Below are 71460 nucleotides of genomic sequence, written 5' to 3'. Positions count from 1 at the left end.
CCAGCGGCGGCTGCCCTGGAACCCTGGCGGCTGGCGTTGGAAAGGCCACTTCTACGTCCATAGGGCAAGACAATCTTTACCAGGACGGAGCAGCACAGGAGCCAGCCGACCAGGAGGACAACTCCCTGCAAACTGAACTGCGCAGGTCTGGGCGAGTCGGCAAGCCACCAATCAGACTACAAGACTACGTCACATATCTAAATGATTGACAGTTTGTTCAAGCTATGGGGGGAAGGGTGTTATGTTTGTACTTTTAAATAAAGGTAACCGCTGATTGGCTTAAGTCGCGGCTAAGGGAAACCTTGGCGCGAAAGTTTAAAAAAGAGGAACTCACGGCTGTTTTCCCCGCTCCAGCAAGGTATATAAGGCGCAGCTTTAGCCGGTAGCCAGCAGTCACTTCCTACCTGCGAGCTGGTCACTTCAACTGTTCCTGATTGCCAATAAAGAGCTGTTAACCTTCCTCGGCCTCCAGCTTCTGATTTAACAAATCCAAGTACAGGTCCAGACTTACTGATGAGCATCTCCAAGCCCTATGGAGGATCTCAACTGCTTCCTCCCTTAAACCAAATGTGGCTTGGCTATGCAAGAGTAAGAGCTGCCAGATCTCTAGCAGCAAGAAGTAGGGAGAAGAAGCCACGTTCAAAACAGTTCATGTTCAATGTTCCATTCATGTTCAGAAAGTTAAATGTTAAAGAACTATTAATACAGACATTTGAATCTCAATAATACTAATTACATTTCTCTAGTCAGCAACTACAGTATATGTGGTTTCTTCAGTCTTCTCTATCTGCTGTATTATTGTTGTTGTTATTATTATTATTATTATTATTATCATTTTCATTTTTTTTATTTATTACTGATTTATTTTTATTTTTCTTATGAATTTGTTAATTTATTTTTATTTTTAAACATAAAATAAGATGAAAAAATAAAGACATTTGATAACATTGGAATGTTTTTGTAATAGCTTTTTTTGCGGAAAACCTGATGTGACCCAGCCTCACCCAGACTCTACCTCCAGCGGCCCCCAGGTAAATTGAGTTTGAGACCCCTGGTTTAAAACAATGCCTTGAGGTAGGACCAAATGTCTATACATCTATAATAATTTAAAACAAATATTAACCTAGAACTTTCAGATAAATAAGAATAAGATGGAGCAGCCACATCTATGTTAAACCGCTAATGAAATGTATGGTCTTTTAAGCCCATCAAATTTTCAGAGAAACTGATTTTTAAAAGATTTTGACTTCTAAGCCCATATAATATGAAAAATCAAAATTAAGTTAAGAAAGTCCATAACTTTGTATTGAGAATCTGGATTTGCATGTCCAGCTGGTCTAACTAATCTAGCATCATGTGATGCTGCAGGTGAAACTTGAAAAATTAGAATATCCATGTATATGCCACGTATATGATATAGACCAGTCTAAATAAATAAAATTTGCTCCCAAATGGAAATATCCGGTGTAATAATTCCTTCCTGTTGCCTTGCTTTGTTTTGCCTTGGTATTTTATCGCCATCATAAACCTACTCATAGTTAATTATGGGATTTTGTGTTTGTGTGTCTCTCTTCACTGCAAAAAGTGTACAAACCAGAGGTGGGTTTCTCCCAGTTCGTACTGGTTCACAAGAACCGGTAGCCACCCGCTGGTGCCGTCATGATAATGTCACAAAACCGGATTGGTCAGTGCCGGTCCATGGGCACCACCATCTTTAAAAATAAAAAAAAATTCCCACCACATTTTAAAAATGTTTTTCCTCCTGAGCAGGTGCAGAAGCCAAGTTCCTGTACTGTGCATATGGAGGCCATCTTTTTTTTTTTTTTGGCTTTGGGGTTTTTTGGGGGGGAGGGGATTTTTTTCTTACTGTGCATGTGTGCCCACGAAGAACTGGCCCTCCCACGAAGCGCACCCATGCGAACCAGCAGCGAGGGAAGTTGGAACCTACCCCTGATGCAAACCATTGAAAACACTGGCTGTCTCATCCTGGGGGGAATTACAGGAGGACAAACAGCATGGACCACATCTCAACATCTCTCATCTCAGGCCTGATTTGGAGGCCTTGTGTTGGGAAAGGCCATTTCCTATTACCCACAAATTCAGTGAATGCTGATTGGCTCTTATAACCATCAATCAATAACACAGGGGTCCTCCTTCCTGCTTATATTCTTGGAGGGAAGAGAAGTTGGAAATTTGGGAGCTGGGAGTGGAAGGACAGATGGGAGGGAAAGCCTGGAATCTTAGCCCTAGGAAAGCTACTATGAGTTATAGAGGTGGTTCTCAACCTATGACCAGAATTGAACCCAAACTTTCAGCTGTTAAGTGAGACATTTCTTAAGTGAGTTTTGCCCCATTTTACTATCTTTTTTTTTTGCCATTGTTGTTAACTGTAGATGATAAGTTAGGGGCTTGAGCAAGTTTGCTAGTTCAAGAGCTACATTGAAATGCTTCTTGTCAAAAGTTGGAGGTATTGAGTCTGCCACAGGAACAGTGAACTGCTTCTGAATGTTATCAATGAACAGCTGAGGACCTGGAATAAGGGCCACTGCCTGGACGGAATGGGAAGTAGAAGCTTTGTTTCCAGTTCCTGTGATAGGAGGCGTGGCCAGGCCAGAAGCAGTCGTAGCCTTCTGGAGAAGTGATTTAAATAAGGCTGGTGGAAAAAGGCCTGCAGGAGTAGGCTGCTCTATTGGTAAAGCTTCATCAGCAGAGAGGGCCTCATCCTGACACTCTGCCTCTTCCATTGCTGAGGCTTGGCTCTCATTACCTGAGGTATCTGAATAATTATGATCCTCTAATCCTCCAAAGATTTGTGTTGCAAAGAAGGCTGGTTCAGCAGAGGCTGGGCCTGGTTTTGTGGGTGACTAGAGCAAGCTCCCGTAATCACCATGTAGAGTGGAAAAACAGCCATTTGCTGAAAAGCAGCCATACACTGTTATATAGTATTGGGCAATAATATTTTGAATGTTGTTAGGATCCAATATTGGTGGCTGGGCTGTTTGGACAGTCCTTGGTTGTTGCCCTACCTGAATGCCAGGTGTAGTAGGCAAGGCTGTTATATTACTAACTAGCAGTAGTAACTGTGAAGCAGTTGCCATAGGTGGATTATTGGATCCAAAGGCTGAAGCCACCTGAGTGGGGGCACTTGCTGAGGTGGGGCTTTAAAACCTGCCTCCCACCAAACATTTGTGTTAATTAGAGACACACTCTCATAATCCAAAGCTGACTCACCATGCTTGTTGAAGTTGAGGAAAAGTGAGGTGGTAAAGATGACCACTTTTCCACATTATTGTCAGGCTTGTGCACTCGTTCACGCTTTTTGTCACTCCACTCTCCCGCTCTGGGTGACAACAGGCAAAGAAGCCTTCCACTCAGAATGTGATGCCTTTGCTTTTGTTGTTGTTGTTGTTTTGTTTTGTTCTCCTTGCATGGCATCGGCTGCTGGGAAATCTCCTGTGAATCCGCCGTAGAGACTCTCCTCAGCCCAGTAAGCGAGGGAATCTGCTGACAGGCTGGATAACACAGTCTGAAGCCATTGTTTTTGTTTTTTTTGGGTGGGGGTTGGCACGGCTGAAAGCCCCAGCGCCTGTAAGATGGTGGACATGAGCGGGAAATTTAAAATCTGGTGACTGGAGCAAGCTCTGGTAATCACCTTGTAGAGCGGAAAAACAAATCCCAGCTAGGAGATAATATAAAATGATCGGGAAGCCCTTTGTGATCAGGATGGCTGGATTACTGTCCTGAGCTGACTTTGAGAAATACAGTCTGTGTAAAGCGGTCCAGTTACTGAGGTAAAATATTGCAGCCAAGTTAAAAATACAGTAAATTGTGATGAGATAATAGCAGAAGAAAGTCTTGTAGTGTTAAATTTTCTTTTCTACCTATTAATCAGCAGTCAGATAGGAATTTATTTATTTATTTATTTATTTATTTAATTTATTTATTTAATTTGTTTTTTATTTTGTTTATTTGTTTATTTGTTTATTTATTTATTTATTTATTGGATTTGTATTCCAAATTGTGTTGAATGCAGGATTGCTTGTAAGAACTGGTATGATTTGAGCACTGATGATAACAAAGATTAACAGTAAATTCCAGGGCAATAAGAAACGTGATTAATGTTCTACATCATGCTACCAGTACCAAAAGGAAATTAAGCATTTTTAAATTAGATGTTTATAAGGCCTTTGATAAAGTTAATCATGAATACCTATTTCAACTATGTAAAGATTTAAATATGGGAAATAAATTTTGTAAAGTTATAGAAACAATATATAAGGATAATGTAGCTCAAATTAGAGTAAATGGCAATAGAACAGAAATGATTAAAATTCAAAATGGAACTAAACAGGGTTGCCCATTATCCCCAATGCTATTTGCATTAGCAATCGAGACCTTAGCAAATAAAATTAGAAATGATAAGGAATGGAGAGGCTATCAAATAGGGGAACTTGAATTGAAATTAAACTTATTTGCAGATGATGCTATAGTAATGTCTGAAACCCCAATTGAAATGATGAAAAAAATAATGATATTACTTCAAGAATTTAAAGATCAATCTGGGCTTAAGGTTAATATAGAAAAATCAGAGATAATATGCTTAAATACTGGCCCCAAAGAGCAAATTGAAATTCAAAAAATCTCAGGATTGAAATTAGGTTGTAAAAAAATGAAATATTTGGGAATTTGGTTATTTAAAAATCCATCAAAAATAACAATGGCCAATTATAACTTAATATGGAAAAAAATCCAGAAGCAGATCAAAAATTGGAAGGGAAAAAATTTAGGAAGAATGGCTAAGATAAGGGCCCTTAAGATGATGATAATACCAAAGATGATGTATTTGTTTCAAGTTTTACCGGGCAGTTTTCCTGAGGCAAAATTAAGAGAATGGGATAATAGAGTAAACTTTTGGATTGAAGGAGAGAAAAAATCTAGAATAAGGAAGCATTGGCAGTATGCACAAGAAAAAGAAGGAGGTTGGGGAAGCCCATCCCTAGTATTATATAGAAATGCATTTCAAATTGAAAGGTTAATCGAGCTACAGTTATGGGGGGGAAAGAAATGGGTAGAATTAGAAAGAGAAATTAATAATATAAATAATAAAGAATTATTATTTAAAAGTTGGAATAGAATTGAAACCAGTACCCTAAGTGATTCTTTTAAAGCATGTTTAGAAATATGGACAAGTGGAATAAAGATATCCAAGCTATCAACGTTACATGCACTGAATATAGGGGATGAGGCTAATTTAATTAGAATTATTAAAATATTAAATAGTAAAGGGGTAATGAGAATGGAACAGTTATATGAGAAAGATGGAAGAGTTAGTAGAACTAGATTGGAATGGTTGATCGGTAAACAGCAATGGTTGCAGATTAATGCAATATGTACATGTTTAAATAAAAATGAGAATAAAGAAGCCTTCTTACGAGAAGAAAATAGCTTGGAAAAAATAATAAGGGTAAAGATAAATGAAAGTAAAGGACAAGCCAGTAACATATATAGAATGCCATTGCAGAGGCAAGAAGAAGTAGTTAAAAGTTTAACAAGATGTTGGCAGGATGACTTACAAATAGACGAAAGAGAAATGGAAGAAATAATAGTAAATATATATAAGATTAAAAACACGAGAGTTAAAGAGATGAGAAGAAAAATCTTACATAAGTGGTACTATACACCTGCACAACTTGCATACTTCCAGGGGAAAGAGAAGGGTAAATGCTGGCATGGATACCAGAAAAAAGGAATCTTTATGCACATGATCTGGGAATGTACAGAAATACAAAAATTCTGGAAGGTAGTCCAGAATGAAATTAATAAAATGTTAAACATTAATTGGATAATTACAAAAGAAACAGCAATCTTAATTAAATATAGGGAACTAGGAGAATCTAAAGAAATTAAAACTGTAGCATTGGAAAGTGCTCAAGCGGTGATAGTATTAGGATGGAAAGACTCTACAAAATGGACACTACAGAATTGGTACTGGTACATGGTGGATTACATACATTTTGAAATTATGGAAATAAGATTAAATAATTTTGATGAGAATAAACTAGAGAAGCTGATGGAACAAGGTAAAAGATTATATGTTAAGTAGAATCTGTGATGTAAATACGAAAAATAAACTACAATCACTCTTTTAGTAAAAAAGCGTTCAAGATAGAGCCAAGGATCAATAGATAGATAAATAACTTAAAAGTCTTTGAATCCTCCTATAGGGGTGGTGGGGGTGACGGGGTGTGTGTGTTGTTTGGTGATGGGCACATGCACTGTGCACTATATGTTTGTTTTTTGTAAACCTATAAAATCAATAAAATTTATTTAAAAAAACAACAACAGTAAATTCCAGGGAAAGACAAGGAGAATGCTATTACTCTCACATTTATTTCTTTTATTTCTGCAGATCTTTCTCTCTTTTGCCTCCTAATAATGATTCTTCTATATTACAGTTTTTAGATTTGTTTTCTGGCACAACCAAATGACTCTCTTCATTCCTTCTCGTGCCAGCTCTGTAGAACACCATTCCCTGTAAGCTTCGTGCTCGCACTCTCCAAAATACCCCCCCGCTCAGCCTTTTCCTCGGGCGCGCGCTCCCCATCCCCCTGCCAGCCCACAGGAGGGGGCGGGCGGGGAGGCGCGGGCAGTAGAACGGAGCCGTGGCCGCCCCTGCCTCTCCATGGTGCCTCCAGCCCCCTCACGCTCCTGGCCTCTCGGCCCTGCCCCCCGTCCGCCCGATCCACCCCTTCTCCTCCTCTGCCGCCTCCTGCCTTGGGCGAGACTTCTCTTGCTGCGGCTGTGGCTGCGGCTTCTCGGGACGAAAGCGCTCCCAGCCAGGGGGCTGCAAGAGGGGTAAGGCGGGCTTTCCCGAAACAGACGGAGAAAGCCCTCTCTCGCAGCCCCCTGGCTGGGAGCGCTTTCGTCCTAGACTTCCAGCAAGGGGGCTGCAGTAGAGGCAGGGCAGGCGTTCCCAAAGCGCTCGGGAAAAGCGCTCTCGCAGCCCCCTTGCTGACAGAGAGAGAGGAGGAGAGAGAGAAAGTAAGTGAGAAAGAGAGAGAGAGAAAGGGGTGGAGAGATAGGAAGAGAGAGAAGAGAAAGAAAGCAAGAGAGAGAGAGAGAAAGAAAGAAGGAAAGCAATAGAAAGAAAGAAAACAAGAGAGGGAGAGAGAAAGTGAGAAAAAGAGAGAGAGAGAGCAAGAGCGGGAGAGAGAAAGAGAGAAATGACTCTTGATTTAAAGCATATGGTAAAAAGCACCCAAATAATAAGAGGGGAAAAAACCCAACCCTTTGTGTGTGTGTGTGTGTGTGTGTGTGTGTGTGTGTGTGTGTGTGTGAACTCTTGATAGCTCACCTGTTATTGGAAATGGTTCAAGAGTTCACACACACACATACAAGGGTGGAGGAGACAGGGATGGAAAAAGAGAAGATAGTAATAATAGTAATAGATTTTGGTTTTGTTTTATCATTAATTTCTTTTAATAAAAAAGAGAATTTTTTTCTTTATTTATTTATTTGTTTGTTTATTTATTTGTTTGTTTATTTATTTATTTACTTATTTACTTTTTATTTATTTATTTATTTATTTATTTATTTATTTATTTATTTATTTATTTATTTATTTATTTATTTATTTATTTATTTATACTTTTATGCCGCGCAGTCCCAAAGGACTGTCGCTCAGACACTATACTTTTCCACCCACACCGGAAAAAAATTAGAGGGAACATTGCTTGTAGTGTTAAATTTTCTTTTCTACCTATTAATCAGCAGTCAGATAGGAATTCCACGTCCTTCCTCATGAAGGAATGAGTGTCAAACTGGAGATATTACATCATAGGTGGATATGTATATCATGCTATTTTGATTGACAGGCTCAGTCCTCAATGACAAGGAAAACCCTATCTGAAGTCTGACTCCAATTATCACAGAGAATTGTATGGTGCCCCTCTCCAAAGACTCGGAGCGGCTCACAACATACAATATACAGAGTACAAATCCAATATTAAAAACAGTATTTAAAACCTTTATAATAAAAAAAACAATCAAGCAACCCACATAAATCATACATAAATCATAATAACTGAGGGGAATATTAATTTCCCCAAACCTGGCAACATAGGTGGGTTTTCAGGAGCTTACGAAAGGCAAGGAGGGTGGGGGCAATCCTGATCTCTGGGGGGAGTTGATTACAGACGACCGGGGCCGCCACAGAGAAGGCTCTTCCCCTGGGTCGTGCGAGACGGCATTGCTTAGTCGACGGGACCCGGAGAAGGCCAACTATGTGGGACCTAATCGGCCACTGGAATTTGTGCAGCAGAAGGCGGTCCCAGTGGTAGTCTGGTCTGATGCCCTGTAGGGCTTTATAGATCATAACCAACACTTTGAATTGTGACCGGAAACTGATTGGCAGCCAGTGCAAGCAGTGGAGTATTGATGAAACATGGGCGTACCTAGGGAAGCCCATGACTGCTCTCGCAGCCGCATTCTGCACGATCTGAAGTTTCCCAACACTTTTCAAAGGTAGACTCATGTAGAGAGCATTGCAGTAGTCAAACCTCAAGGTGATGAGGACATGGGTGACTGTGAGCAATGACTCCCTGTCCAAATAGGGCCGCAACTGGTGCACCAGGCGAACCTGGGCAAACGCCCTCCTCGCCACAGCTGAAAGCTGGTGCTCTAATATTAGCTGTGGATCAAGGAGGACACCCAAGTTGCGAACCATCTCTGAGAGGGTCAATAATCCCCCCCCCCCCAGTGTAATGGACAGACTGCTGGAATTGTCCTTGGGAAGCAAAACCCACAGCCACTCCATCTTGTCAGGGTGGAGTTCCTTTTTTCAGTGCCATTGTAACTTTCAACAGTCACTAAATGAACTCTAAATGAACCCTAACGACTACTTGTCCTAGGTCTACCCAATCCTATTTCCAATATTTTGAATTCTCCCATTGCAGGAAGAAAAAAATATATAGATATATGAAACAATGAATATTTTAGAACTAAAAATACAAACTTGGATTTAAAAGAAAGTAAGAAATTGTTGGGTGTTCTGTCTGGGTTCCCCCAGACCTCAACACCAACTGGAAAAAACAGCCAGACACGCTGGTAAAAGCAAAAGTACTTTATAGCTTGAAAAATAAACACAGAGAAAAACCTGTTCTTCCCAACAGGCAGGCTAGGAGATTTTACAGCAGAGTCCTGATGTCCAGACAATACAGCAAACTTCTTGCTGGCACACCCACCACTGTAGAGCATAAGACCCCCACCTTTCCCCCCCAAGGTTTCAGTAGTCAAAGTCACAAACCAGAATTCCAAGACGCCAAAGATCACAGCCAGGTCCCAGGACTCCCAAAGATAATACTCCACAAGCCAGGAAGGGTGGGTCTGCCTTTTAGCCTTTCCAGAGAGCACCACACCCAAACCCAGCTGTTGCCTCTTTAGTGCTGAAAGTACCTAGCCAATTGGTCCCTTCTTTGTGTTGCTCTTCTCTGTCGCAGATCGATTATTGCTTGTGCATTTTCCTCTAAGGAATCCAGGCTGCTTGCTGGGGAGAGCTCCCTCTCGGGGGCCTCTGGCTGTTCCCCCTCTTCCTCAGCCTGGGATTCCTCCTCCTCGTCTGCCTGCACCTCCTGTTCCTCATCCTCCCCCTCTGAGCAGGAAACCGACAGAAGATCAGCCGTTCCCTGAGGGGCCTCGGACGGAATCACAACATTGGGTTTCTGTGAAGCGTGTGCTTTCATATTTCATTGTTTCTGACTTTGTACAAGTTGTGAAATTGGTTACTTTGAACTGGATGTCTGTTTTTATTTTTATTTTGTTCCTAGGTTATATTTGGAAATTTAAAACAGAATATATTTGCTACTATCAAACCCATTCCTGAAGAAAGAAGAAATGTATATATTAGGGCAGTGAATGTATTTCAGTACAGAATCTCTCTAATGTGAAGTCCCATTATCAGTAACAGTAATCCTCAACTTAAGACTGCAATTGAACCCAGAATTACATTTGTAAGTTGTTGCAGTCCTAAATCGAGGCATCACATGGATTCCATAAGGATGCAAACAGTGACAAATGTAAGGCAATTGCCGAGCATCCAATTGCGATTATGTAACCATAGATGTAGGGATATGCAGCCACCATAACTCATAAGTGGAGAGAGAGAGTTGGACTAAAAGTCGATTCCGCCCTAGGATGCCATGATGCCCTCTGTGCTTTGTGCCACAATGATGGTAATTCCCTGTTGTTCATGAACAGACAACTACCCACAGGAAATGCAGAGGCCAAAGGTCACCAAAAGAGTCAGCCACTGGCCTCCCCTAGACCCAGGTGAGCTGCCCTCCTTGTGTAGCCATAGACAATGGCTATTGTTTACCTGTTGCCAAGGGAACCAGATTGTCAGTTGCCTTGAAAAGCCCCTCCCCAGAGCATTCTCAAAGGGTGAAATCTAAGGATGGCACCCAGAAGGTGCTGCAGGGTAAGTGAGGGTATCTCAAATGGGAGGAATCTCACAGTAGGGGAGGAAGTTCATGCTTCCCAACTCTTTTAACATGTCTATTTTTCTTCACAGAGAATTTGGAAATATTTCCAAAGAATTTTTTGCTGCGCAGGAAAAGAGGAAGAGATTGCCAGGTACCACCTCCCCCTTCTCCTTAAACCCTGTCCATGGTGGGACACCACCAGTATAGGCAGCCAAAATTTTTACTAAGGCCATGGTTCCCAACGTGGGGCCCAAGCCCTACAGGGAGGCAATTTGATTTTTAATGGGAGTGATTGGAACATTGTTTAAACCAAGTTAATGGCCTTTTAGGCTTTCTTTGGCTGAGGAGTTCACTTTTGAATAGTAACAATTATATGTCAGGGGGATCACAATTTTAGAGATGCTTAGGTGGGGTATGGTGAAAGAAAGGTTGGGAACCACTGTGCTAAGGGCATTGCGTGAGGGGGCAGATGGTCAGGATGAAAACCAAAGTTACATGTTGGGACAAACAAGTGGAGGAAAGGGACATGCACTCCTTACCAGGAGTCTAGGCCTGCCCCTCCAAAATCCCATTTGTGAATGGAAACAACCCACGCCCCATGGTGTAGGCATAGACCAGTGTTTCCCAACCGGTGTGCCGCGGCACACTGGTGTGCCGCTAGATATGGTCAGGTGTGCCACGAAGAAAGCAGCTCAGCTTCTGGTCTCGAAACGTTTTGCAAAGAGCAAAAATTTGTGAGAACGGAAGCTGAGCTTCCTTCTTAGCGCCTTCCAAGTTTTCCGGCAACTGCAGCGCCCCGCCCGGCTGGAGCTTCCCTGGCGGCTGCAGCACGTGAGCTTTGGGGCTTGGTGGGAGGGTAGTGGCAGCGGAAGGGCGGCGCGCAGCGGGAGGGTGATGGCGGAGGCAGCGGCAGCCGCAGCGGGTAGTAGCCCCCCTCTCCCCCCTCTCTCTTTCTCTCAGCAGCCGCAACAGGTAGTAGCCGTGGGGCAGCGGCAGAGTGGTCAGCTGTGAGGCGGAGCTCTGGAACAGAGGCACCGACGACGGAGCTCCGCCTCACAGCTGACGACCTTGCCGCTGCCCCATGGCTACTACCCGCTGCGGCTGCTGAGAGAAAGAGAGAGGGGGGAGAGAAAGAGATAGCAAGAGAGGGAGAGAGATAAAGAGAGAGGGAGAGAGGGGGGAGAGAAAGAGACAGCAAGAGAGACAGAGAGAAAGACAGAGAAAGAGAGACATAGCAAGAGAGACAGAGAAAGAGAGAAAGAGAAAGAGACAGCAAGAGGCAGAGAGAGAGAGACATAGCAAGAGAGGCAGAGAGAGAGAGAGAGAGAAAGAGAGACATAGCAAGAGAGGCAGAGAGAGAAAGAGAGACATAGCAAGAGAGAGAGAAAGAGAGAGAGAAAGAGAGACATAGCAAGAGAGGCAGAGAGAGAGAAAGAGAGACATAGCAAGAGAGACAGAGAAAGAGAGAGAGAAAGAGACAGCAAGAGGCAGAGAGAGAGAGACATAGCAAGAGAGGCAGAGAGAGAGAGAGAGAGAGAGAGAGAGAGAAAGAGACATAGCAAGAGAGGCAGAGAGAGAGAGAGAGAGAGAGAGAGAGAAAGAGACATAGCAAGAGAGGCAGAGAGAGAAAGAGAGACATAGCAAGAGAGACATAGCAAGAGAGAGAGAAAGAGACAGCAAGAGGCAGAGAGAGAGAGACATAGCAAGAGAGGCAGAGAGAGAGAGAAAGAGAGACATAGCAAGAGAGGCAGAGGGAGAAAGACATAGCAAGAGAGACAGAGAAAGAGAGAGAGAAAGAGAGACATAGCAAGAGAGGCAGAGAGAGAGAAAGAGAGACATAGCAAGAGAGACAGAGAAAGAGAGAGAGAGAAAGAGACAGCAAGAGGCAGAGAGAGAGAGACATAGCAAGAGAGGCAGAGAGAGACAGAGACAGAGACATAGCAAGAGAGGCAGAGAGAGAAAGAGAGACAGAGAAAGAGAGAGAGAAAGAGACAACAAGAGGCAGAGAGAGAGAGACATAGCAAGAGAGGCAGAGAGAGAGAAAAAGAGAGACATAGCAAGAGAGACAGAGAAAGAAAGAGAGAGGAAGAGACAGCAAGAGGCAGAGAGAGAGAGACATAGCAAGAGAGGCAGAGAGAGAGAGAAAGAGACATAGCAAGAGAGGCAGAGAGAGAAAGAGAGACATAGCAAGAGAGACAGAGAAAGAGAGAGAGAAAGAGGCAGCAAGAGGCAGAGAGAGAGAGACATAGCAAGAGAGGCAGAGAGAGAGAGAAAAAGAGAGACACAGCAAGAGAGACAGAGAAAGAAAGAGAGAGGAAGAGACAGCAAGAGGCAGAGAGAGAGAGACATAGCAAGAGAGGCAGAGAGAGAGAGAAAGAGACATAGCAAGAGAGGCAGAGAGAGAAAGAGAGACATAGCAAGAGAGACAGAGAAAGAGAGAGAGAAAGAGGCAGAAAGAGGCAGAGAGAGAGAGACATAGCAAGAGAGGCAGAGAGAGAGAGAAAGAGAGACATAGCAAGAGAGGCAGAGAGAGAAAGAGAGACATAGCAAGAGAGACAGAGAAAGAGAGAGAGAAAGAGGCAGCAAGAGGCAGAGAGAGAAAGACATAGCAAGAGAGACAGAGAAAGAGAGAGAGAAAGAGAGACATAGCAAGAGAGGCAGAGAGAGAGAAAGAGAGACATAGCAAGAGAGACAGAGAAAGAGAGAGAGAGAAAGAGACAGCAAGAGGCAGAGAGAGAGAGACATAGCAAGAGAGGCAGAGAGAGAGAAAGAGACATAGCAAGAGAGGCAGAGAGAAAGAGAGACATAGCAAGAGAGACAGAGAGAGAAAGAGAGACATAGCAAGAGAGACAGAGAGAGAGAGAAAGAGAGACATAGCAAGAGAGGCAGAGAGAGAGAAAGAGACATAGCAAGAGAGACAGAGAAAGAGAGAGAGAGAAAGAGACAGCAAGAGGCAGAGAGAGAGAGACATAGCAAGAGAGGCAGAGAGAGAGAGAGAAAGAGAGACATAGCAAGAGAGGCAGAGGGAGAAAGACATAGCAAGAGAGACAGAGAAAGAGAGACATAGCAAGAGAGGCAGAGAGAGAGAAAGAGAGACATAGCAAGAGAGACAGAGAGAGAGAGAGAGAGAGACAGCAAGAGGCAGAGAGAGAGAGACATAGCAAGAGAGGCAGAGAGAGACAGAGACAGAGACAGCAAGAGAGGCAGAGAGAGAAAGAGAGACAGAGAAAGAGAGAGAGAAAGAGACAGCAAGAGGCAGAGAGAGAGAGACATAGCAAGAGAGGCAGAGAAAGAAAGAGAGAGGAAGAGACAGCAAGAGGCAGAGAGAGAGAGACATAGCAAGAGAGGCAGAGAGAGAGAGAAAGAGACATAGCAAGAGAGGCAGAGAGAGAAAGAGAGACATAGCAAGAGAGACATAGCAAGAGAGAGAGAAAGAGGCAGCAAGAGGCAGAGAGAGAGAGACATAGCAAGAGAGGCAGAGAGAGAGAGAAAGAGAGACATAGCAAGAGAGGCAGAGAGAGAAAGAGAGACATAGCAAGAGAGACAGAGAAAGAGAGAGAGAAAGAGGCAGAAAGAGGCAGAGAGAGAGAGACATAGCAAGAGAGACAGAGAGAGAGAGAAAGAGAGACATAGCAAGAGAGGCAGAGAGAGAGAAAGAGAGACATAGTAAGAGAGAGAGAGAAAGAGACAGCAAGAGGCAGAGAGAGAGAGACATAGCAAGAGAGGCAGAGAGAGAGAAAAAGAGAGACATAGCAAGAGAGACAGAAAGAAAGAGAGAGAAAGAGACAGCAAGAGGCAGAGAGAGAGAGACATAGCAAGAGAGGCAGAGAGAGAGAGAGAAAGACATAGCAAGAGAGGCAGAGAGAGAAAGAGAGACATAGCAAGAGAGACAGAGAAAGACAGAGAGAAAGAGAGACATAGCAAGAGAGGCAGAGAGAGAGAGAGAGACATAGCAAGAGAGACAGACAGAGAGAGAGACATAGCAAGAGAGGCAGAGAGAGAGAAAAAGAGAGACATAGCAAGAGAGACAGAGAAAGAAAGAGAGGAAGAGACAGCAAGAGGCAGAGAGAGAGAGACATAGCAAGAGAGGCAGAGAGAGAGAGAGAAAGACATAGCACGAGAGGCAGAGAGAGAGAGAGAGACATAGCAAGAGAGACAGACAGAGAGAGAAAGAGATAGCAAGAGAGAGAGAGAGACAGAGAAAGAGAGACAGAGAGAGAAAGAGAACGAAAGAGATAGCAAGAGAGACAGAGAAAGAGAGAGAAAGAGATAAAATGAAAGAGAGATAGCAAGGGAGGCAGAGAGAGCAAGGGAGAGAGAAAGACATAGAGGGAGGGAAGGAGGGAGAGAGAAAGAGAGCAAACAAGAGGGGAAGAAAGAAAGAAAGAGGGATGGAGAAAAAGAAGGGAGGGAAGAGGAAGGAAGAGAGAGAAAGAGGGAGGGAGAAATAGAGCGAAATGGAGGAAGAGATTTTTTTTGTCCAAACTTTTCTTTAGCCCCCCACCCCCACCCCTCACCCCGTTCAGTGTTCCCCAGGATTTTGAAAATATGAATAATGTGCCGCGGCTCAAAAAAGGCTGGGAAACACTGGCATAGACAATGACTATTGTTTACCTGTTGCCAAGGGAACCAGATTGTCAGTTGCCCTGAAAAGCCCCTCCCCAGAGCATTCTCACTGGGTGAAGTCTCAGCATGGCAGCCAGAAAGTGCTGCAGGGTAAGTGAGGGTATCTCAAATGGGAGGAATCTGGCAGTAGGGGAGGAAGTTCATGCTTCCCAACTCTTTTAACATGTCTATTTTATTTCACAGAGAGTTTGGAAATTTTTCCAAATACTTTTCTGCTGTGCCAGAAAAGAGGAAGAGATTGCCAGGTACCACCTCCCCCTTCTCCTTAAACCCTGTCCATGGTGGGACAACACCAGGATAGGGCAGCCAAAATTTTTACTAAGGCCATGGTTCCCAACGTGGGGCCCAAGCCCTACAGGGGGGCAATTTGATTTTTAATGGGAGCGATTGGAACCTTGTTTAAACCAAGTTAATGGCCTTTTAGGCTTTCTTTGGCTGAGGAGTTCACTTTTGAATAGTAACAATTATATGTCAGGGGGGTCACAATTTTAGAGATGCTTAGGTGGGGTATGGTCAAAGAAAGGTTGGGAACCACTGTGCTAAGGGCATTGCGTGAGGGGGCAGATGGTCAGGATGAAAACCAAAGTTACATGTTGGGACAAACAAGTGGAGGAAAGGGACATGCACTCCTTACCAGGAGTCTAGGCCTGCCCCTCCAAAATCCCATTTGTGAATGGAAACAACCCAGGCCCCATGGTGACATATGGATTTTGTGGTTTGCCATCACTGTTCTATATGATTTCTTCAAACTGATGAAGGTTGAGTTTCAGGGAGGGATGAAATGAATTATTTCTGACAGACAAGTTTCATAGGCTTATGCTAATCAGATTACAAGGAGCACATTATCTTTTCCTTCCTAATAGTTTTTTTTTTAAATTTCCTTCCCATGAAAGATAATGGGGGGGGGGGAGGAAAGTGCCCTGGGAGCTCTAGAACCGGGTACTTTTGTCTTCCTATTAATGCAATTGTCAGACAATTAGTAAACCAAATTCAATATTATGTTTCCTGCCTAGCCCTTCCCTTTCTCCCTCCTGCTTGCTTGCTCGCTGTTGGGCATGCACAAAGCAACCCATAGCCTGGACTTTATTCGCTCTGTACTGCCCACAGCGAATAAAGCCTTTCCTTTCTCTGGGCGGTGGGAGAAGCTTCTTTGTCCGAGCGCCCAGAGAAGTGAAACGCTTTATTCGCTCTGAGCCACCCAGAGAGAATAAAGCCTTTCCTTTCCCTTTCTCTGGGGAGTGGGAGAAGAATCCTCCTCCCAGCACCCTAAGAAGCGAAACGTTTTATTCACTCTGGGCAGTCGAGAGAAAGGAAAATAAGGAATTTATTTACTTTATTTAAAAGGTGCCACCAAATCCCTGGTGTTTCCAAATCCCCAGCGGCTCGCTGAGCGCAGTTGTCCATGAGCGGCTGTAGGAGAGCGGCGGTGGTGGCAGGGGAGGGTCAGGAGGGAACTAAACTTGGACAATGGCAGCATCTCCATTTGGATGGGCCTGTGAGGGGGATGGCTGTTGCTTTGCAATTCTCTGCCGCTCATGGACAACTGTGGAAAAGAAGCGATCACCTCCAGCGCTCCCACTCCAGCCTGTCCTTTATTTATAAGGCAGTAAACCTGGACAATGAGGGAGTTTTCCAGCTGCAGAGAATTGCAAAGCAACAGCCATCCCCCTCATACGCACATACAAAGGCCCACGATTACTTACCGGCGTCCAGTGCTCCTCGAGTTCGAAATCCTCGAAACTGTAAAAATAAAGTTTCGTAAAAAAGGGCAAGCCAAGGCCACAAGGGCAGCCACAGAAGAATTTGAAGCAAGGCAAGCTAAGATAGGAACCACCACAATCAAAGCTTCCTCATAGACGATTCTGTGAGACCTCCACTCTCTATATAGGGAGAGACGAAGTGGGCAGGTTGATTGGAGAACCAGCAAATCAGCAAACTGCTAACTCGGCAATCACTCCCAGAGCATGACCAGATTTTTTTTTTTGAAAAAAAATTAAAATTAAATTAAATTGAAAAAATGTAAAGTCACTTCCACGATTATTGGATCCGTAATCCCGAAAGTGATTGCTGCTGGTCAGCTGAAGCTGTGCACGCAGATTCATTTTTACTGGTAGAATGGTGTTCCACCCCGTGGTGATTGCTGCCCATCCCTAGGCACCACTGGAGGTCTACAGAGTCTGTAAGATCCTCTCCCCAAAATGGCTTTCATGCAGAGGGGCCTTCAGGGGCAAAAAGATGGGCTGGCTGACAGGCCAGGCTGAGAAAGGAGAGGCTCAGCTAGAGATGGATGTTTTTGACATGCCACCTTCTTCTTTTGGGCAGGGCTGAAGGAGGAGGAGGAGGAGAGAAGACACTTCCTGGGGTAAGTACGGTTCCGCAACGTGGCCAGTGGGTGGCCATTCCTCAAATCTGGGTGGGGGAAGGGTGGAAATCCCACTGGGGGGAACTTGGCCAGCCTAGAAAACTGAAGAAGAGCTCTTTGGATTTTTTTTACTTGCAGGTATCGATGGCTGGGGCTGCCAGGACCCCAAATGGATGAAAGTCTGGCATGGACCTGGCCTTTGTGGGGTGAGTGTCCTCTCATCCGAGGGACTCTGAAGCCCCCAAGAAGGTGGCTAGGAGTAAAGTTTACAAGAGGGGAGGCATCTCTACCCTCTGCCTCTACTTTGGCTAACAGAAGAATGACTCAGGCCCTTAGTTCTCTCCCCAGGATGGAGATCCCCAGAAGGTGGACTCCAGGGCTCTCCTCTATTAAGGAACTGGTAAGGCCACTGGTAAGACACCCTCCCCACTGTAATGGCAGACATCCTGCCAAGAAATTATGCCAATAGATATAATATTTGCCTTCTTATTTCAGGAGCCACAAGATGGACAAAACAGCCAGGGTTCAGGGTAGGTAAAAAAACGTGCAGAGGGGAGGCGTCTCTGCTTCTGCTGCTGCTGCTTGTGTCAAAGGACAGGTGACACAGGGCAGTCCCACTGGCAGGCCAAACCCCTTGGCAGGCCAGCTGGAAGGGCTCTGGGAGCCTCCACATGGCCACTTTTGCAAAATGGGCCATGGCTGCTTTTGATCTTTGTCCCCTTTGTTTTCTTCCCCCAGAGAGACATCCTATACCATCTGGCGTCGAGAGCCCTCGTAGGTAAGAAACCTTTGGCAGGGGGGCAGGGGGTGAGAGGTTTAGGGCGATGCCTTGACTCCTGATGGGAGGGGGAGAAATTATGGTAGATAGCCTTCTAAGCGTAAGGCTTGCAAAAGCTTTCTCCCCCTCCATTAATCTATCAATTTGATATGCGTCCCTATAATACTCCAAGCTTGGAGTATTGGATATGGATATGTGTCCCTATAATACTCCAACCATGGGTAGTATTAGAGAAAGAAATTAATGATATTAAGAATCAGGAATTATTATTCAGGAAATGGAATAAGAGAAATAAATAGATTAATAGACCCTACTAAAGCGATCATAGAGAGTTGGATGAAATGGCAAGATAAATTAAAAATGACAAATTCTAAATTAGCAACGCTGCATGTGATAAATTTAAAGAAAGAAAGTAGCCTCACAAAGATAATATGGAAATTAAGGAGGGAAGGTATACAGAGAATGGAACAGTTATATGAAAAGGATGGAAGAATTAACAGAAATGAAATAGAGCAATGCCTTGGACAACAAAATTGATTACAAATTAACGCAATAAGCACATATTTAAGTAAGAGGGAAAATAAAGAAATATTTAACAGACAAGAAATGAATTTAGAAAAGATATTAAGGGAAAAGAGTAAGAATATAAAAGCACAAACAGGTAATATATAGAGAGAATTATTACAAGCAGAGGAACAAGTAGTAAAAGGATTGACGAGATATTGGCAGGATGAGTTAGAAATTGATAAATGGGATATGGAAGGCATAATTGAAAATATTAAAAGAATCAAAAACACAAGAATAAGAGAGATGAGAAGAAAAATATTACATAAATGGTATTACACACCAGTACAATTAGCACACTTTCAAAAACTGAGGAAAGGAAACTGTTGGCATGGATGTAAGGCAAAAGGAGTGTTTATGCATATGTTTCGGGAATGTAATAAAGTTCAAAAATTTTGGAAGCAAATACAAACGGAGGCGAATAAAATCACGAATGGTAACTGGAAAATAACCAAGGAAGCAGCATTATTGATAAAAAATAGTGAGGTAAAAGAATACGAAGAAATCAAAATTGCAGCGATAGAAAGTGCCCAGGCAACCATAGTGCTTGGTGGAAAGATGATAATAAATGGACCATAAAAAATTGGTGCAGGTACATGGTGGACCACATTCACTATGAAATTATGGAAATTAGATTACACAACTATAATGAAGAGAAATTAGCAGCAACAATGAGGCAGTGGGAGAAGGTTAAGAATTATATATTAACAATATCAGCAAGCGATGCAAATGTAAAAAGTAAAATTCAATCACTTTATAAAGAATGAACAATGTAATCCAGAGATAAAGCAAATGAACGATACAGAATTGAATCTGCCTCGGTGAAGGGGATTTTAAATTTTTTGTTTGGTGATGGTACACTTCTATATTTTATGTTTTTGCTTTTTGTAAATTTTTAAAAAAATCAATAAAAACTATATTTTTTTAAAAAAAAAGCTTTCTCCCCCTCCCATCAGGACTGAAGGCATCGCCCTAACCTTAAGGCTTGCTGTTGGCCCATAGGGCCTGATGCACCCTGTCCTTTCTCAATCTTACTGGGACACAGAAAGCTTAGGATTTAGCCTCCGTATCTTCATTTGCAGGATTCGAAGTCAGCTCAAATGGGGTCAGGGAGCAGCAGCAGCCTAGACCTGGCCTCATTGTTGACAAAGTCTTCTCAGTTGGGGAGGGGTGGAGTCCCCCTAGTTAGTTCTCCTAACCTGACCGAGGTGTGCTGGAGCGCTCTGGGCAGCGGAGCAGGAGGACACCCGGCCCTTGGGAGAAGGGACTTAGGTTAGCCACATGCCCCCAAGCTCTGGTGCCAATGGCTCCTTTGCCACAAATCAGCAGGGACTGGTGTCCTTAATGGAGAATGGGATCATTGTCGTCCACAGGATTCTCCAGAGTACAGTTTGGCCAATTTAAGCAGCCTGGAGGAAGACACATCGGACACCTTGGAGCGCCTCCTCCAGGAATTAGAGGTATGAATTCTACCCTCTTCAGGGATCAATGCCTTGCCTTGCAAAGCTCAATGAAGCAATGAGCTATGCTATGCAGGGCCACCCAATCAGACAGGTCTTAGAGGGGGATGCTGGCACAATGTGGTCTACTGGAGAAGGAAATGGCAGCCTTCTCCAGTATCCTTAGTAAGAAAACCCCAAGAAAAGCATCAAAACAATGCCAGAAGACGAGCCCCTCAGAGAGGAAGGACTCCAATATGCTACGTGGAAAGAGCAGAGGGCAAGTGATTGCTGCTGGTCAGCTGAAGCTGTGCACGCAGATTCATTTTTACTGGTAGAATGGCGTTCCACCCCTTGGTGGTTGCTGCCCATCCCTAGGCACCACTGGAGGTCTGCAGAGTCTGTAAGATCCTCTCCCCAAAATTGCTTTCATGCAGAGGGGCCTTCAGCTGGAAGGGCTCTTGGAGCCTCCACATGGCCACTTTTGCAAAATGGGCCATGGCTGCTTTTGATCTTTATCCCCTTTGTTTTCTTCCCCCAGAGAGACGACCTATACTATTTGGCGGCGAGAGCCCTCGGAGGTAAGAAACCTTTGGCAGGGGGGCAGAGGGTTAGCGTTAGGGTTTCAGCGATGCCTTGACTCCTAATGGGAGGGGGAGAAATTATGGTAGATATCCTTCTAAGCTTAAGGCTTGCAAAAGCTTTCTCCCCCTCCCATCAGGACTGAAGGCATCGCCCTAACCTTAAGGCTTGCTGTTGGCCCATAGGGCCTGATGCACCCTGTCCTTTCTCAATCTTACTGGGACGCAGAAAGCTTAGGATTTAGCCTCCGTATCTTCATTTGCAGGATTCGATGACAGCTCAAATGGGGTCAGGGAGCAACAACAGCCTAGACCTGGCCTCATTGTTGGGATCCTCCAGCCCTTGGGTAAGTAAGACAAAGTCTTCTCAGTTGGGGAGGGGTGGAGTCCCCCTAGTTAGTTCTCCTAACCTGACTGAGCTGTGCTGGAGCGCTCTGGGCAGCGGAGCAGGGGGACACCCGGCCCTTGGGAGAAGGGACTTAGGTTCGCCACATGCCCCCAAGCTCTGGTGCCAATGGCTCCATTACCACAAATCAGCAGGGACTGGTGTCCTTAATGGAGAATGTGATCATTGTCATCCACAGGATTCTCCAGAGAACAGTTTGGCCAATTTAAATAGCTCTACTCCAAACATGACTACGTCAAGATTTAACTCTGCTCTTGAAGCATTTTGTTCTGGTTTTCTACCTTATCACAGATACATGTACTGGGTGAATTTTGGTGAGAAGGATGGGACTGCAATAGAAGCTGCAGGGATGGATGGATCAGACAGACATGTGCTTGTGGTATTAATTGCTGAAGAGCCCGCGGGATTGACTCTTGATTACGTCACTAATAGACTCTATTGGATCAGTATGCATAAAAAGGTGTGCACTTCATCCCATTTCAAATTCAAAGCTACCTATAGTTTGCATCTCTCTCTCTCCCTCCCCCTCCCTCCCCCTTATGATTTATGAAAACAAATCCCAAAAATGTGTTTATGTTCTTCAATTAAACGTAATATTGTAGGCACCTTCCACCAGCATAGCTTGCTAAAATGTTCCCAAATCTTTCAGCAGTCTGCTGGAAATATAGAAAAGAGATTGGTACCTACTACCACCTATGGTGAACCTGCCTCAGGGCCAAAACCTATTGGTTAAAAATTAAAAACTGTATTGAGCTACTAGTTTTTCTCATCATTCCTACCACCCATTTCCTCCCATGTTGACTGTATGACTGTAACTTGGTGCTTATATCCTAAGATTTTATTAATATTGCTTCTTCATTGCTTATTTGACCCCTATGACAATCATTAAGTGTTGTACCGCACGATTCTTGACAAATGTATATTTTATTTTATGTACGCTGAGAGCATATGCACCAAGACAAATTCCTTGTGTGTCCAATCACACTTGGCCAATAAAATTCTATTCTATTCTATTCTATATCACAAACTGTTTTCTTAAAACCTGAGCTTTTCCTCTTGGGCAGGGGTAGGCAAAATTGGCTCTTCTATGACATGTGGACTCCAACTCCCAGAATTCCTGTGCTAGCATGATTGGTTCAGGAATTCTGGGAGTTGAAGTCCACAAGTCATAGAAGAGCCAACTTTGCCTACCCCTGCTCTTGGGCGTCTAGGGAGAATTTTAAGAAAGAGGATAGGTATATAATCTTACATGTCACAACAGCTGCTAGAATACTCTATGGACAAAATTGGAAAAAGGAGTCAATCTCATCAATGTTAAACATTATAATCAAAGTACTAAAGTGCATGGAAATTACTAGATTGTCATTGGCACTTCAAGATAAGGATGAATCTGAATTTCATAAAATCTGGGACAAGTGGTACAATTGGCTGAACCAAAATGAATACCTAAAATTCCTTAACCAAACAAACCTGAAATAACCAAACAAACCAAGCAAACCTGAAATAACATAAATAAAGAGACCATTTAGATATAGAGGGCCACAATGTATAAACCACATGATCTGGAGAATTTGAGCAAAATGTGCCATAGAGAATTGCCTTGGGTTATCAGAAAGCATGGCTATTTAATTAAAACAATTAGTGATAGTTCTGCAAGTCTGAATATTGTTCTCATATTGCTTTTTGTTTTTTTTTAGTCCATCGAAACAGTAAAGGTAGATGGTTCTGGAAGATATACTTTCCCTGATACAATGCTGAAAAATCAGGATCCCTTAGGACTCGCTGTATTTGAAAATCTGTTCTTCTGGAGCACTGTAACACACTTGTATTATGCATCTCGCTCCACACCTGGTGTTGGTATACTGCTGAATGCCTCGATTTCTTCATTCACAGTCCTGCATGAGCTACAGCAGTCACTAAGTAAGTTGATCTCTTTGGCAAGCCATAAGCAGGGCTGAGCTAGTAAGAAAAATAATTGACATTCACTTCCCCCAGGGGTGTTTCTGGGATACACTGTAGGAATTCATAAGCAATTGTAATAACTTGCTTGGGGAGAATTACGGCATAGTGGTGATTTGATTAAAAGATAATCAGGAAGATGTGGGGAGGTCAAAGAGTATATATATATATATGTATATATGTATATATGTTTTCGTAGATTGTCACGGGTACAGGTATGACGGTCTTGGTATATTTGGGTTTCTTCCCGTGTAGGATTTGGAAATTTCTGGTGACGTTTCGACGAGGTCACACTCATCATCTTCAGGCTGGTGTTTCTGTCCTTGTTCTAAGGCGAACACTGCGAGACCTGAGCTGCCTTCCTTCTATAAATACTCGTGGCTGGGTGTGGTTTGATGGCTCAGCAATTGCCTGCTGTGTAGAAACTTCCTGGTGAGTCAGTGGGGTAACATCTTGGGTCGTTGATGGAGCTGAAGTATGCTGATTAGTTAATGGTTGTTGATTAGGTGTGATATCCTGAGTAGTTGGAGCTTGCAGGCTGCTTGATTGTTTTGCAATGTGTGTTCTGAGTCTAGTTTCAGTTTTTATGGCTGGGTTACATTTGAGGGCTGGTTTCCAGATGTCTGGTAGGCGGGAGGTATCATCCCGCTTGTTCATATTTTGGGGATGTTTTTCTGTCTCGATGGCTTCCATGATTATTCTTTTCCTGTAGTGTTCTGTTTTGGAAATTAATTTACTACTGTCAAAATCAATTTCATGTCCTGTAGTTCTGAAGTGTTGGAAAAGGGAGGAGGTCTTTTCTTTTTTCTTTAATGCATTCTTATGTTCTGCAACACGTGCATTTACTCTCCTGTTAGTTTGTCCAATATACGTGGCTGGGCAGATTTTACATGGTATTTGATAAACTCCCTGGTTTTCTACCTGGGTATTGTCTTTCGGGTTTCTTAGGATGTTGGCTATTTTTTAATCTGTACCAAAGGCTGTCTTGATGTTATGTTTGCGGAGAATTTTACTGATTTTATCTGTGGTGCCTTTGATGTAAGGGAGGAGGGCAATGCCATTGTCCTGTTCTGTGTCTTGGTTCTTGGGGGGTGTCTCTTTATGGATTAAGTTGTTGATTGCCTCTCTTTGGAATCCATTGGAAATTAATACATTTGTGAGACTGTGTAATTCAGGTTCCAGGTGGTCTTTGTTGGCTAGGCGTTTGGTTCTGGAAATGAGGGTCTTGGCTACGGAATTGATCTGTGCAGGTTGGTGGTGGGATTTTGCGTTCAGGTAGTGGTTGGTGTGTGTTTACTTCTGGTAGACGATATGTCCCAGGAAGCCATTGGGTTTTTTATAGATTAGGACATCCAGGAAGGGAAGCTTGTTGTTGGTTTCTATTTCCATGGTGAATTGTATTTTGGGGTGTAGGCTGTTGAGATGTGTGAGAAAGCTGTCCAGTTTTTCTTTCCCATGTGGCCAAATTACGAAGGTATCATCTACATATCTAAGCCAGAGTTTGGGTTTGTGTTCAGATTTGTCCAAGGCGTTGGTTTCAAAATATTCCATGTATAAGTTTGTGATGACGGGTGACAGGGATGATCCCATGGGGGCTCCTTCTATCTCTTTGTATCTTTGTCCATTGTGGATGAAGTATGTATTCATCAGGCAGTGGTTGGTCAGATCTAAGATGTGCTTCGGGGGGTTGTATTTGTTTTGGATGGCTGTCAGGGCTTCTTTGATAGGCACTTGGGTGAAGAGAGATATGACATCGAAGCTTACGAGAAGGTCGCTGGGTTGTAGGTTTTGTTCCTTTATGATTTCTGTGAATTGGAATGAGTTTTGTACATGAGACATGATGGATTCTGCATAGGGCTAGAGTTGTTTGGCAAGAAATTTGGCAAGATTCTGTAGGGGTGAGCCTATGGAGCTGACTATGGGTCTGAGTGGTGTTCCTTCTTTGTGTATCTTGGGGAGGCCATAGAGCTTGGGGCATCTGGATGATTTTTCTCTGGGGATGATTCTTTGCTGGATTTCTTCACTGATGGGAGAAGCTTTTATTTTGGATTTGGTGGTTTTTTCCAGGTAGGTGGTAGGATCTGTACTTAGAGGTTTGTAAGCGGAGTCTTGGAGTAGGTTGAATAGCTTGTCTTGGTAGTCAGATGTGTTCATCACCACAGTGGCTTTGCCTTTGTCTGCTGGGAGGATGATTATGTTATTGTCTTTCCTCAAGTTGGTGAGTGCTTTTTGTTCATCTTTATGTAAGTTGCTTCGGGGTGGAATGCTGGAGCAGAGGACATTGGTGACTTCAAGTCTGATTTTGTTGGCTTCATCTTGGTTGATTTTGGTTAGAGTGGCTTCAACTCCGCATATGATGTTTTCAGTGGGGATGCGTTTGGGGGCGACTGCAAAGTTGAATCCTTTGGAGAGGATGTTGGTTTCTGCTGTGGTGAGGGTCATGTCCGGTAAATTATGTACTGTATTCTTCATGAGTTGCTGTGGAAAGGGTTTGGATTTCTGGTGTTTTTCCAAATTGTGGAGTTTCTTGGTGTGTATGTCTGTATTGAGGGAGGTTTCTGTTTCAGCTCTCCAGAGGGCTAGTTGTTTAGATTGGTCCCAGAGTATTGGGTGGATTCTGTTGCTAAGTTTGAGATGAAGAGTGAGTAGGTCTTTGTTGGTTTGGTCTAGTAGGAATCTTTTCCTGTGGAGTTCATTTCTGATAAGGGCTAATTCAGTTCTTGTCAGGATCCGTTCAGTGGATGGTGTTATGACCAGAAGATTCCACAATATTCTGTAGCTGGGTAAAGTCTAAAAGTAGAGTTGTTAAGTAGAATTCACTGTTTGTATTAGAAGTTGTTTACCTGCTTCTCATTGGCTGCTACGGTTTGGCGCCAATCTTTGTAGAGCTGTCAGGCATCGCTTGTTGCCGGGTGAAACAGTATAAAAGGAAAGTGCCTCCGGTCTTACGCGCTTCTCTCTAGCTCGCGTCTGAGTGAAAGTGTATCCGCGTCTAGTTACTCTCCTGCAGAGAATAAAGATTTAAAGTTAGCCATCGTGTTTCTCGGTTATTTCACTGGCGACGAGGGTCTAGAGGCAATTTTTTTTACGGAAAAAATCATTATGGCGACCCCTTTGATCATCAGCCGCCTGAATTATTTGACCCTGAGAGGTCAACTTGGACAGCCTATATGGCTAAATTTGAAATTTTCTTGGAAGCCGCCGGCATGAAAGATGCTGACAACGGCCGGAAAAGGGCTTTATTTCTGAACTACTGCGGGACTCAAATTTTTGACCTGGCAGAGACCTTGACGGACCCAGAACCTGCAAATTCGGTTCCATGGGACACTTTGATGGCTAAGTTGGCAGCTCATTTTAAGCCAACGAAACCTGCCAGGGTTTTCAGGCACCAGTTCTCCCGGATGGCTCAAGCTGAGTGGGAATCTATTAACCAGTTTGCCACTCGCCTCAGGACTATTTTAGCCAAGTGTCAGTTTGACAATCCTGAGGCTAGGTTAACTGATGCCATTATATTTGGCATGAGAAATGTTTCTATCCGGAATAAACTGCTGGCAGCTGACGACTCGTCACTACAAGATGTGATTAAGGCAGCTCAAACCGCGGAAGTCGCTGAAGCTGCTGCAGCTGACCTTAAGTCAAACGACAAGCTGGCCACAGTTTTTAAGATCGCTGAGGCACCTTGCGCCCCCGCCAACCATCAACACGACTACAGTACTTCTGAGTTCGACCCATATGAAGACCACTGCTGCCAGCTACGGGTACCGCCAGCCAGACAACCTCGTCCATCCTTCCAAGACTGTGCCGGATGTCGTGGTCAGCATGCCCGCTCGAGATGTCCCTTTAAGGATGCTTTCTGCCGCCGCTGCGACAAACGTGGCCACATTGCCGCCATCTGCCAAGCCATCCTGCCTGACGACACCCCCTTCAATCAAGACCTGCTGCCCACCTTTCCATCTCATTGAGTCTACCGACCATTCAGACAACAAGGAAGAGAGAACCGGAGACCGGGGAGCAACACTTTGAGGGACGGCAACCGAGGTAACCGCACATCCATGGACTGTGGCACCTACCCGCCAGCCCCTAATAAGATTATTGTCCCTCTCATGTTGAATCATCAACCATGCCACATGGAGCTGGACACAGGCTCTAAATTTACTTTAATGCCGTGGCATAAACTGAGACTGTATGTGCCTTCGTTGTCCCTGGACTCGCTAAAGCCGCTGGACATTGCTATTAAAGACTTCCAGGGACACCCAATCCGGGTTTTGGGAAGCACTAGGGTGCCTATAACTTTTAGAAATGTACATTGTATGTTGCCTATTCTAGTTATTGAGGGGGCGAATCATTCCCTTTTGGGACTTGATTGGATGGTTCCTTTGGGGTTAGCTGTCACTGGTCTTCACAAAGTGACTTGTTTGAAGGAGCCTGATTTTGTCCAGGAATTTCCGGAGGTTTTTAAACAGGGTTTGGGTACCTATAAGGGGCCACCCATTTCTTTTTCTTTGGATCCTGCTGTCCCGCCCCTCCGGTTAAAACCTCGCAGGGTACCACTGCCCCTAATGGATAAATTGGATGCCCAATTGCAGAAACTCCAGGCTCAGGGTATTTTGGTTCCTGTCGAACATGCCCCCTGGGAGACCTCTATTGTCACCCCCCTGAAGCCTCATGGATCTCTGAGAGTTTCTGCGGTTTATAAATCTACCTTGAATAAGGCGTTACAGCACAACTCCTATCCGATACCTGTTGTGCAGCAGTTGCTGCATACCCTGGGGTCTGGGAAAATTTTTGCGAGGCTGGACCTTGCACAGGCATTCCAGCAGTTGCCAGTGGACGATGCCACAGCCCTGGCGCAAACAATTGTGACACACAGAGGGGCCTTTAAATGTACTCGACTGCAATTTGGCATAAGTGTCGCCCCGGGTATATTCCAGCGAATCATGGAACGATTGCTCTGGGGAATTAGGGTGGTGGTCCCCTACTTTGACGATATTTTAATATCAGGGGACACTCCAGACCAACTGCACTGTAGAATTCGACAGGTTCTGGCTAGGTTACAAGCTAAAGGATTAAGGCTAAAGCCAGAAAAGTGTGTGTGGGGAATTTCCTCAGTGGACTTCCTGGGGTTTAGGATAGATGAAGCAGGCATACACCCCACTGAGGAGAAAATCAGAGCCATTAAGGATGCCCCTGCCCCCACCTCTAGAACAGAGCTGCAAGCATTTTTTGGGGCTATTAAATTTTTACTCTGTTTTTCTGAAACAGAAAGCCTCAGCAGCTGAGCCGCTTCATCGACTTCTCCACAAGGGAGCGCCATGGAGATGGGGTGAGACAGAACAACAGGCTTTTAATAATATCAAAGACCTCTTGACCTCGCAAAGTGTCGTGGTACAATATAGTTCCACGTTGCCACTTAGGCTTACATGCGATGTATCCCCGTATGGGGTGGGAGAGGTCCTGGCCCACATATTGCCAAATGGCCAGGAAGCCCCAGTGGCATACTTTTCAAGGGACGTTGTCCCTGACAGAACGTAATTATGCCCAGATAGATAGAGAGGCACTCGCATTGGTAGCTGGGGTGAAAAAGTTTCACAACTACTTATTTGGGAGACCATTCCAACTGGTCACTGACCATAAACCCTTGTTAGGGCTGTTAGCCACCGGGTGGCCAACTCCACCTTTTATGTCCCCCCGGCATGTCCCGTTGGACTATTTTTTTGTCAGGGTATGATTACATCCTTGTACATAAGGGGGGCTCAATGATTAATCATGCTGATGGTCTTAGTCGCTGTCCATTAGGGCAAAGGGTGGAGGACCCTGCCCCTGCAGGAGATGTCCTCCTCATTGATTTAGGTACACCATCCCTTATTAATGCCAAAGAGGTGGCCATTGAAACTAAAAAGGACCTGGTGTTGGGAAAAGTCCTCCAATACATATTGAAAGGGTGGCCACCAAATGGTGAAGACCACTCAGTGCTGGATTTTAAAACTAAGAGGCTGGAACTCTCTGTGATGCAGGATTGTATTTTGTGGGGTGACAGGGTGGTTATACCCACTGCACTGAGGCCTCAAGTCATGAACATGCTGCACCAGGGGCACCCTGGGGTGGTCAGGATGAAAGCTTTGGCCAGAGGGTATCTATGGTGGCCAGGATTAGACAAGGGAATTGAAGATTGGGTGGCCGCATGTAGCCCTTGTCAGGACACAAGGCCAAATCCCCCTAAAACCACCCCTGCACAGTGGGACACACCCCAAGGGCCCTGGTCAAGGGTACGTATAGATCTGGCCGGACCGGTGGGCACCAATATGTTTTTGATAGTGGTGGATGCATACTCCAAATGGTTGGATGTTATATTGTTAGGGTCCACCACATCTTCCACAATTATACAAGTCTTAAGGAGGTTGTTTGCAACCCATGGGTGTCCAGATGTCCTGGTTTCAGACAATGGACCCCAATTCACCTCTAGACAGCTGGAGCTGTTCGTAGCCCAATTGGGAGTAAGACATGCCTTGGTCTCACCCCACGCAGCCTGGGCTAATGGTATGGCAGAAAGATATGTTCGTGTGGCCAAAGAGGCCATAAAAAGGTCATTTCCAGGGGAGATACAAGAAAGACTGGACACCTTCCTATTAACTCAGCACATAACACCGAGCCTAACTACCAATAGAAGCCTAGCTGAACTACTCAGGGGAAGGAGATTGAGGTCTCCTTTAGATAGGCTGCACCCCTCTTATGTTAAGATGAAGCCAGAGTATGTAACAACCCCTGAAAGGTCAATGTTTGTGGGACAAAAGGTGTATGTAAAAAATTTTGACAGGGGCAAACAGTGGGAGACTGGGATAGTGACTGAGCAAACAGGTCCTAAAACATATATGGTCAAACTGGATGATGGACGCCTCTGATAGAGGCACATAGACCATGTCAGGGGGAGACTGGAAACAGCCAGTATCAGAGGGAATATGGCTGACACTAGTAATGGGGTTTCTAACGCTTCACTCCCCACAGGGAGTTATACCAGACCCAGCCGTGCCCAGGAACAAATAGATTGGGACTTACCTGGGTTTAGTGACCATTCCAGCGCTGCCCCAGCTCCACCATGCTCCAGCCGGGGAAGTTCTTCACCTGCAGGACCAGAAGAACCTTCGTCCTCCGTAGATGTCCAGGTCCTGAACGAACCACGCCGGTCAGAACGCACCCCCAGGAAGCCTGCTCGGCTCGAAGACTTCATTACTTGCTTGTCCGAATAAAACCTGTAAAAATCCATCCAGAAGGGGGAGGGGTGTTATGACCAGAAGATTCCACAATATTCTGTAGGTGGGTAATGTCTAAAAGTAGAGTTGTTAAGCAGAATTCACTGTTTGTATTAGAAGTTGTTTACCTGCTTCTCATTGGCTGCTACGGTTTGGCGCCAATCTTTGTAGAGCTGTCAGGCGTCGCTTGTTGCCGGGTGAAACAGTATAAAAGGAAAGTGCCTCCGGTCTTACGCGCTTCTCTCTAGCTTGCGTCTGAGTGAAAGTGTATCCGCGTCTAGTTAGTCTCCTGCAGAGAATAAAGATTTAAAGTTAGCCACCGTGTTTCTCGGTTATTTCAGATGGGGTTTTAGAATGGAATTTTAGTTGGCAGCATTTGGGGATCAAGTTTCTGTCTCGGCAGTTGCGTAGAAATTTGAGGTCACACCTCTCCGTTCTGTACAATCGCCTCGCCAGTATCAGTATAGGAATCTCCAGCCGGGAGTCCCTCAGGCCGTCATATTGCACGATCTTCTTTTGGGAAATTCCTGATCCGCCGTCTCAGACCCCTGCCCGAAAAGAAAACCGGCTAACAGGGCTCCCCACTGGTCAGATACCTCCTCATGTAGTCTGTGGTCGAAGAAGGACCGATCGAACTCCTCAAAAGTGGAGGAATAACCGGAGCTCTCCTCCTCACCGTCCATTCGGCTCCGCAGCTGGCTCCACCCCTCTGCTCGCGTTGAGGCATCTTGAAGAGCTCAGGACGCTGCAAAGTTAATAAGTATATTGATAAGAATTAACAAATGGGCATCACGTAGCACCAGGGGTGGGCCATCATTCCTGTCCCTACCAAAAATGCCCAAGCCAAGCCATGCCACACTGCGAGCTGCCAGCCCAGCCCTTACCTTGCTCCGGTGTGTGACAACCTGCAGGGGCGCTGAGAGCATGGCCTGGGGACCAGGCCGGGTGGCCCCGAGCTCTGGCCACGTGGCCTGCTCTGTGCTGTCCTGTGCCACAGGCATCTCTCTCCTGGGGTGTGTGAGAGCAGGCATGTGGCTGGAGGTCAGGCAGGGTGCTTTCACCAGCTGCCGCTCTAGGTGCCGGTGTGAGATTCTGGATGCTGCGCATGTGCAGCAACCGTAATCTCGTGCACAGACGTTCTTCTGGCAGCAAAAATTCTGCGCACGCATGGAAGCAAAACCCCACTGATTTTAGCTGCCAGAATCGCTTAGGTTGTGCATGCATGTCGCATGCAAGACCGGCGGCAATGGAGTGAGACTACGCGCTCCATTGCCGCTGCTAGAATGTTTGGTGTAGCAGTTTTAAGGCATCATGATAGAAAGAGGGAAACTGTAAATTCTAGTCCCACTTTAGGGACAAAAGCCAGCTGTGTTTGGTTGGAAGTTGGGGGTTCAACATAACAAGCATTCAGAATTATTTTCATTTAGTTTATCTAAGGACAGAATGAATAGATTAAAACCAAATGTACTATGCATATTAACTGCTGACCTGGGTGAATAGCGATGAATGTTTTTTAAAATTATATTAGAGGTTTTTTTTAAAGTCTTTTGTAGACGTATTAATTGGATTTTTATAAAATAATCTTTATTGAGCTTTACAAAAATAGAAAAAGCAAAGGTAAGACAGGGTAATGCAACAATAATTAGATTGTATCTCATAACATTTGTAGTCTATATAAATAAACATCAGGTATTGTTTGAGGAATTTTTGATAGTAAGGAAAGAAGTAGAGAAGAGTTGAGGGAAAAAACAAGAGTAAAGAATAGACAGAGAAAAGAGAAAAAACATGTTGAGGGGAATTAGAGTCAAGGAAGGGGGTATAGAGAATAAGAAAAGAAGGATATTTAGATGTATTGTTATACGGTGTTCCTCAATTTTCACGGGTCCGAACTTCGCAAATAGCCTATACCACGGTTTTTTAAAAATATTAATAAAAAATACTTCGCGGGTTTTTTTCTATACCACGGTTTTTTCCCGCCCAATGACGTCATACATCATCGCCAAACTAATAATTTTTGCAAATAAATAACAAAAAAAATAATTATTGTTAATAAATCATTATGTTTATAAATATCAGGATTACTAAGTGTCTTATTCAATGGTGAATACCAGTAATAATGGTGACTAAATTGTTAGGGAATGGGAAATGGTAATTTAGGGTTTAAAGTGTTAAGGGATGGCTTGTGATACTGTCCATAGCAAAAATGGTGTATTTACTTCCGCATCTCTACTTCGCGGAAATTCGACTTTCGCGGGCGGTCTTGGAACACATCCCCCGCGAAAATTGAGGGAACACTGTATTGATATGTTGGGAGCTTTCCCGAGTCCCCGGAGAGGGCTGCATACAAATCCAATGAATGAATTAATTAATTAATTAATTAATTAATTAATTAATTAATTAATTAATTAATTAATTAATTAATTAATTAATTAATTAATTAATTAATTAATTAATTAATTAATTAATTAATTAATTAATTAATTCAAAATGGGCTTGGTGGGCATGGCAGGGGAAGGACATTGCAAAATCTCCCGTCCCTCCCCACACTGCGGCTAGCAGATGGTATTTGCTGGTTCTCCAAACTATTCAAAATTTCCATTACCGGGTTCTCTAGAACAGAGGTCCCCAACCTTTTTTGCACCAGGGACCGGCTTTAAGCTAGACCAGTTTTCCATGGCCCGGTGGGGGGGGGGCTTTGGTCATATGGGGGTGGGGTTATGGAGGGGTGGAGCCAGGCCGCCATCAGGAATTTTGGGGCCCCATACAGCCTAAGTGTCTGGGGGCCCCCCTCCCCACCATTTTAAAACTACTTTATTTTGCGACATACCAATTATGTATGAAATTTACCTTCTTTGGGGAGGGGTGAAAGGGGAGAGTAAGAGAGGAAGGAGTGAAAGAAGGGAATGAGGGAGGAAAGAAGGGAGGAAGGAAAAGGAAAGCAAGAAATGGAGGCTACCTTCATGAATGAAGGAGGAAAGAAAGAAAGAAAGAAAGAAAGAGGGAAGGGACAGGAACAGAGGAAGGAAGCAAGGAAACTTATGAAAGGGGAGAGTAAGAGAGGAAAGACTGAAGGAAGGGAGGGAGGGAAGAAGGTAGGAAGGAGAAAGAAAAGAAGAAATAGAGGAAGGGAAGGTTAAAAGAGAGAAAGAAAAAAGAGCAAGAAAGAAAGCAAGAAAGAAATGAAAGAGAAATAAAAATAGAGAGGGGGAATGAAAGAAATGGAAGGAGGGAAGGAAGGAGAGAAAGCAAGAGAAAGAAAGAAAGCAAGAGAGAGAAAAAGAATGAAAGAGCAAGAGAGCAAGAGAGCAAAAGAAAGAGAGAAAGAAAGAAAGAAGAAGAAAGAAAGAAAGAAAGAAAGAAAGGCAACTTCAAAGAAAGGCTCACTGAGCATCTCTCACTCTCTTTCTATCCCTCTTTCTTTCTCTCTCTTCCTTTCTATCTCTCCTCATCCTTTATCTCCTCTCTCTCTCTCCCCTCTCTCTTTCTCTGCCCCCTCTCTCCCCCCTCTTTCCCTCTCTCCCTCTCTTGCTATCTATCCCCCCTCTCTCTTTCTCTCTCTCCCTCTCTCTCTTTCTCTCCCCTCTCTCCTCTCTCTCTTTCTCCCTCTCCCTCTCTTTCTCTCTCTCCCCCCTCTCTCCATCTCTCTTTCTCCCTCTCCTCTCTTTCTCTCTCTCTCCCCCCTCTCTCCCTCCCTCTTTCCCTCTCTCCCTCTCTTGCTATCTCTTTCTCTCCCCCCTCTCTCCCCTCTCTCTTTCTCTCTCTCCCTCTGTTGCTATCTATCCCCCCTCTCCCTCTCTCTTTCTCTCTCTCCCTCTCTCTCTTTCTCCCCCCTCTCTCCCTCTCTCTTTCTCCCTCTCCCTCTCTTTCTCTCTCTCCCCCTCTCTCCATCTCTCTTTCTCCCTCTCCCTCTCTTTCTCTCTCTCTCCCCCCTCTCTCCCTCTCTCTTCTCTCTCTCCCTCTCTTGCTATCTCTTTCTCTCCCCCCTCTCTCCCTCTCTCTTTCTCTCTCTCCCTCTCTTGCTATCTCTTTCTCTCTCTTTCTCCCCCTCTCTCCCTCTCTCTTTCTCCTTCTCCCTCTCTTTCTCTCTCTCTCCCCCCTCTCTCCCTCTCTCTTTCTCTCTCTCCCTCTCTTGCTATCTCTTTCTCTCCCCCCTCTCTCTTTCTCTCTCCCTCTCTTGCTATCTCTTTCTCTCTTTCTCCCCCCTCTCTCCCTCTCTCTTTCTCCCTCTCCCTCTCTTTCTCTCTCTCTCCCCCCCTCTCTCCCTCTCTCTTTCTCTCTCTCCCTCTCTTGCTATCTCTTTCTCTCCCCCCTCTCTCCCTATCTCTTTCTCTCTCTCCCTCTCTTGCTATCTCTTTCTCTTTCTCTCCCCCCTCTCTCCCTATCTCTTCTCTCTCTCCTCTCTTGCTATCTCTTTCTCTCTTTCTCCCCCCTCTCTCCCTCTCTCTTTCTCCCTCTCCCTCCACTCACCCATCCCGGGGGTCTTTTTCGGACTTCCCAATCCAAGTCACGCAGCCTTGCGGAGCTCCTGGTGGTCTCTCATCCCCGAATCAGCCAGGTAAACACGGCCCCCTCTTCCCTGGCCCGAAACCAGCGAAGGTTGGGGGAATTTCTGCGCAACCCCGGCCACTTTCAGGGTTAAATTCCTCTCCCCGCCCTCTCCGCACCTCCGAAGGGAGCAGGCAGCGTTGCTGGGCTGGCCAATTCTGGGCAGGGGGCGAATTCCTCCGGGGGGGGGTGGAGGTGTGGATGTGTGCGTGCGCCCGGAAGGCGTCCGAATTTTGCCCGGCGGAGCTCTGCAAACACGAGGCAGGGAGGGAGGGAGGCCGTTGCCCGGCCAGCGGCACCAAACAGGGCAGGGCTCCATGGGAGGGGAGGGGGGCACCTCACGGCTGGGGGCTGCCTGGCTTTGTGATTTTGGCTGGGGGGGGAGTTAGGAAGGTCCTACTTCTCCCCCCCAGCCAAAAATTCAAAGCCTATCTTGGATACGGGCGATGAGTGGGACAGAGCGGCGCGGAAGCCTCTTGCAGCAGCTGCCACAGCCACCGGCTTCGGCGCCGCTCGTCCCGCTCATCGCCCGTATCCAGCAGATAGGCTTTGAGTTTTTGGCTGGGGGGGAGAAGTAGGACCTTCCTAACTCCCCCCCAGCCAAAATCACAAAGCCAGGCAGCCCCCAGCCGCCAAAGGAGCCTCCTGATTCTACCTCCCCTGCCCGACGCCCCACCCTGTCCTGCATAATGTCCTCTGCCGGGAGGGCAGCGCCGCCGCGGACCGGCTGGAAAACCCCAACGGCCCGGTCCCGGTCCGCGGACCGGCGGTTGGGGACCTCTGCTCTAGAACCTGTCAAAACCTGCTGAATTTCACCCCTGCTGCTGCCCTTTCCTTTGTTTCATCTAAAACTGGAATAGGTCTTGACACCCTCACCTCCAAATCATTTTAGAGTCTAACAGTTATTTGTAGATATCTTAAATAGAACCTTTCTGTAATTTTTAAGTCTGGCTCAATGATAAGGACTGTGGTGCTTGGGACCAATATGGTCTCAGATTTCTCTCTACAATTACTATTCTACAGTGCAATGATTCCTACTCCAAGTCTCCATATTCCAATCCTGCCAGTGGGAGATAATGTCTGTGTGTTTAGTTCAAAGTTTTTATGCCTATTTTGATTTTTTTAATTCTTCAATTAAATTCCTAATAAGGAGGCTATATTTTCTTCTTTGCCCTAAAAATGTTTCATTCATAGGAAATATTAAAACAAACAGTATAGATACAAAAGTATAATACCACTCTACAAAGCCTTGGGTAGACTACACCTAGAGTAGTGTGTCCAGTTTTGGTGACCACACTACAAAAAGACATTGAAACTCTAGAGATGGTGTTTCACCTGGTGAGTTTGTAGGAATTATTAATTTTGTCTTGGTTGCTATATTGTAGCGCATCAGTTCTCCTTTATCATCAATCCAGTAGAGGAATCCTCTTTTCCAATCCATGTCCTGAAAATAGATTATTTCTGGCCATTCAGGTATCAGGGGTTGTTGCTCCTGAACTACGCCTTCTGGTCCAATATGCACTTGGAAAATTTCATGGTCGGTAGAATACACAACTCTCAATTCTGTCAAAGTACACATATGAAGAATTATCACTCTGGATACTAACTTCACCACTCATTCAAGCACCAAGAACAGCCACTTAACATTGCACCTAAGAATCACAGTAGCTTTAGGCTTCCTATATCAATAGCTGACATTAGTGCTTCCTTGAATGGAGACAATACACATAATGGCCTGGTTTCTAGTTATAAGCTATTCTTCAGAGGACTTGAAAATTGTTTTGTCAAAAGAAATTAATACATGGATAAACATATTCTAGCTGTTTATTTGTATTTGTTTAAAGGTCTGCTTTAAGTCTTATGACAGCTGGCAAGGACTAGCTACTAACCTTATTGCCATTGGATTTTGATATACTGTATTAAGATAATGGAGGACAAAGCAGGCTCAGGGGATCAAAACTGCAATTGGATATGATAGGTGCCTACCCAAACCATCATTAATCCGAGTCCCGTCAACTAAACAATGTCATTTGGCGGGACCCAGGGGAAGAGCCTTCTCTGTGGCGGCCCCGGCCCTCTGGAACCAACTCCCCCCAGAGATTAGAATAGCGCCCACCTTCCTTGCCTTTCGTAAGCTCCTTAAAACCCACCTCTGCTGTCAGGCATGGGGGAACTGAGATATTCTTTCCCTCTAGGCTTCTACAATTTATGCATGGTATGTTTGTATGTTTGGTTTTATAATAAGGGTTTTTAGTTGTTTTAGTATTGGATTGTTACATGCTGTTTTTTATCACTGTTGCTAGCCGCCCCGAGTCCATGGAGAGGAGCGGCATACAAATCAAATCAAATCAAATCAAATCATTAAATAAATAAATCTATCTCTTCTCTGTTTAACAGTTAAAGTATATTTAATATCTGCATCACAACAGCTGACGTCTAAAATATGAGGCTTGTACAAATCTCAAAACTAATACTTAAAAGGTCAAGAGAGTTTCCACCAATCTTCCAGGGACTTATAGTCTTCCAGTTGCATCCAAGAATTATAGACCTACCTCCACATTCACCAGAAGGTAGGAGAAAAGTATCCGTTGGACAGGCGCATTTGTAGCCTTTGGAATGAACTGGTGACAAAAGACAAATGTGGCTGCACACTCCAGGTAAACATGCATTGGTGTTATCTAGAAATCAAGGGAATATGTTAGTATTCAACACTAATTAACCTCTTCTCCAAACTATGTAATTATTCAGCCTGGCATGTGAATTAAGATTGTACAATGCTTTGGATTCAAAGGAAAAGAATGCTCTAGTCTAGAGCAGTGTTTCCCAACCTTGGCAACTTGAAGAGATCTGGACTTCAACTCCCAGAATTCCCCAGCCAGCATTCACTGGCTGGGGAATTCTGGGAGTTGAAGTCCAGATCTCTTCAAGATGCCAAGGTTGGGAAACACTGCTCTAGAGCAAGGCTGTCAAACTCACAGACCTTGAGCTGGAAAGAGGGGGGAAAGTCCCAATATATCATGTGGCAGTGTCGTGATGATATGAATTTGATACCCCTGCTCTACAGCATTTGTGCAACACCTAGCTACAATGCCTTAAACCAAATCTCCCCCACCCCCTCCCCCAGGATCAACCTACAGCTAACTGAAGGCAGCAATTTTAGGAAAATGTGCTGTTTTTTAAAAACTGTAGACATATAGTATGCAATCAACTCGCGTGCTCTAAAGCAAATTTTGTCTTCAAACCTAGGTGCGCCACAATTCTAGCATGAACCCAATAAAGACCTTTCAACCTTTGGCTCAAATGAAGTTGCTTTATATTTGTGTGTGTGTGTGTGTGTGTGTGTGTGTGTGTGTGTGTGTGTGTGTATATACAATGCATGCGTTTATTCTTTGATTAGTTTGTCACCAAAAGAGTCAGCCACTGGCCTCCCCTAGACCCAGGTGAGCTGCTCTCCTAGTGTAGACAATGGCCATTGGTTACCTGTTGCCAAGGGAACCAGATTGTCAGCTGCCCTGAAAAGCCCCTGCCCAGAGCATTCTGACTGGGGGAAAGTAGGAGAATGGCAGTCAGAAAGTACTGCAGGGTAAGTGTGGGTATCTCAAATGGGAGGAATCTGGCAGTAGGGGAGGAAGTTCATGCTTCCCAACTCTTCTAACATGTCTATTTTTTTTCACAGAGAGTTTGGAAATTTTTCCAAGCAATTTGCTGTTGTGTAGGAGGAGGCAATGAAGAGCTTGCCAGGTACCACCTCCCCATTCTCCTTAAACCCTGTCCATGGTGGGACAACACCAGGATAGGGCAGCCAAAATTTTTACTAAGGCCATGGTTCCCAACGTGGGGCCCACGCCCTGCAGGGGGGCAATTTGATTTTTAATGGGAGCGATTGGAACCTTGTTTAAACCAAGTTAATGGCCTTTTAGGCTTTCTTTGGCTGAGGAGTTCACTTTTGAATAGTAACAATTATATGTCAGGGGGGTCACAATTTTAGAGATGCTTAGGTGGGGTATGGTGAAAGAAAGGTTGGGAACCACTGTCCTAAGGGCATTGCGTGAGGGGGCAGATGGTCAGGATGAAAACCAAAGTTACATGTTGGGACAAACAAGTGGAGGAAAGGGACATGCACTCCTTACCAGGAGTCTAGGCCTGCACCTCCAAAATCCCATTTGTGAATGGAAACAACCCAGGCCCCATGGTGACATATGGATTTTGTGGTTTGCCATCACTGTTCTATATGATTTCTTCAAACTGATGAAGGTTGGGTTTCAGGGAGGGATGAAATGAATTATTTCTGACAGACACGTTTCATAGGCTTATGCTAATCGGAATACAAGGAGCACATTATCTTTTCCTCCCTAATAGTTTTTTTTTTTTAAATTTCCCTCCCATGAAAGATAATAGGGGGGGGAGGAAAGTGCCCTGGGAGCTCTAGAACCGGGTACTTTTGTCTTCCTATTAATGCAATTGTCAGACAATAAGTAAACCAAATTCAATATTATGTTTCCTGCCTAGCCCTTCCCTTTCTCCCTGCTGCTTGCTTCCTCGCTGTTGGGCATGCACAAAGCAGCCTGTAGCCTGGACTTTATTCGCTCTGTACTGCCCAGAGTGAATAAAGCCTTTCCTTTCTCTGGGCGGTGGGAGAAGCTTCTTTGTCCACGTGCCCAGAGAAGCGAAACGCTTTATTCGCTCTGAGCTACGATAGAAACCACCACAATCAAAGCTTCCCCATAGACGATTCTGTGAGACCTCCACTCTCTATATAGGGAGAGACGAAGTGGGCAGGTTGATTGTAGAACCAGCAAAACAGCAAACTGCTGGCTCGTCAATCACTCCCAGAGCATGTCGATATCTTTTTTTGAAAAAAATAAAAATTAAATTAAAATTTAAAAATGTAAAGTCACTTCCAGGATTACCGGATCTGTAATCCCGGAAGTGACTGCTGCTGGTCAGCTGAAGCTGTGCACGCAGATTCATTTTTATTGGTAGAACGGCGTTCCACCCCGTGGTGGTTGCTGCCCATCTCTAGGCACCACTGGAGGTCTGCAGAGTCTGTAAGATCCTCTCCCCAAAATGGCTTTCATGCAGAGGGGCCTTCAGGGGCAAAAAGATGGGCAGGCTGACAGGCCAGGCTGAGAAAGGAGAGGCTCAGCTAGAGATGGATGTTTTTGACATGCCACCTTCTTCTTTTGGGCAGCACTGAAGGAGGAGGAGGAGGAGGAGGAGGAAGAGGAGGAGGAGGAAGAGGAGGAGGAGGAGGAAGAGGAGGAGGAGGAGGAGGAGGAGGAAGAGGAGGAGGAGGAAGAGGAGGAGGAGGAGGAGGAAGAGATAACATAATTCCTGGGGTAAGTACGGTACCGCAACGTGGCCAGTGGGTGGCCATTCCTCAAATCTGGGTGGGGGAAGGGTGGAAATCCCGCTGGGGCTAACTTGGCCAGCCTAGAAAACTGAAGAAGAGCTCTTTGGATTTTTTTTACTTGCAGGTGTCGATGGCTGGGGCTGCCAGGACCCCCAGTGGAATAAAGTCCGGCAGGGACCTGCCCTTCGTGGGGTGAGTGTCCTCTCAGTTGAGGGACTCTGAAGCCCCCAAGAAGGTGGCTAGGAGTAAGGTTTACAAGAGGGGAGGCATCTCTACCCTCTGCCTCTACTTTGGCCAACGGAAGAATGACTCAAGCCCTTCGTTCTCTCCCCAGGATGGAGATACCCAGCAGGTTTACTCCATGGCTCTCCCCTATTGTGGAGTCGATTGAGGAACTGGTAAGGCCACTGGTAAGACCCCCTACCCACTGTAATGGCAGACATCCTGCCAAATTATGCCAATAGATATATTTGCCTTCTCATTTCAGAACCCACAGGATGGACAAAGCAGCCAGGGTTCAGGGTAGGTAAAAAACATGCAGAGGGGAGGCGTCTCTGCTTCTGCTGCTGCTGCTTGTGTCAAAGGACAGGTGACACAGGGCAGTCCCACTGGCAGGCCAAACCCCTTGGCAGGCCAGCTGGAAGGGCTCTGGGAGCCTCCACATGGCCACTTTTGCAAAATGGGCCATGGCTGCTTTTGATCTTTGTCCCCTTTGTTTTCTTCCCCCAGAGTGACGATCCAAACCATCTGGGGTCGAGAGCCCTCGGAGGTAAGAAACCTTTGGCAGGGGGCCAGAGGGTTAGCGTTAGGGTTTCGGCGATGCCTTGACTCCTGATGGGAGGGGGAGTAATTATGGTAGATATCCTTCTAAGCTTAAGGCTTGCAAAAACTTTCTCCCCCTCCCATCAGGACTGAAGGCATCGCCCTAACCTTAAGGCTTGCTGTTGGCCCATAGGGCCTGATGCACCCTGTCCTTTCTCAATCTTACTGGGACGCAGAAAGTTTAGGATTTAGCCTCCGTATCTTCATTTGCAGGATGCAATGTCCGCTGAAGTGAGGTCAGGGAGCAGCCTGGACCTGGCCTCATGGGAGAGATCCTCCAGTCCTTGGGTAAGTAAGACAAAGTCTTCTCAGTTGGGGAGGGGTGGTGTCCCCCTAGTTAGTTCTCCTCACCTGAATGAGCTGTGCTGGAGCGCTCTGGGCAGCGGAGCAGGGGGACACCCGGCCCTTGGGAGAAAGTACTTAGGTTAGCCACATGCCCCCAAGCTCTGGTGCCAATGGCTCCTTTGCCACAAATCAGCAGGGATTGGTGTCCTTAATGGAGAATGTGATCATTGTCGTCCACAGGATTCTTACCAGGACAGTTTGGCCGGTTTGGCCAGCCTGGAGGAGGACACCCCGGACAGCTTGGAGTGCCTCCTCCAGGAATTAGAGGTATGTATTTTACCCCTTTTACCCTCTTCAGGGATCAATGTTTTGCCTTGCGAAGCTCAATGAAGCAATGAGCTATGCTGTGCAGGGCCACCCAATCAGACAGGTCCTAGTGGGGGGATGGTGGCACAATGTGGTCTACTGGAGAAGGAAATGGCAGCCTTCTCCAGTATCCTTAGTAAGAAAACCCCAAGAAAAGCATCAAAACAATGCCAGAAGATGAGCCCCTCAGATAGGAAGGAGTCGAATATGCGACGTGGGAAGAGCAGAGGGCAAGTACAGAAAGAGCAAACTGGTACTAATAACAGCCTTTCCTTCCTTCCCCAGGAGCTGCAACAGAAGGAGGAAAAATAATCTCCATGAACCTCCAGAGGTGAGTTGATAGATGGCTGTGAAAAGCCTGCAGGGAATGTGGAACTCTAGGAGACTGGGCTACACAGGGATGGGCAGGACCCAGAATGGGTGGAAACGCTATTCTCTCTCTCACCTTGCTGAGTTAGCCTAACGTCAGTTAAAAGCTGGTACAGCCACTATTAACAGTTTGACCTCTCTAAGGAATCCTTATTACAGAAGGAAGGCAGAAAGCTGTTTTATATTATCCATGGCACATTAATATCACTCATCACCTCAATTCCGGAATGACAACAAAGTAGGAAGTAGGAGATGGTGGCGGCAATGTGACTTAGGAGATAGCAGTGGAACTGCAAAAATATTGTTTTGGTCAATAACGAGCTGGGAGAAACACCTGGCAAGAAGGAGAATATTATCTTGTGAAACAAGGCTAATTCCCACAGATTCTAGATCTTTAGGTCTATGTCTGCTGAAGAATCTTGGGTCTGAGTAGTTTCTTCTGCTTTCTACTAGTGGTGTCTTCCATTTTTACGGTTTAGTTTTCTGCATATTTCTGTGGAGAAGACCAACTCTGTGGTCGCTGGGATTCGTGCGGTAGCAGGCAGTTCCAGAGGTAATCTGGCCCAATGCCATGTAGGGCTTTAAAGGTCATGACCAACACTTTGAATTGTGACCGGAAACTGATTGGCAGCCAATGCAAGCCACGGAGTGTTGAGGAAACGTGGGCGAATCTTGGAAGCCCCACGATGGCCCTCGCGGCTGCGTTCTGCACGATCTGAATTTTCCCAACACTTTTCAAAGGTAGTCTCATGTAGAGAGCGTTGCAGTAATCGAACCTCGAGGTGATGAGGGCATGAGTGACTATGAGCAATGACTCGCTGTCCAGGTAGGGCTGTAACTGGTGCATCAGGTGAACCTGGGCAAACACCCTCCTCTCCACAGCCGAAAGATGATGTTCCAATGTTTCAGAGAATAAGATGCACTTTTTTCCTTCCTAAAAGAGCCTGATACTCTGAATGTAGCTTTTTTTAGGGGGGGGAGCTTTTCCCCCCCAGCCCTAAAGCGGTGCTAACGATCTTCCCAGATCTTTTTCATTGTTACTCTCCCTAAAGAAGGATTTTTCCAGCCCTAACTAGGGGATGAAATAATGTGCTGAAGCTGGTCAGATCAAGGATGCTAGCCAGATGAATACCTGGTAGATGCAGATTTCCCCCCTTATTTTCCTCGCCCAAAACTAAGATGCATCTTATATTCCAGTGCATCTTATACTCTGAAAAATATGGTACATGTGGACTCCCAGAAGTCTGTTAAATGGGAGAGAGCAGATAGAAATCAAGAAGGAAAAGGAATCCTCAGTCTGAGTATTGTATTGGCAGTTCTGTGTTAGCAAAAACTTCAGAAGAGAAGGATTTAGGGGTAGTGATTTCTGACAGTCTCAAAATGGGTGAACAGTGCAGTCAGGTGGTAGGGAAAGAAAGTAGAATGCTTGGCTGCATAGCTAGAGGTATAACAAGCAGGAAGAGGGAGATTATGATCCCCTTATATCCCCTGGTGAGACCACATTTGGAATACTATGTTCAGTTCTGGAGACCTCACCTACAAAAAGATACTGATAAAATTGAACGGGTCCAAAAACGGGCTACAAGAATGGTGGAAGGTCTTAAGTATAAAACGTATCAGGAAAGACTTAATGAACTCAATCTGTATAGTCTGGAGGACATAAGGAAAAGGGGGGACATGATAGAAACATTTAAACATGTTAAAGGGTTAAATAAGGTTCAGGAGGGAAGTGTTTTAATAGGAAAGTGAACACAAGAACAAGGGGACACAATCTGAGGTTAGTTGGGGGAAAGATCAAAAGCAACGTGAGAAAATATTATTTTACTGAAAGAGTAGTAGATGCTTGGAACAAACTTCCAGCAGACGTGGTTGGTAAATCCACAGTAACTGAATTTAAACATGCCTGGGATAAATATATATCCATTGTAAGATAAAATATAGGAAATAGTGTAAGGGCAGACTAGATGGACCATGAGGTCTTTTGCTGCCCTCAATCTTTTATGTTTCTAAGGAATCAGGGTTGAAGTTGGGACTAAAGAAAATGAAATATTTGGGATTTGGTTATTGAGTAATCCAGGAAAAATTGTGGAGTTTAATTATAGACAGATATGGAGGAGAATGTTAAAACAGATGAGGACCTGGAAAGAGAAAAGGTTAAGGAGATTGGCTAAAATAAGAAAATTAAAAATGATGATAGTCCCCAAGATGATGTATCTGTTCCAGGTATTGCCAGGGGGTTTAAATGGGGAATGACTTAAGTAATGATTAAATAAACCAAATACTGCATCATATGCACTGTTACGAGCAAACAGAGCAACTCTTAACCTAATGAAATAGACAATCTTGATACATGTGGCTAAATCCTCTGGAACCAAACTCCCCCCAGAGATTAGGATTGCCCCCACCCTCCTTGCTTTTTGTAAACTTCTTAAAACCCACCTTTGCCGTCAGGCATGGGGGAAGTGAGACATCTCCCCTTGACTATGTAGTTTTATGTATGGTACCGTATGTTTGTGTGTATGTTTTTTATATAATGGGGGTTTTAGGTCTTTAATGTAAACTGTTATTTTAGCCTTCAAGATTAGATTTGTTTATTGTATATTGTTTTTATCACTGCTGCAAGCCACCCCGAGTCTGCGGAGAGGGGCGGCATGCAAATTAATTATTATTATTAATAATAATAATAATAATAATAATAATAATAATAATAAAAATAAGTCCGCATCAAAGCCAGATTTACTTATGTAAAAGATTAAAATCTTCTCTTCCTGAACATGGCAACTGGCATTGTAAATAGTCTATGCTGAGATCAGCTTAATAAGGAAAAAAAAAAAGAAACCTGCAATTCTGAATGCTTGAATATAAGGGTTTATTGTAATGTGTCTCTCTCTTGAAGGGGTCTTCCAGTGCCAGAGTGACCACAGATGTATACATGACAAGTATCAGTGCGATGGGATACAACATTGCCCTGATGGCTCTGATGAACTTAACTGCTGGACGCCAACACCCCTCTGTGCTTTACGTTGTGATGGCAACACTGTGTGTATCCCGGAGAGTTGGCTATGTGATGGGAACACAGACTGCTTTGATGGGGCAGATGAAAAAAACTCTGGTAAGCCAGGGCAGGAAAGACAGACATCTAAGAAGGAACAACCGGTTTTTAGATTATTGGTTTTCTAGGCAGGTTGTAGCTGGAACAAATAGGAAATTCTTTGAAATACAATGTTCCCTCGATTTTCGCGGGTTCGAACTTTGCGAAATGTCTATACCACGGTTTTTCAAAAATATTAATTAAAAAATACTTCGCGGGTTTTTTCCCTATACCACGGTTTTTCCCGCCCAATGATGTCATATGTCATCACCAAACTTTCGTCTGCCTTTAATAAATAAGTTTTTTTAATAAACTTTAATAAACATGGTGAGTAATAATCTAAATGGTTGCTAAGGGAATGGAAAATTGCAATTTAGGGGTTTAAAGTGTTAAGGGAAGGCTTGGGATACTGTTCATAGCCAAAAATAGTGTATTTACTTACGCATCTCTACTTCGCGGAAATTCAGCTTCCGCAGGTGGTCTTGGAACCCATCCTCCACGAAAATCGAGGGAACACTGTACATTTGAAGCTACTTGGCTAAATGATTAGGGGGTTGAGGCAAAGGCAACATAAATGCTAGCGATATCCATTTCTATTTCTCCTTGTCACTGAATGAGATGAAAACTTGTGGGGGCACTTCAGTGGCTGGAGGCAATCAAGCTTTGAGGTATAGGCTATTAGACATAGAGTCCCAACAAAGTGAGCGACTCTACCTAATAATTTCTTCACTAGATGAGGGCAATGGTCTCTATTTAGGATGCTTTGGAAAAAAGAAATCAACAGGAAGCTACACTTAGTCTGAAGTTTCACAGAGTTATGTTGGCTGTGTTATGTTTTTCTGAGCCAAATTTAAAGTGGTGACATTGACTTAAGTTGCCTAAATTTCTCAGGCCTCAGATTTCTGGAGAAAACCCTTTTCCCATATCAGGTTGTTAGTTACACGCAGTGAAGACAGCCTTTCCCATCTCATATTAACTCTTTTATTTTATTTTGGTGCCCTAGAGTAGTTTTTCCCAACTTTGGCAACTTGGAGATATCTGGACTTCAACTCCCAGAATTCCCCAGCCAGCATTCGCTGGCTGGGGAATTCTGGGAGTTGAAGTCCAAATATCTTCAAGTTGCCAAGGTTGGGAATCACTGCCCTATAGTCCTGGAGGCTGTTGGGACTAGTTTCCACATTTTGGGGGGGGGGGGGTGTTGTTGTTGTTATTTTTTGGCAAGATTTCAGAAGTGATTTGCCATTGCTTACATCCTAAGGCTGAGAGAGAGAGAGACCGACTGGCCCAAGGCCATTCAGCTTGATTCAAGCCTAAAGTGGGACTAGAACTGACACTCTCCTAGTTTCTAACCACACCATACTCACCATCTCTACCAAATATTTTCCCTCAGCTACTTGGGGGAAGGGGCATAGCCTACAAATGCAAAATAAGACATGACTTGGTTTGTCCTGCATGTGTTACGGAAGACTCCTCACCATGTTTAACAGCTGTCTGCTCTAAGATCACAGGCTGACTTGTGGAAACCACATTTGGAACTTAACAGAGGGTTTGGGGGAACCCTTAAGCAGCCCCCCCCCTCAGTTCTAATAATTGTGACTCTTTTATGGCCGAGACCCGTGGCTTCCTAACTCTAGTTCTGCACTCATATAACTAGGAAAATGTGGTTTCCACAAGGTAGTCTATGATCTTAGAGCCTAGGGGTCAGGCCCCCTTTGGGGGGGATCGGGGTCGAATGATCGTTTCACAGGGGTCGCCTAAGACCACGGGAAAAGACAAATTTCCCATGGTGTTAGGAACTAAAGTTTCTATTCTGGTCTCTTGGAACATATTTTTACAATCCGACCAATCAGGCGTTTACAGTGGGAGTGTCTCTCTGACCTTCCTGCCAATCAGCTTAAAGCTCTGTTGGGACAATTGGTGCTAGACTTATGGTTGGGGGTCACCACAACATGAGGAACTGTATTAAGGGGTTGCGGCACTAGAAAGTTTGAGAACCACTGTCTTAGAGCAAGGCTAGGGTAAGAGTTAGGTCTCTGACAGCAAAAAGGAGTTGGGGGGCGACATGCGCAAGTAAGGTGAGTGTCCCCCCCCCAAATAAGATCTGGTGCCTTTTTTGATGACAGTAAGTAAGTAAGTAAGTAAGTAAGTAAGTAAGTAAGTAAGTAAGTGAGTGAGTAAGTGGGTAAGTAAGTAAGTAAATAAGTAAGTAAATGAGTTAGTGAGTAAATGGGTAAGTAAGTAAGTGAGTAAGTGAGTAAGTGAGTAAGTAGGTAAGTAAATAAGTAAGTAAGTGATTAAGTAGGTAAGTAAGTAAATAAATAAGTAAGTAAGTAGGTAGGTAGGTAAGTAAGTAAGTAGGTAAGTAAGTAAATAAGTAAGTAAGTAAGTAAGTAAGTAAGTAAGTGAGTAATTAGGTAAGTAAGTAAATAAGTAAGTAAATAAATAAATAAATACTGTACATAAACAAACAAACAAACAAACAAACAAACAAATAAATAAATAAATAAATGTCTTATTTTGGGGGAAACACGGTATTACAATGTCATGGCCAAATAGGGAACATCAATCTTTTGCTGCACGTATTACCTTTCTACCATGTAAGGTAAATAACATTCCTTTTATATAATCTTTAAAGCTATTGTTACTTACTAATTGATTCCTGCTGTCTGGATACATTTTCGGGGGAGGCGTGAAACACGGGAAGGTTAAACATCATTATCTGCTTGCAGCCCAGATCAAATGCGATGGCCTGCACTTCCAATGCAAAAGCGGGCAGTGCATTTCTACTTTCTTGCACTGTGATGGAAATTACAACTGCGAGGACCGTTCCGACGAAGAAGACTGCCCGGCCCCCAGACAAGCTTCCTGCTACCACGATGAAATCAAATGCCACGGAAGTGGAGAATGCATCCTGAAGCAATGGCTTTGTGATGGGGACACGGATTGCAAAGACGGGTCAGACGAGCAGGTACAAATGGTGAAATCCCTAAAGTAAGCTAGCTGTCCCTTTGGGGGCAAACAGGACAATACGGTGCCATCTCAACCACTCAGCAGATGGAATAAGCTACTGGGATACTCCACTGCAGTCCTTGCCTTTAATTGAGAATTAAGTAGCCTTAATTGTGGGATGCTTAAGCAGTGGGGTGGTGACCTAGAGATTAAGAAGATTACCTGACCCTGAGGAGGCTGAGAGTTCAGTCATGGGCAATGGCAGACGTTTCTCTATCAGGGCAGGAAGAAAAAATATCTGCTGTGAACTCCATGTGGCATCAGGAAGGGCATCCATCCAGTAAATGATCAGCTCCATCCAATCGCCCCGGCTCCATCCCAATATAACGGAATACAGGATCATAAAAAGAAAAAAAAGTGGGATGCTTATTTATTACTTATAGTTACGGTCACTGCTAGTACCCGACATATTCCAAATAATAGGTACCAAATGCCTCCAAACTGCTAGAGATGTTAAGATACAGTGGTACCTCTACTTAAGAATGCCTCTACTTAAGAACTTTTCTAGCTAAGAACCGGGTACACAAAGGCCTGGCTAGTTTCCTGCCATTCCCCCTTTAATCCTGGTTATCTTGGGCTGCCAGAGGAGCCTTTCGGTGGCGCTTAAGGAGGCTTTGGCAGTCCAGAGCGAATGAAGTATTTTCCTTTCTCTGGGCGCTTGGAGAGGGAATAAACCTCTGCCAGGGCCCAGAGAAAAGAAACTCTCCCTTGACTCTGGGCAGCCAAGGAGTCACCACAGCGAAGGAAAGGCCCTGGCTACAAAGCAAGTGAGCAAGAAAAGAAGGGAGCCCTTCAGCATGGGAAGGAAGAGGCAGCAGGTAGCAGCAGCAGCAGCCGGTGTATGGGAGGCAGCCTCACACTGGGTGTTTGGGAGGCTCGTGCTTCTCCTCGCTGCCTCAGAGTCCCTCTGTTTTTTTTAAGCCTTAAAGTTTTGAATTTTTTTGATTCCCCTCACCTCACCTTCTTTCTTCGGCAGTGACTGTCCTCCTCTTCTTCTTCCTCCCCCCCCCCCCCAAATTCCGAGCTTTTATTTCTTTCCTAATGGGTTTACACTTTATTTGCTTTTATATTGATTCCTACGGGAAAAATTGCTTCTTCTTAAGAATGTTTCTACTTAAGAATCTGTTCCAGAATGAATTAAGTTCTTAAGTAGAGGTGCCACTGTACTTCTTTCTAAAGATATGCAGTCTGTATAGGCAGACTTCTCAGCAAATCAAAAGGTCCCTTCCCAGAAACACATTTTCCAGGTTTCTTCTCAATTGTGCCTGTTTTCATTGCCCCCAAGTTCTCCGTATCACGGCTCAGATAGCATTTTTTTCTACTGCAGTATAAGCATCTCTAAGCCAAGTCAGTGTAACGTTGCCAGCAGGCAAGAAGAATACAATACAGCTGGAAGGGACCTTGGAGGTCTTCTAGTCCAGCCCCCTGCTCAAGCAGGAGAACCTATACAGGGGCGGATTCCCATTACCGCTGCTATTGGTGCGCCGCTTGCGCCGCTTCAGATCTCATGCATGCGCATGCATGCGTCCCAGCATGTGTGTGCAAGATAGAAACATAGAAACATAGAAGACTGACAGCAGAAAAAGACCTCATGGTCCATCTGGTCTGCCCTTATACTATTTTCTGTATTTTATCTTAGGATGGATATATGTTTATCCCAGGCATGTTTAAATTCAGTTACTGTGGATTTATCTACCACGTCTGCTGGAAGTTTGTTCCAAGGACAAACTTCCAGCAGATTTCAGTAATTTTTTTGTCAAGTAGAAATCGTATAGAATGGTGGTTGGGTAAGGGAAGATGGCTACAAATAAATGCAATATGTAAATATCTGAATGAAAGGGAGAATAAAGAAGCACTATTTAGGGAGGAGATAGAGCTAGAGAAAATAATAAGAGAAAAAACTGAGGGTACAAAGGCGCAAGCAAGCAATATATATATAAGATGTTAGTGAAGTCAGACGGGGATGTGATCCAAGGATTGACTAAATGGTGGCGAAATGAGATACAAGTAGAGGTGCAAGAGATGGAAAATACAGTAGAGAATATAAGGAAAATCAAGAATGCAAGGGTTAGGGAAATGAGAAGGAAAATATTACATAAGTGGTATTACACACCCGTTCAACTTGCACACTTTCAGCAGAACGTTAAAGGTATCTGTTGGCATGGGTGCCAAGATAAAGGAGTGTTTATGCATATGCTCTGGGAATGCCCAGTGGTGCAGAACTTTTGGCAAAAAGTGCAAGAGGATATTAATAGGATATTAAATATAAGATGGACGAGTACTAAGGAAATGGCAGTATTAGTAAAAAGTAGTGAGATGGGAGAATACAGAGAAATAAAACAAGCAGCGATAGAAAGCGCTCAGGTGGTAATAGTCTTGGGTTGGAAGGATGCGGCAAAATGGACAATGCAAAATTGGTATAGGTATATGGTGGACCCCATTCAATTCGAGATTACGGATAAAGGGATGAATTTGACTAATGAAACTGATTTGCAACAGCTGATGGGGCGATGGGACAAGGTAAGACGATATATGGTGAGTAGGATCCGAGACCAAGTTATAAGAAACAAGTTGGAATCACTCTATAATATGTAAAGAAATATTTCACTCTTGGGTTTAAATGATTTATACAAGAAATACCCCCAACTGGTGGTGGGGTGTGATTGATTGTCTGGTGGTGGGCGCAATCACTGAGCACATGTTATATGTCATATGTTGTGTATGTGTTTTATATTATAAAAACCAATAAAAATATTAGTTTTTTTAAAAAGGTAATTTTTTTGCTTCCATGGGCAGAAGTAAAAAAACACCGAAATCTCGTGTGTCCCCTTGTGAGATTTTGTTCCCTGTGCATGCACAGATGTAAACCCATGCTGGGGTATGCGCATGCAAGAGACCCAAAGGTGCGCAACGCAACGATTGCTACTGGTGCACCGTCCTTTACCATACCGGTAGCAACCCACTAATGAACCTATGCTTTCTCAAATCTCCAGGTATTTCAAATGTTTCATTGTTGTACAGCAGAAGTTCTTGATGGATGGATTGATTGGTTGGTTGGTTTTTACAGGACTGTGGATTTCCAAAGAAACAATGTGGTGCCCATCAATGGCAATGCAACCACTCATTACAATGCATCCCAGATCAATGGAATTGTGATGGGGAACGTGACTGCAGAGACGGGACTGATGAGCTTGGATGTATGTAAACTTTCTCCATCTTGGTAGCTGGTGCAATAGTCTTGTTTTTTGAAGTGGTGGGAGGGATCTGTCTTTCTTAGGAGGCATTAGCTTAACAGAGAGAAGTGCTGCAAAACAAGAGCCAAGTTACAATGACAGCAGTTCTATGTTAGTCTTTAAATGTTTTTAGTTTAATGTCCTATGGAGTTGAAATTTAAGGATATTGTGGGGCACCTCATTCTCACCATGCGCTGTTGCCATTTATTTCCATTTGTGCTTGCCAGATTGTTGCGCTCATGTTCTCCTTTTTTAAAAAAAATACAACTTTATTAAACTTATCAAAGTATAAAATAAAAATGGAAATGGAAACAATGGGCAAAGAGGGAAGGGGAAGAGAGAGAGAGAACTGTAGGTTAAAGAGGAAAGGGAACAGCTACTGACAACTTCTCTTTTCTGCATACTAGAATAAAATATAACATTGCAGCCTCAAATTTCTTCTTTTGCATACTTAATATGGATTAGCCTTTTCTAGAGCATACTTGTCTAATCAGCAAATCCCAAAGTCAAAAGTTTTTGGGGGGGTTTCAAAGTACATTTTATTGAAATTTTTCACATAAACACCCTCCCCCAAATATAATTTCAGTAATACAGCTTGTCGTATTATATATTTTTCATATCTAAGGCTATTGTTTTTAACTTAAAGATTCTTATTTCTATTTACAATTTTATACGTGTTGTATATTACATTACAGGGTTTTGACCATCTCTGCTAATTCCATCAGTTTCCAGCCATTCTTCTTCCATTTCTTCCAGTTAGGATATCTTTCTATTTTTATGCATGGAGCATTCTCGCTTCTATCAACATCTAAAACAACAAAGTTCCAAATTCTTTGATGACTTGTATTATTCTCCCCATACCCATTCCAAATCAATCAAAGGGTAAGTCGCATTGAATTTGGCTCATGCTTCATTAGATTTCAATGGTTATTTTATATATAATTGTGCTAAAACTAGAATCTTGAAGTCCTCTTTGCTTTTCCAGGTAAGCCCAGGAGCTGCCATAGCTATGAGTTTCAGTGTGGTGATACCTGTGTCAATTACACTTTGGTCTGCAATGGGAAACCCGACTGCCAAGATGGAATGGATGAAGGCAACCATTGTGCCGTGCCATGTAAAAAACTGTGTGCTCACATTTGTTACAAGTCTCCTCATGGGCCTGTAAGTGAAGACCAGCATTAGAATGTTGATGATGCTTAGGATGATGCTTAAAAATGGATAACATAAGAACTGAAGAGTTGGCCTTCTCGGGTCCCATCAACTAAAAATGTCATTTGGCGGGCCCCAGGAGAAGAGCCTTCTCTGTGGTGGCCCCGGCCCTCTGGAACCAGCTCCCCCCTGAGATTAGAACTGCCCCCACCCTCCTTGTCTTTCACAAGTTACTTAAGACTCACCTATATCGCCAGGCATGGGGGAACTAAGACATCTCCCCCAGACTTATTATATTTCATGTTTGATGTGTATGTGCTGTATGGTTTTTAATTGTTGAGGTTTATATATATTTTATTATTAGATTTGTTCCATTATTATACTGTTTTTATTACTGTTGTGAGCCGCCCCAAGTCTTCGGAGAGGGGCGGCATACAAATCTAATAAATTGAATTGAATTGAATTGTAGAAGGAAAAAAATGGGTTAAGGAGATTTGCTTCCTCCTAGGCCAGTGATGGCGAACCTTTTTTTCCTCGGGTGCCAAAAAAGTGTGGGCGTGCACTATTGTGCATGCATGAGTGCCCACCACCATAATTCAATGCCTGTGGAGGGCAAAAACAGCTTCCCCTGTTCCCCGGAGGCCCTCTGGAGGCCAGAAATAGCCCATTTCCCAACTTCTGGTGGGCCCAGTAGGCTCATGTTTTGCCCTCCCCAGGCTCCAAAGGTTTCTCTGGAGCCAGAGGAAGGTAAAAACGCCCTCCTCCATTCTCCCTGGAAGCTCTCTGGAAGCCAAAAACGCCCTCCGAGAGCCTCTGGGTGAGCCAAAAATCAGCTGGCCAGCACACACATGTACTTTGGAGCTGAGCTAGGGCAACGGCTCATGTGCCAGCAGATATGGCTCCGCGTGCTACCTGTCAAAGGTTCACCATCACTGTCCTAAGCTTTATGCTAAAATTCTTTCAAAATAGGAAAAATAGATAGCCATTCTCGAATAATAATACAATATGGACTTGTTGCTACTATTATAGCAAAAGGATAGTGATTGTAACCATGAAAAAATGGGAAATGTCGTATAAAATGCACTGGCATATAAGACACAGCTTAAGTTTTGAGAGAGGAAAATAGGGGGGGGGGAACCCACCTACCAGGTATTCATCTGGCTAGCATCCTTAGTCTGGTCAGCCTCAACTCATTATTTTATCCCCTGGTTAGGGCTGAAAAAAATAATCTTCGGAGGGAGTAGCAATGAAAACAAACCTACAAAAACCTAGGGCTGGAATAAAAACTTGTTTGGAGAGAGTAGGAATGAAAAAAATCCTGCAAGCCAAGAAGATTGTTAGTAACTCATTAGGGGTGGGGGGGGGAGCTTCAAAAAAGCTACATTTGGAGTATAAAATGCACCCAAATTTTCAGCCTCTTTTAGGCGGGGAAAGGGTACGCCTTATACTCTGAAAAATACAGTATTTGGGGAGAGGGTTATGACAGTATTAAAATGCAGAGGCATCTTGCTGGCAACAAAGATATATATAATCAAAGCAATAGTTTTCCCAGTTGTAATGTAAAATCTGCATTATTGTTTGATTGGCTGAATAAAGAAGTAATACTTTCAAACTCTGGTTCTGGTTCCCATGTCTGAGAATAACCTGCATTGTGAGAACCATTAATATAAAACTAGATAAAAGAAAATAAGACTGTTCATTGAAAATGTTGGTAATTAAACTCCAACTATAAAATATTTTGAACAAGAAGTACAAAGGCAAGAGTTGTTGAAGTTGTTCAACGAGGAGCTCCGGGAGTTGAAACGCCAGAAGAGACGTCTAGAGAAGCGATGGAGGAAGAGTAAGTCCGAATCCGACCGAACACTTGTAAGAGCTTTTATTAAGACTTACAAAGTGGCGCTCAAGGCGGCAAGATGCGCGTACCATGCCGCCTTGATTGCATCAGCGGAATCCCGCCCGGCTGCCCTGTTTAGGGTGACCCGCTCCCTTCTAAACCAGGGGGGAGTTGGGGAACCCTTGCAGGGCAGTGCTGAGGAATTTAACTCACTTTTCGCTGATAAAGTCGCTCGGATCCGAGCGGAACTCGACTCCAATTGCATAGCAGTATCGGCTGACAATGAGTCAGTCAAGGTGACTGGGGCTAAACGTCTTTGTCCATCTGTCTGGGAGGAGTTTGACTTGGTGACACCTGATGAAGTGGACAAGGCCATTGGAGCTGTGAGTTCTGCCACCTGCTTACTGGATCCGTGTCCCTCTTGGTTGGTTTCGGCTGGTCGAGAGGTGACACGGAGCTGGGTCCAGGAGATTGTCACCGCCTCCTTGGGGAGGGGGTCCTTCCCGGCTCCTTATAAGGAGGCACTTGTGCGCCCCCTCCTCAAGAAGCCTTCCCTGGACCCAGCCGTGCTTAATAACTACCGTCCAGTCTCCAACCTTCCCTTTATGGGGAAGGTTGTTGAGAAGGTGGTGGCGCTCCAACTCCAGCGGTCCTTGGAAGAAGCCGATTATCTAGGGCCTCAACAGTCGGGTTTCAGGCCCAGTTACAGCACGGAAACTGCTTTGGTCGCGTTGATGGATGATCTCTGGCGGGCCCGGGACAGGGGCTTGTCCTCTGTCCTGGTGCTTCTTGACCTCTCAGCGGCTTTCGATACCATCGACCATGGTATCCTTCTGCGCCGACTGGAGGGGTTGGGAGTGGGAGGCACTGTTCTCCAGTGGTTCTCCTCCTACCTCTCCGGTCGGTCGCAGTCAGTGTTAGTGGGGGGTCAGAGGTCGACCTCAGGTTTCTCCCTTGTGGGGTACCTCAGGGGTCAGTCCTCTCCCCCCTGCTATTTAATATCTACATGAAACCGCTGAGTGAGATCATCCAAGGGCATGGGGTGAGGTATCATCAATATGCGGATGATACCCAGTTGTACATCTCCACCCCATGTCCAGTCAGCGAAGCAGTGGAAGTGATGTGCCAGTGCCTGGGGGCTGTTGGGGACTGGATGGGTGTCAACAAACTCAAACTCAATCCAGACAAGACGGAGTGGCTGTGGGTGTTGCCTCCCAAGGACAATTCCATCTGTCCGTCCATTACCCTGGGGGGGGAACTACTGACCCCCTCAGAGAGGGTGCGCAACTTGGCCGTCCTCCTCGACCCACAGCTGACATTGGAACATCATCTTTCGGCTGTGGCGAGGAGGGCGTTTGCCCAGGTTCGCCTGGTGCACCAGTTGCGGCCCTATTTGGACAGGGAGTCATTGCTCACAGTCACTCATGCCCTTATCACCTCGAGGTTCGATTACTGCAATGCTCTCTACATGGGGCTACCTCTGAAAAGTGTTCGGAAACTTCAGATCGTGCAGAAAGCAGCCGCGAGAGCCATCGTGGGGCTTCCCAGATTCGCCCACGTTTCTACAACACTCCGTGGCCTGCATTGGCTGCCGATCAGTTTCCGGTCACAATTCAAAGTGTTGGTCATGACCTTTAAAGCCCTACATGGCATTGGACCAGAATACCTCCGGAACCGCCTACTACCACACGAATCCCAGCGGCCGATAAGGTCCCACAGAGTTGGCCTTCTCCGGGTCCCGTCGACTAAACAATGTCGTCTGGCGGGCCCCAGGGGAAGAGCCTTCTCTGTGGCGGCCCCGGCCCTCTGGAATAAACTCCCCCCGGAGATTAGAACTGCTCCCACCCTCCTTGTCTTCCGTAAACTACTTAAGACCCATCTATACCGCCAGGCATGGGGGAATTGAGACACCTTTCCCCCAGGCTTATTATAATTTATGTTTGGTATGTATGTGCTGTTTGGTTTTTTAAATTGATAGGGTTTTTAGTTTTTTTCTTAATATTAGATTTGTGCCTGTACAATATTGTTTTATCGCTTGTTGTGAGCCGCCCCGAGTCTTCGGAGAGGGGCGGCATACAAATCTAATAAATTATTATTATTATTATTATTATTATTATTATTATTATTATTATTATTATTGAAGTCCCAGATGGTTTTACATTCTGTTTTTTGTCACTGTTGTTAGCCGCCCCGAGTCCATGGAGAGGGGCGGCATACAAATCCAATAAATAAATAAAATAAAATAAATAAAAATGTGAGGCAGTAGGAAAAGAGACCAGAAAAGCTTCAGGAGTTAAATTATCTTGTTGATGACCTAATCATAATTTGACTAGAACGTGCTGATAGATAATCCTGGTGAGATGATTACTATTAAATCATAAAAACTCATCAAGCAATGCAAGCAGATTGAAAGTGTAATCTAACAGCAGCAGGGGTGGGATCTGGATCCTTTTGCTGCCAATTCGCTCAGGGTTGTACCGTACGCGTGCGCCCTCAGCAATTTAAAAAAATAGCTACTGCGCATGTGCAGAAACAAAATCCAAGACGGCGGCGCCCAAGGAGACACCAACAGAACTTCTTCTGTGATATCATCACTAAGTTAAAGAACCAATTAGAATCGGTAGGAACCCACCTCTGAACAGCAGCGGTATCCAACCCTGGCAACTTTAAAACCTGTAGACTTCAACTCCCAGAATTCCACCAACAAATAGCTCTTGAAGTTGCCAAGGTTGGACAACCCCTTCCTTAGAGCAAGAGAATAAGACTAAATGCATGTGTTTTAAAAGAAAACCGGAAACCATCTCTTTATATCTTTGTTTTTTTCCCTTTCCTTTCATTTCTGTTATCACTTTCCCCTTTTCTTTTTCTTTAAATGTGAATTGTTTTACTTTGTAAAAAAAAATTCTTTAGTGAAACATAATTTGGGGGGGGGGGAACCCCAATGCCTTCAAATGTATTACTTAAGCGCATACATGTACTTGCAAATTAAATCTCAATTTGTATTTGGACTCTGTGTTTCCAGAGAATCAACCCTGGAGGGCAGAGTAAGGAGAAGGAGAAATAGTGAAACTTTACATAGGTAATAACGCCTGTTTTCTAATTTTCAGCAATGTGCTTGCAATGAGGGGTTCATCCTAACAAGTGATGGGCGCTCTTGCAAAGACATCAATGAGTGCAAAGAGTTGGCAGTTGCTAAATGTAGCCAGACCTGTGTCAATACAGAAGGCGGTTACTCCTGCACATGCCACCCTGGATATCAACTGGAGCCCGATAACCACACATGTAAAGTAATAGGTAGGTTTCCTCCTGTCCACTGATTGGCTTTCCATTGATTCTCTTTAGGATTCAAAGTTAGGGTTTAATGCGTAAATTTTTTTGTGAAGTCAAATATGTAACATAGAAAACTTTGCCTTCTGGGTAAGAAGCCTTGAAATAAGTCCCTCTGGCTTCACCCTATTAAGCTGGAGGGGATGTATTGAGAGATATGAAAGCTGTTACATGGATAAATGTAGATGCTGTCAAAGTCCCTGATGAAGACAATGTCTTCAAAGGGGCTAAGAGCAACTCAGCCGTGTGGGATCACTCACAAACGCGAATCCTAGAAAGAAGACTTGGACACATTCTCTCTCTGGGTGAAGTGACACAGTATAGAGTTGTGTATTCCTTTTTATTTGGGAGCATAAGGAAATGGGGATAATTACACGTACATGTCAAGTGATACACAAACATCCAATAACATGACTTCAAACATGACATATTTTTGAGTTCTTCCTTTCCCCCAGATATCATTTCCTAGAAACACTTCCTCAGAGCAAATGTTTCTCACACCTAATTTCTCTGAAGCCTTCAGCCTTATCACAATCAATCTTCTTAATCACCCTCTCGTCCTGTGTTTGCTTCAGGCAATGTAAATCTCCCCCTTTGATCATATAAAGTCCTGTCTGGAGTGATGTAAACTTGTTTATCAGTGAGATGTTTATTGAGCCCTTTTGTTTCCCTGTTGTAATTCACCAGTGATACAGACTAAGCAGTTAGTGCCGTCCTATCCTGGCTTATAATAGAATCAGGGTAGCAGAGCATTTTTATGCTAGAGGTCCAGATATATATAATTATGATATAATCCTATTCTAACATTTTTATGCTATACTGCAACAGATAAAGAGACCCAAGCACCATGCAATGGAGTGACTTCCTGTTTCTTACCCCAGTTCCTACCCATCTAGCAGTTTGAGAGCATGCCAGTGCAAATAGATAAATAGGTACCACTTTGGTGGAAAGGTAACAAGCATTCTGTGCACCACAGCCTATAGTCCAGTGATGGCGAACTTTTTTTTCCTTAGGTGAGAAAAGAGAGCATGCACGCACACTATCGTGCATGCATGAGTGCCCACATCTATAATTCAATGCCTGTGGAGGGCAAAAACTGCTTCCCCTGCTCCCCAGAGGCCCTCTGGAGGCCAGAAATAGCCCATTTCCCAACTTCTGGTGGGCCCAGTAGGCTCATGTTTTGCCCTCCACAGGCTCCAAAGGCTTCCCTGGAGCCAGGGGAGCATAAAAATGCCCTCTCCCATCTGCCTGGAGGCTCTCTGGAAGCCAAAAATGCCCTTCCAGAGCCTCCGTGCAAGCCAAAAATCAGCTGGCTGGCACGCACATGCACGTTGGAGCTGAGCTAAGGCAATGGCTTGCATGCCAACAGATATGGCTCCACCTGTTACCTGTGGCACCCGTTCCATAGGTTTACCATCACTACTATAGTCATTCTGGCAATGTGACCATGGAAATGTCTTCAGACAACACTGACTCCCTTGGGTAAGAAATGGAGATGAGCACCACCCCCTAGAGTCTTAACACAACTTGAAAGGGGGAACCTTTAGCTTTAACTTTAGGGGGGCAAAGACTCCTAACCTCCTAGATCAGTGTTTCCCAAACAGTTCCTTTTCTTTGGGAAGATACCAAATTCAGTCAGGTCTAAAGAACATCTTATTTATATTGTTACAATGAATCCACCCCCCCCCCCCCAAGTTTCATTGTATTGTTTCCCTTGTTCATTTGTGTTCATTTGGGTACTTGGATTTTTAAGGGAGTGTATACATTAGGATTACACAAAAGAGTGGTGTGATGGCGAAAGGGTTAAGAAACCCTGCTCTCTATGGTGAGCTCATCCAACTAAAGGCTGCCTTTCCTGCTAAGATTGCAGATACTATGGTAGTTCAGGGGGGAAAATCTGACAAGAGTTAAAACAATACATTCATAATGAAATATACATACTTTGAGTAATACTTTGAGTTGTTTAGTGTTTTGATTCTGCAATGGTCCAATTTGAATTTCACACATTAACATATGTGCAAAACATTTTGAATTTGAAATGTTCAAAAAACAGGCATTGATTCTAAGGTAAGAACAAAAATTTCATACTGTTGCCTGGGAAAATATAGAAATTTGGATCATGTCACCATTTTTAATCCTAGGCCCACAAATGATCTAATTTGCAGGAACATCAGCAAAAAGCAATAATTTTTCTGTAACTCAGATCTCAAAGCAATGGGAATTAGCAGCCATTCTTTAGCCAATATCCTGTTGGTCCTGTAGCAGAGGTCTTGTGGATTTCAACTCCTCGAATTCTCCAGCCAGCATAGAGAATTCTGGGAAATGAAGTCCACAAGTCTTAAAATTGCCAAGTGTGGGAACCCCTGCAATCCTTCTCTGCACCTTTAGCAGTTTAGGGCTGAGTAACAAATAGCATTCAGCATGAAATGACTTGGGTGGTCTTATGGAGAAAACCTGAGAGACACATAATTAAATTTGAATAGTTCCGTAGAGCAAAATAGTATCTAAAACAGAAGACAAGCCTGAATTTAAGAGAGGTTTTCCATAAAATAAAAAGTCGACCAAAAAAACCCAAAAATCATGGGAGTTGCCTAGTTTCCCCATGTTTTTATTTTAGGATTGCCAGCATTTATTCTAGACATCCACCATTTTTCAAGAATGAAGTTGGAGCTCTTCCAGACCATTACTTGGTTAACAGCCTCTGTTCTTATCAGTAAAAAATAAGGCAATCCACGCCATCTGGCAGTGAAATACTGTATTTTGGAGTTTTTCTCAAATGATTTTAGAATCTTTCAGTTTTGTGTATATATTTGTTGTGACTAAATTTGAGTGCAGTGCTAAATAATAGGGGGGGAAGCAAAGTGGAAGAATGAACATTACTCATTAAAAGGTGACTTGTTAAAGTATTTCTCACCTCTTCTCCCTTAATTTAAATAGTTGAGTGATTGCAATTTATATTAAAATTAACTAGTTTTGTCTTTGCCATAGGTTCCGAGCCATTACTGCTAGTTGCAGTTCAGTTTGACTTACTTGTATTTGGAATAAGGACCATGAAAGAGGATGTTGTCATGAGAGTCGATCATGACTTCATTATCTTTTCCATTGACTACGATTTCGTATCCGAGACTGTCTTTGGGATGAATCTCAATGCAGACAGTATTAATTGGATTGATATGCAAACCAAGGAAAAAGGAATTCTAATAAAAGGTGGGTCTTAATATATTTTCAGTTGTTTAGACAGTTTTTAATAAGTTAGTGGCTTAGGACAAAACTAATCGTAACTTTGGCAAGTCAAATAAACTATTGGTAGAACTCCTATTTGACTGTTGAAGCTGACTCACACTCTCACATGCTTAGAGAGCTTCACAGGTTCACCCGAGACAAGGTGAAAGTCAAATCCACTTACACTTAAAAAGAAAAAAAGATAAGGAAAAATTGAGTGCTCATATTTCTAAACTGATAATTTTAACAAAAGAACTTTAAGAAACAGAAATACCAGGTGGATTCACACACCTAATCCTGCCTGCAAGTTTTAGATGACAGACTGAAGGAAAGATTTCATCAAGTTCCTCCAGGAAGAAAACATACAAGTTGACAAAGTCCCATATGACAGATGATGTTATCCTACTAAAGTCCCTCATGAATGGCATAGGAATGATATGTGTCACTTGGGACAATTGCTCAGAAAGCCAACAATCCCTTGCTGATGATGGCTGAAATCTGCAGCTTATTTATTTATTTTTAACCTGGTGCACTTATGTACGCCACTTACTGACCTCTTAGGAATCTGGAGAGGTCAATCGTGGATAATCTAAGGGAGAAATGTTGGGGGTTAGGGGTTGACACTACTGAGTCAAGTAATGGGTTTGAGCTTCTATGAGCTTCTAGTCTATAAATGTAAAGATTCTTCCAGTGTACAATAAGAGAGAGACAGTAACAGCAGAACTGACCCCTAAAAAAGCATCCTTTTGTGAGTATTGGTCAACTATGAGTATTTTTGAGGATTGTCTAGGACAGTGATGGCGAACCTATGACACGCGTGTCAGCACTGACACGCGGAGCCATTTTAGGTGACACGCCGGAGAAACAGGGAGCTTAGAGTGGTGAAGATGCAAATCTCCCCGCTTTCCAATTTCCCACCGACTGCAAGTACAGCAACTGCAATTATTATTATTATTTTTCCTCTCCCCTTAATTTTGTTTTGCACCAATTTTTTAAAAAATTGCGCCGGTTGCAATTTTAATTTTACTCCCAGGGCTATTTACCCGGGGTCCTACTTTGCTTACACATTAAACTGCTCATCCCATATCGCTCCGCCAGGAAATCTACTCCAACCTCCCCTCCCCTCCTTCACTTCTTTCCCTCCACGAGCAGCGCATGGTGTCTCCTCACCTTGGGTCGATCGCATCGGGGAGGGCTGAATAATTTAATTGCCGTTTCTCTTATAGCTGTTACAGGTAAACCCTTACCGGGTTATTCATTTGTAATTAAAAATAATCATGCCGGGCTCGCAAAAAAGAGTGGGAAAAAAAAAACCCTGCGTGGACGTCTTTGGCGGCTCATAACTAGATTTTCACAACCCCCCCCCCCCCCTTGATAAGCTTTTTCTTGAGTCTGAACAGTTTGGGGGGTTCACCAAAGAGAAAAGAGGGAGAGAGGGAGAGAGGAAGGAAGGGTTAAATATAAAGGGAGAGAGGGAGGGGAAGAGGGGAAGGATGAGGGGTTATTATTAATCTGTAATTTAAAAAAAATCATGCCGGGCTCGCAAAAAAGAGTCTGAAAAAAAAAACCTGCGTAGACGTCGCGCCATTTGCACCCCCCACCGCGGAGGGAAAGCATTTGGCATCGGCACCGCCAACCCCCCCCCTCCACCAGCAGCAAAAGCCTGAACGACGGAGCCGAAAGGCAAACGGTGCACCTCCCCAGAAGCAGCAACAGCCTAAGTGGCGGGGCGCTCCGTCGTTCAGGCTTTTGCTGCTGGTGGAGGGGAAGGCGCCAAAGGCAAACGGCGCGCCCCGCCGCTTAGGCTTTTGCTGCTTCTGGTGCCTTTCGGCTCCGTCGTTCAGGCTTTTGCTGCTGGTGGAGGGGAAGGCGCCAAAGGTAAACGGCGTGCCCCGCCACTTAGGCTTTTGCTGCTTCTGGGGGGGGGTTGCACCGTTTGCCTTTGGCGCCTTCCCCTCCACCAGCAGCAAAAGCCTGAACGACGGAGTCGAAAGGCAAACGGTGCACCCCTCCAGAAGCAGCAAAAGCCTAAGCGGCGGGGCGCTCCGTCGTTCAGGCTTTTGCTGCTGGTGGTGGGGAAGGCGCCAAAGGCAAACGGCGCGCCCCGCTGCTTAGGCTTTTGCTGCTTCTGGAGGGATGCACCGTTTGCCTTTGGCGCCTTCCCCTCCACCAGCAGCAAAAGCCTGAACGACGGAGCCGAAAGGCTTTTGCTGCTGGTGGAGGGGGGGTTGGCGGTGCCGAAAGGCAAATGCTTTCCCTCCGCGGTTGGGGGTGCAGGGCAGGCGCAGTCAGCCCCAGGAGACAGAGGGAATGAGAGAAAGGAAAGAGAGAAAGGGGGGAGAGAAGGAAAGAATGAGAGATAGAAAGGATAGAGAGAAAGGGAATGAGAGAAAGGAAAGAGAGAGAAAGGGAGGGAGAGAAGGAAAGAGATAGAAAGGATAGAGAGAATGAGGGAATGAGAGAAAGGAAAGAGAGAAAGGGAGGGAGAGAAGGAAAGAGTGAGAGATAGAAAGGATAGAGAGAAAGGGAATGAGAGAAAGGAAAGAGAGAGAAAGGGAGGGAGAGAAGGAAAGAGAGATAGAAAGGATAGAGAGAAAGAGGGAATGAGGGAAAGGAAAGAGAGAGAAAGGGAGGGAGAGAAGGAAAGAGTGAGAGATAGAAAGGAGAGAGAGAAAGAGGGAATGAGAGAAAAGAAAGAGAGAAAGGGAGGGAGAGAAGGAAAGAGTGAGAGATAGAAAGGATAGAGAGAAAGGGAATGAGAGAAAGGGAAGAGAGATGAGAGAGGAAGGAGGAGAGAGAAAGAGAGAGAGGAGGGGTAGCGAATTATGGATGTCAGAACTCACGCATGCGTAGTAGCGTGCGCCCACACTTTTTAAAAAATTTTAAAAGAACAAGAGAAAGCATGAGAGAGAAAGAACAAGAGAGAGAGAGAAAGAAAATAAGAGAACAAGAGAGAGAGAGAAGGAAAGCAAGAGAGAAAAAAGATAGCAAGAGAAAGCAAGACAGATATGGAGAGGAAAGGAGAGCGACAGAAATGAGAACAAAAAGGGGAGAAAAAAGGAGAAATGAGAAAATGATTGAGGCAGAGAATGAGAGGAGAGAGAAACAAAAGAGAGAGAGAGGTGATTTTTGAAGCATATGGTAAAAAGCATCCAAATAATAAGAACCCACCCCCAGCCCACACCTGTTTTTGAAAAGAATTTAATGATAAAAAAAACCCAGCCCTCAACTGGTTTTGGAAATGGTTCGAGTGTATACACACACACACATAAGGGGGGGAAAGAGACAGGGATGGAAAAAGAGGAGAAGTGAGAGGGAGAAGGAATGAGGGGAAAAGGGAGGAAGAGAGAGAAATGAGAAACATGAGAGAAAAGGGGGAAAGACAGGAGAAATACCCAGAAATGAGACAGTGGTATAAATTTGAGGAGGGATGATTGATGATTGACTGTACAGTGGAACCCCGACATAAGAGCTGCTCTACTTAAGAGCAACTCGAGATAAGAGCTGGGAGGGGAGAGATATTTTTGTTCTACTTACAAGCCCAAATTCGAGATACAAGCGCCAAGGAGCTGTCTCCTGAAGCCAAACGCTAACTTCCGCGTTCGGCTTCAAGAGACAGCTGCGAAGCGGCGCGCGTGTTTTAAAAGGTTGCAGCCGGCCTGGGGGGCTCGGGGGGGTGCTTGCAGCTTTCTTTCTTGCTCTTTTTCTTTCTCTCTTTTACCTTCCCTTCCTCTATTTCTTCTTTTCTTTCTCCTTCCCACCTTCTTCCCTCCCTCCCTCCCTTCACTCATTCCTCTCTTACTCTCCCCTTTCATAAGTTTCCTTGCTTCCTTCCTCTGTTCCTGTCCCTTCCCCCTTTCTTTCTTTCTTTCTTTCTTTCTTTCTTTCTTTCTTTCTTTCTTTCTTTCTTGCTCTTTTTCTTTCTCTCTTTTACCTTCCCTTCCTCTATTTCTTCTTTTCTTTCTCCTTCCCACCTTCTTCCCTCCCTCCCTCCCTTCACTCATTCCTCTCTTACTCTCCCCTTTCATAAGTTTCCTTGCTTCCTTCCTCTGTTCCTGTCCCTTCCCTCTTTCCTTCCTTCCTTCCCACCCTCCGTCCATTCATTCACCCATTCCTCTCTTGATCGCTTAAAGCCGGTCCCTGGTGCAAAAAGGGTTGGGGACCTCTTTCCTACAGGATTGGGTGGCAGAGAAGTTGAACATATGTAAATTTAAAAGTTTAAGAAAGTTTACAAGTTAAATGAAAGAAACTTCATTATTCATTTATATGTACATGTACATTTCTTCATTAAAAACATGTCTTTCTGCATAATTTAGACTAACTTTGTGAGTTTTTTGAGGGCTGGAACCAATTAAAATTATTTACATTAATTCCTATGGGGAAAAGTCGTTCGAGATAAGAGCTGCTCGACTTAAGAGCCCAGGTCCGGAACGAATTAAACTCGTATCTCGAGGTACCACTGTATTTATAAGGGGATGTTACATGGGATTGTATATATGAGGGGGTTATTTATGTATGTATGTATGTATGTATGTATGTATTTATTTATTTATTTATTTATTTATTTATTAGATTTGTGTCATTTTGGTTGGTGGTGTGCCCCAGGATTTTGTAAATGTAAAAAATGTGCCGCGGCTCAAAAAAGGTTGAAAATCACTGATTTAAAGCATATGGTAAAAGCACTTAAATAATAACAGAGAAAGAAAACCCCCAACCCTCACCTGTTTTTATTAATAGTTATGTTTTTGAATTTGCTGGTTGTTTTAGTTTTAATAGTAATAGAGTTTGGTTTGGTTTTATTATTAATTTCTTTTAATAAAAAAGAAGGGATTTATTATTTATTTATATTTATATTTATTTTTTGTTTGTTTATCTGTCTATCTACCTACCTACCTACCTACCTATCTACCTATATATCTACCTACCTACCTATATATATATATATATATATATATATACTTCTATGCCGCCCAGTTTTTTTCTCAAGGTGACACACCACCCGAGTTATGCTCAGTTTTTTGGCGAATTTTGACACACCAAGCTCAAAAGGTTGCCCATCACTGGTCTAGGAAGATGGATTTCAAGCACAATTAACAGTGAACCATTTACCTGGAGCGGAGTCGTAACTGTTCAGCCTTAAACCAGAGATACTCTGCACAAAACCCTCTGAACAGGATGTCTTTTCTCTTATATGGCTATTTAAAAAACAATTTGTAATAAAGTTTTGCTTTGTAATTACTGACTTCATAGGAGATGTTGGCTGATATTTCCCATTCAAATGTTTGCAAATCTTAACAATAGATAGATAACAGGCTGATAGATAAAAGCAAAAAAAAAAATTACATTTGCTTATTTTGAAAGTTGGAATACAACACAATAATTTTTTTTATATATATATATTTTTTTTTGGCATTGAGATCCTAGCTTTTGTGATAGGCTGTAAACTTGCATATGTTCATTTCTGTCATTTCAAACATTGGATTGCAGGCATCAAATCTGACAGTATAGCAGTGGACTGGTTAGGAAGGAATCTTTACTGGACTGACGGTATCTCCGGACAGATCTTGGCTACATGGTTGAATACCACTTGGAAGGGAAATCCTGTCTATACAGTGGTTCTTGAGGATCTGGAGCAACCACGGTCATTAGTTCTCCACCCACTGGATAGGTAAGCCTTTTCTATTTTGCTTGGGCTTGTTGGAATGGTTCAAAAGAATTAGAAATAGATCTCAGAAACAAGATGGATAGATGAGTCCATCCACAATTATCTACTATTATTAAGTCGCTAATGTTGTCTTTTTAGAGAAGATATTTCAGTGGGGGGTGACTTGAAAACACTGTCTGAGATCATGTTGAAGTATGGTCAGGTCTGTCCACTTACGGTATACAATTGAATCGTAATTTATATATTTTTTATTAAATTTATATGCTGCCCATCTCACTTTACAAAGTGATCCTGGGCAATTAACAATGAAAGTGATAAATATTCAAATATTAACCACAGTAGATACACAATTTTAAAAACCAAAGGCAAGATTGTTCACAGCTTTTGATATTCTGATCATCAAATTTATTCGGCCTGCTGTGTAACAGTTGTTTATTTATTTATTTGTTTTGTCCAGTACACAATAACACACAATGAGGGTTAGAGAGGATATAATCAGGTAGAATGTATTAAAGGGGGAATAGAGGAGAAAATAAAGGAGTGAAATATAACTATGAGAGAATAGCAAGAAAAGATATAGGTATAGAAGAGAAGATATAGGAGATGCAGGAGAGACAATAGGACAAGGGACGGTAGGCACTCTGATGAACTTATGTACGCCCCTTACTGACCTCTTAGGAACTTGGTGAGGTTAGGCCGTGCCCCATAAAAGCACTGGATGAACATATGCTGGCAGTTCATTTAAGCAGCCTGGAGGAAGACACATCGGACAGCTTGGAGCGCCTCCTCCAGGAATTAGAGGTATGTATTCTAGCCTCTTCAGGGATCAATGCCTTGCCTTGCGAAGCTCAATGAAGCAATGAGCTATGCTGTGCAGGGCCACCCAATCAGACAGGTCCTAGTGGGGGATGCTGGCACAATGTGGTCTACTGGAGAAGGAAATGGCAGCCTTCTCCAGTATCCTTAATAAGAAAACCCCAAGAAAAGCATCAAAACAATGCCAGAAGACGAGCCCCTCAGATAGGAAGGAGTCCAATATGCTATGTGGGAAGAGCAGAGGGCAAGTACAGAAAGAGCAAACTGATACTAATAACAGCCTTTCCTTCCTTCCCCAGGAGCTGCAACAGAAGGAGGAAGAATCATCTCCAGGCACCTCCAGAGGTGAGTTGATAGGTGGCTGTGAAAAGCCTGCAGGGAATGTGGAACTCCAGGAGACTGCGCTACGTAGGGATGGGCAGGACCCAGAATGGGTGGAAACGCTATTCCGGCAGCAGCAATGGAGCGCGTAGTCTCGCTCCATTGCCGCCTGTCTTGCACGCCCCCCCACTTGGAAAAAAATAAAGTATAATCCCCAAAAGGGATAAATCTGAAAGAGGTTCATAAGAATACAAACATTTAATTCTTTGTGTTTTAACTCTGTAGTAGGAAGAAAAATAAAAAAGCAAGACCTCACAGATTTTGCTTAAAACAGAGTTAGAAGGAACCTTGAAGGTCATCTAGTCCAACCGCCTGCTCAAGCAGGAGACACTACACCATTTCTGACAAGTTTGTGTGTGTCTATGTGATCGGTGGTTTTTGAGGTAATGGCTTTTTGCAGCAATCACCTTTTATGTGACTCCATTGCTGCTTTCATATGTTCATCTGTGTATGATTTTGTGAGCTGTTGGTGGGTTTTTCTTCTAAATTCTAAGATGAAAAACTATACCTTTCCTGGTTGTTGCACTTTCTTCCTGAAAACACAGCACCGCCAGCACCATCTGCAGTACCATCAACATGAGCCGTACCAGCATCGCCATCGACATGAGCAGTACCAGAATTTCCCACATGCTGGAGTTTAAAGCAATATAAATGCTTCCGGGAAACGTATGATGGGCTGGAAATAAAAGACAAAAAACTAGGTTGCTTTTACTGTGAAAAATACAAATTCACATAGGAGAAGAGTGTTCATGTTTCACAAGAATGGAGATATTTTAGGATTATGGTAGCAGGGATAAATAAAGAGGCGCAGCCAACAGCTCTTAGGAAAAAATGTGGGACCGTTTAAAATCACAAGCAAATGTCATGTGCAGAGAGTTCATTAAACAATGGGAGCAGGGTGCTCTTCAGAGAGCAATGAGGAAGGCAAAAGGAAAACATGAACCTGCTACCAAAGCAATATTTTTTTACTGTTTATGATCTTGCCCAAAGAGGCAGACCATTTTCTGTTATTGAAGCACAAGTCAATTTGATAACTACAATTGGAGTAGATATGGGAATAGGAGATCTGCAGCGAGAATAGTGGATTTTACTGCAAGAGACATTATAGCTACCATTTTTTTAAAAATTATTGCAAAAAACCTGAAACTGTGGTTAATAATTGATGGACCTCAACATTATCAATGAGAGCAGTCTTGATAGTTTTTGTCAAAGTTGAGGATCGAGAATGCCCAGCAAACATTTTCGTTGAGCTAGTGGAATTGGACAAACAAGATGCAGAGGCCATGTATTCTTCAGTGACAGGAAGCTTATATAAAGTTGGGTTTACCATGGAATATCTGCGAAAACATTTAATAGCATTCTGCTCCGATGGTACCAGCGTTATGCTAGGGAGAAAATCTGGAGTCAGCAGCAGGGTGGCTAAAGTGTTCCCAAACATTATAAGCCGGCACTCTTTGAACCATTGCCTTCAACTTGTGCTGGATGACCCCATAAAGGAAATTAAACAACTGAATCTTTTCAAACTCTTCCTTGACAAGATATGCACCATTTTCATACATCCTACAAGAGCCAGGAGGAACTTTTCAAAATCTCTGAAGAACTGATCATTCAAATAGTGAAGATTGGCAGAGTTTTGGGACCAAGATGAGCTGCCAACCTGCCTTCCATTGAGGACCTGTGTACTGCACGAGTCAAAAAGAGAGCTGTGAAAATAGTTACTTGCCCCCGCATCCTGGACATAAACTATTTCAATTCCTAACATCAAAACGTCGCTATAGAGCACTGCACACCAAGACAACTAGACACAATAACAGTTTTTTCACGAACGCCATCACTCTGCTAAACAAATAATTCCCTCAACACTGTCAAACTATTAAGTCTGCACTACTATTACTACTAGTTTTTTCTCATCATTCCTATCACCCGTTTCCTCCCATTTATATATATTCCTGATGAAAACAAAAAGAGCAAGATAATGTTATGATTTACTAAATGAGCTGAATGTCGAAAAAAGTCAAACTGTTTTTTTTAATATAAAAACTGTAACTGAATCTAAAGAAAATTTACATAGTTTCGGAAGAATATATATACTGATCCTGCACATGCCTTTATTTTAATATATGGGGTTTTTTTGTTTTGTTTTGTTTTTTGTTTTGTTTTTTATTTTTCTTATTGGATGTATTGTTTTAATATGTATCTTTGGATGTATTGTTTTTTCTTTTTCTCTTTCCTTTTCATGTATTCTATGTACCTTGTATTATATCTGTAAATAAATCTTTATTAAAAAAATATATTATAAAAAAAATAAAAGAAATTGAATCTTGGAAGAAATCAAGACAGAATAAAGATTTTTGTGTTTGTTTACACATCAGGTGATTCAATTTTGGAATTCCCTGCCATGAGATGTGGTGATGGCTTCCCGCTTGGCTGAATTCGTAAAAGGGTTGGTGCAATTCATGGAAGTCAGGAGATGAATGGCTGATAGTCTTCAGGGCAGCATGACTGCCTCTGTGGCCCCTCTGCTGGCAGGCTAATGGAGAGTTAGCTGCTCTGAGGACAGATTGCTGTAATACACAAACCGATCAAACAGAGCAGTGCTCATTTTGTTTTCTATTGAATGGGGCTAATAGTAATAATCCGTAGAAAAGCATTAAAAAAACTTATTTATTTATATAGTGTTCTGTCTGGGTCACTCCGGAAGCCAAGACCAACCCAAAAAGAGAAGCCAGACACACCGGTAAAGGGTAAAGGCAGTTTATAAAATTCAAGAAAAACACAGGTAACAGAAAAGGTCCTTACAAACAGGAAAACGCTGTATCTTCAAATATATCCACGAAGGCAAACGTCCATGCAGCAATACAGGATTCTTGCTGCCAAGACGAGGCTGTAGATAGCAGACCTACCCCTCCCACGGGTCTTCCAAACTGCTGGGCCACAAGCCAGGAACAGAGACGTCGAGAACAAAGCAGGTCACCGTAACTCCAACTGATAACACTCCACATAGCTTTAAGGGCTTGCCTGCCTTTTAAACCTTGCTAAGGAGGACCACACCCAAGCCCAGCTGTTCCTAATTCAGTGCTGATAATACTTCTTTAATTGCTCCTTTCTTTGATCTGAACGTCTCTGTCGCATGTCAATGACGGCTTGTGCTTCATCACCTAATGACTTCAAGCTACTGCCTGGGGAGCCCCCCCCCCCCGGGGCTCTCATGCTGTTCTCCTTCGTCCCATTCCTGACTTTCCTCTCCCCCGTCCAACTGCTCAGCCCCCTCCTCTTCGCTGTCCTCCTCCTCCAGGCATGGAGCCAGCAGAGACACAGCTGGTCCCTGAGCAGCCTCAGGCTGAACCACAACATATAGTAAATAATTATTTAATATTAATTAATTTATTATTTCTAGATGATTATATATTTTAAAGATATTTCATTAAACAAGAAAGAAAAAGAGATATATCATTGAACAAAAGAAAAGGAGAAGAAATCTAGTATTAGAAAATATATAGTTACTATGATTGGTAATTGTCACAGTTCTTTCACACTTGAATTCATTGATTCC

General features: G+C 43.9%; 4 long non-coding RNA genes across 5 annotated transcripts; 3 read left to right on the top strand and 1 right to left on the bottom strand.

Annotated features, from left to right (window-relative positions):
- The first annotated feature begins 21472 nt into the window (after nt 1–21472).
- LOC139158867 (uncharacterized) lies at nt 21473–37832 on the top strand. Of its 2 annotated transcripts, none has more exons than XR_011557756.1 (3): nt 21473–21694; nt 22932–23154; nt 37383–37832. It is a non-coding gene; the product is annotated as an uncharacterized lncRNA (long non-coding RNA). The 2 variants fall into 2 exon arrangements; XR_011557755.1 differs by lacking the exon at nt 37383–37832 and adding an exon at nt 30196–30424.
- LOC139158866 (uncharacterized) lies at nt 31167–37675 on the bottom strand. The gene is made up of 3 exons (XR_011557754.1): nt 37538–37675; nt 36321–36548; nt 31167–31185 (listed from the first exon to the last, which is right to left on the bottom strand). It is a non-coding gene; the product is annotated as an uncharacterized lncRNA (long non-coding RNA).
- A 10173-nt stretch (nt 37833–48005) lies between the features above and the next one.
- Nucleotides 48006–52635, top strand: LOC139158865 (uncharacterized). Its single transcript, XR_011557753.1, has 3 exons — nt 48006–48239; nt 51348–51477; nt 52499–52635. It is a non-coding gene; the product is annotated as an uncharacterized lncRNA (long non-coding RNA).
- Nucleotides 52636–57609: 4974 nt separating this feature from the next.
- LOC139158864 (uncharacterized) lies at nt 57610–66707 on the top strand. Its single transcript, XR_011557752.1, has 3 exons — nt 57610–57790; nt 60812–61030; nt 66533–66707. It is a non-coding gene; the product is annotated as an uncharacterized lncRNA (long non-coding RNA).
- Nucleotides 66708–71460: the final 4753 nt, after the last annotated feature.

This window comes from Erythrolamprus reginae, chromosome 2 (assembly GCF_031021105.1).
Source record: "Erythrolamprus reginae isolate rEryReg1 chromosome 2, rEryReg1.hap1, whole genome shotgun sequence".
Taxonomy (NCBI): Eukaryota; Metazoa; Chordata; class Lepidosauria; order Squamata; family Dipsadidae; genus Erythrolamprus; species Erythrolamprus reginae.
Note: the sequence above shows the minus strand (reverse complement) of the source record. Positions and strands in the feature narration are given on the sequence as shown.